This window comes from Malaclemys terrapin, chromosome 22 (genome assembly GCF_027887155.1).
Source record: "Malaclemys terrapin pileata isolate rMalTer1 chromosome 22, rMalTer1.hap1, whole genome shotgun sequence".
Taxonomy (NCBI): domain Eukaryota; kingdom Metazoa; phylum Chordata; order Testudines; family Emydidae; genus Malaclemys; species Malaclemys terrapin.
Window position 1 is genome coordinate 4,853,703 of NC_071526.1, and position 66,669 is coordinate 4,920,371.

Below are 66,669 nucleotides of genomic sequence, written 5' to 3' on the forward strand. Positions count from 1 at the left end.
CACACATAATAATCGAGGTCTAAGCGGGGGTTTCATGGATTCAGACTGGCCAGGAAAGACCGTTACATTATCTAGCCAGCCCTCCTGTATAACCCAGGCCAGAGAATTTCACCCGCTTACTCCTGGAATGAGCCCAATAATTGTGTTTGGCTAAAGCGTATCTCCCAGAAAGGCGTCTGGTCTCGATGGGAAGATTTCAAGAGCTGGAGAATCCACCACTCCCCATGGCAGTTTGTTCCAAGGCTCAGGCCTTGGCTACACTTGCGAGTTACAGCACAAGAAAGCCACGTACAGCGCTGTAACTCACTCCCCGTCCACACTGGCAAGGCACGTACAGGGCTGTATCTCCGCGGCTACAGCTGCTGGTACTCCACCTCCCTGAGAGGAATAAAGAGTATTGTGCTGCCACTGCTGCACTGCGGCACCAGTGTGGCCGCCCAATGCACTCTGATTGGCCTCCAGAAGTATTCGGCAGTATCCCACAATGCCTGTTCTAGCCACTCTGGTCATCAGTTCGAACTCTACTGCCCTGGCCTCAGGTGACCAACCGTCAGACCTGCCCTTTATATTCCCGAGAATTTTAAAAATCCCCTTCCTGTTTGCTCAGCCCGGCGTGGCGTGGAGTGCTATCAGCGAATCTTTCCAGGTGACCATGTCTCCACATGCCAAGCGAGCCCCAGTATGGAGCAATGGCGAGTTGCTGGACCTCATCAGTGTTTGGGGGGAGGAAGCTGTCCAGTCCCAGTTGTACTCCAGCCATAGGAATTACGACACCTTCGGGCAGATATCAAGGGCCATGATGGAAAGGGGCCATGACCGGGACACACTGCAGTGCAGGATTAAAGTGAAGGAGCTGCGGAATGCCTACCACAAAGCCCGCGAGGCAAACAGCCGCTCGGGTGCTCCCCCCTGCGACCTGCCGATTCTACAAAGAGCTGGACTTGGGGGTGACCCCATCTCCACTCCGAGCACCACCATGGACACTTCAGAGCGGGGGGAGGAGGAGGAGGAGGAAAGCGGGAGTGAGGGTGCTGGGGCCGGGGGAGACATCCCAGAATCCCTGGAGCCATGCAACCAGGAGCTCTTCTCGAGCCAGGAGGAAGGTAGCGAGTCGCAGCGGCCGGTACTTGGTGGAGAACAAACAGAAGAGCAGGTTCCCGGTAAGCGGCTTTTATTTTCGGGAAGTTTTTTTTTCGGGAAGGAATTTTTTCGGTGCAGGCTCTTTGGGAGAGGAGGGTTAGGGCTGCATGCATGCCTAGATGCGGAATAGTGCATTGATGTGGTCTATCATATCGCGGTAATCGGCCTCGGTAATCTCTTCGAAAGTCTCATCCAGAACGTGGGCAATGCGCTTGCGCAGGTTTCTTGGGAGAGCCACTGTGGTCCTTGTCCCAGTCAGGCTAACGTGTCCGTGCCACTGTGCTGCGAGGGGTGGGGGGACCATTGCTGCACACAGGCAAGCTGCATATGGGCCAGGGCGGAAGCCGCGTTGCAGTAGAAGACCCTCCCTTGCTTCCCAGGTCACCCTCAGCAGCAAGATATCGTCCAGGATAAACTCCTGTGGCAAATGTTGGGACAGTGTTCAGTGTAGGTGCCCCCTGCAGCTGTTGACTCTCCCCAAGGCACAGAAACCCAGAGGACAGTACAGCCCTGAAACAATCAGTCCCCCTTACTCACCATTTTGGGGCTCCTGTGGGTTATGTGCGCTCTCTTTGGTACAGGAAAATTATGCTATTGTGTAGACTGTGTGTGCCCTCCTTAAGTGCGGGGGAATCATTACTCTGTTTGGTATAAACAATGCTGCCTCTGTTAAGTGTTGCATTTTGCCTTTACAGACGCAACCTTGAGATCTCAGACGTCCGTGTTATCACCGGCTGAGAGATTGCAAAAACTCCGGAAGAGACCACGAAAAAGCAAAGAAGACACGCTGCACAAAGTGATGCATCAATCTCTTACAGAGAATCAAAAAGCACAGGAGTGGAGGGAGAGCGAAAGCAGGATCCGCCAAGAAAACGCAGCGCACCAGCGGCGAAGCACGGAGCACCGGCAGCAAAGCACGGATCGGCTGTTAAGCATCGTGGAGCACCAAGTGGACTCTATCCAGGCGCTCGTAGCCATGCAGGCGGAGCACTACCGCGCCCGTCCCCCCCTGCAACCCTTGTCCCAAAACTCTTTCCCTTGTGCTGCCATGTCACCTCCAACCCATTTTCCCCAACATCCGGGTTCTTACCACCACCAGCTGCCTCCAACACCTGTAGCTTCACCACCCAGCCTTGAAAACTACGACCCTTACCCACTGCACTCAACCCCCATCACCATGCAGTATAGCCATCCTGAAGTGCAGCCCTCATTGCACAGCACTCTAGACAGGCCATACGCAAATCTCTGATTGTACCATTCCCCACCCCACCCCCTTGCTCTTTCTGATTCCCAAGCAGTTGTGTTTCTTTCAATAAAGGGATTTTTTGGCTTTGAAAACAGTCTTTATTATTGCATAAAGTAAAAGATACCTTAGCCCAGGAAAGAAACAGGCACTGCAAGTCAGCTTAGCAAACACAGATTCCTACTAACATTGGAACCACTGCACTTCACTCCTGTGCAGGGCACCAGACATTACTGCTGGTTTTCAGCCTCAAATTGCTCCCTCAAGGCATCCCTAATCCTTGCAACCCAGTGCTGGGCCCCTCTAATAGCCCTGCTCTCTGGCTGTGCAAATTCAGCCTCCAGGTGTTGAACCTCGGAGGTCCATGCCTGAGTGAATCTTTCACCCTTCCCTTCACAAATATTATGGAGGGTCCAGCACGCAGATATAACCACGGGGATGCTGTTTTCGGCCAAGTCCAGCTTCCCATACAGAGATCGCCAGCAGCCCTTTAAACAGCCAAAGGCACACTCCACAGTCATTCGGCACCGGCTCAGCCTGTAGTTGAACTAGGGTTACCATACGTCCGGATTTTCCCGGACATGTCCGGCTTTTTGGGCTCCAAATCCCCGTCTGGGGGGAAAGCCCAAAAAGCTGGACATGTCCGGGAAAATCGGGGGGGCCAGGGGCCGGGCCGGGCCGGGGGCTTGGGGGCCGGGCCGGGCCGGCGGAGCGGGGCCGGGCCGGGGGCTCCGGGGCCGGCCGGCGGTGCGGTGCCTGGCTCGGGGGCTCCGGCGGGGACTCGGGGGCTCCGGCGGGGCCGGGCCCGGGGCTCGGGGACTCTGGCGGGGGCTCGGGGGCTCCGGTGGGGCCGGGCCCGGGGCTCGGGGACTCCGGCGGGGGCTCGGGGGCTCCGGCGGGGTCGGGCCAGGCCAGGCCGGGGGCTCGGGGGACGGGCCGGCCGGGCTGGGGACCGGCAGTGCGGTGCCGAGGGCCTGGGGGCCGGGCCGGGGACCGCAGTGCTGGGCGGGCCGGGGGTGGTGGGCCGGGGGCCGGGCCCGGGGCCAGCCTGGGCCACGCCTCCTCCCCCCACACTCCCCCTTACCTGCTTCAGGCTTCCCGCGACTCAAATGTTCGCGGGAAGCAGGGGAGGGGGCGGAGACTTTGGGGAGGGGGCGGAGTTGGGGCGGGGGCGGGCCTGTGGAGTGTCCTCCTTTGGGAGGCACAAAATATGGTAACCCTAAGTTGAACCATTCCTTGCTGCTGTCAAGGCTCCCTGTGTAGGGTTTCATGAGCCACAGCATTAACAGGTAAGCGGGGTCTCCAAGGATCACAATGGGCATTTCGACTTCTCCTACTGTGATCCTCCACTCTGGGAAAAAAGTCCTGGCCTGCAGGTTCCTGAACAGGCCAGTGTTTCGAAAGATGCGTGCATCATGCACCTTTCCAGGCCAGCCTGTGTTAATGTCAATGAAATGCCCACGGTGATCCACAAGCGCCTGGAGAACCATAGAGAAATACCCCTTCCGATTAACGTACTCGGATGCTAGGTGGGGTGGTGCCAGAATAGGAATGTGCGTCCCATCTATCGCCCCTCCACAGTTAGGGAACCCCATTTGTGCAAAGCCATCCACTATCTCCTGCACGTTACCCAGAGCCACGGTTCTTCTGAGTAGGATGCGATTAATGGCCCTGCAAACTTACATCAACACCATTCCAACAGTCAACTTTCCCACTCCAAACTGGTTAGCAACCAATCGGTAGCTGTCTGGAGTTGCCAGCTTCCATATTGCAATAGCCACCTGCTTCTCCACCGGCAGGGCAGCTCTCAATCTCGTGTCCTTGCGCCGCAGGGTGGGGGCGAGCTCCTCACACAGTCCCATGAAAGTGGCTTTTCTCATCCGAAAGTTCTGCAGCCACTGCTCATCACCCCAGACTTCCATGACAACCCACGGCGCCAGAATGGGAAGAGGTGCTCTGTGGGATAGATGTGGGATAGCTGCCCATAATGCACCCCTCCCAATGCCGCTGCAAGTGCTGCAAATGTGGCCACAACAGCGCGCTGGTGGCTGTCAGTGTGGACAGACTGCAGCGCTTTCCCTACTCAGCTGTACGAAGACAGGTTTAACTCCCAGCGCTGTACAGCTGCAAGTGTAGCCATACCCTCAGTGGCCCTCCCTGTTAAACAAGTAGGAAGCCACTTCTGAACATTTTGGCTTAGTTTTTAAATCTTTTTTATTTATTGACAACATCTAAAGTGGGGGCCCAAACGCACTGCTTTTCAGTCCCCGGAAATGCGAATGTCCTGGCTTCCATGGGCTTCAGCCAACCATTTTACTTTCATGCCATCCCTGCATGCGGGTCGCTATCCCTGGAGCCCGGTGCCCGGCGCCCGGCCTCACAATGTCATGGATGCTCGGTGGAATTTCCTTTCCTTTGAGAACCGTTTGGATGGCGGGGCGGGGGTGGGTGGGGGGGTTATCCCCTGGCCGTAGCAGTGGCAGAAACAAGCGTCTCAATAGAAATGTCAAACAAACAAAAAATTATTTGTTGATGGGGAGAAAACAAACCCAACAACCCACACCCCAGAGAAAGGCGGCGGCTCCCATTGCAGGCACAGCCCTGCCAGAAATGCTAATCCACATCTTTGGCACCGCTCAGCAGCACTGACTCAGGAGGCAGCCAGGGGGGGAATTGGAGGGATCCCTAAGAGGGGCTCGGGGGCTTCTTTACAGGGGACTTGTCTGGAAATGGCAGCCCTGATCTCTGACCCTCAGACCGGCTGGGGTAGAGCAGAGGTGCCTCTGTGTTTGGCACAGGGATGGAGAGCAAGGTTATTCGTAGGGACTCTCCCCCTGCAGAATGAATGGTATGTCTCTCAGGCAGGCAGCTAGCAGGCTGCTGGTACCCCAATGCATTGTGAGTGCAGTTCAGCCAGACAAGGAGATGTCTTAGTGCCTGTGCTGGGCCAGGGACTTTACTTGGGTTTCCTGCAGCTCCCAGCTCCCTGGGCAGCAGCTGGCTTCTGCATTTCACCCCCTTATGGTTCAGCAGCAGGATTGGCCCCTTCATTTCCCCCCACTGCATTTGGTAAGTGTTGGGGCTCTGGTTTGCCCTGGCTGGGGAGCTGCTGGGAGAATGAGGAAGGGGAGGAGTATTGAGGGATGGGATAGGCATTGTTCCAGGCTGTCAGAGGGGGCCCTGGTCAGTTTCACACCCAGGGAAAGGAGGTCTTTGCATGCTGCCGGCTTGGGGAATAAAGGCAAAGGAGGATGAAGAAACAGAGGGAGATAGATGTCAGGACATGGCTGACTCCAGATGGAGGGTGGCGGGGTTGGGGGTAGGACATGTGTTTGAAATGCAGGGAAATCAAACTTTCCAGTGGGTTAAAATCACAGAGGGCTGATGTTGCTTCCATCTTTGTGAGTATGTAGGACTGTAGCCCAGACACTATGTTCACCCAGGGGTTACAAATACCCCGGACCTAGGGAGAGGTAATTAATAGTTTTCAGGGAGTAAGGGGTCACAAATGGAAAACTGCTCCAGGGAAACGGCTGGTATTTCTTGTAATCTCTAATCAGCAGCGGCGAGTGTTGGACAGACCCAGGGCATGCCAGCGTAATGGCCGGGAGTTTTTTGTTTGGTAGCTGAATAATCCCTGGTTTCTGGTGTCTGTGCTGCTGTTTTTGTGATTATTACACCTGGCTTGAAAGGCGGCTCCAGAAGTGTGGTCACAGCTTGCAGTTGTAATGAGTCCTAGCAAGTCTCACCCTTAACAGCAGGTCAGGACGTGAGGATGAGTTAAACTGGGGGATCTGGTGTCAGGGAGCTGAGAACAGGCTGAGTGATTCCTTTCGACACACAAATATACTGTGTATGATTAAAAAGAATTACAAATAAGCAACTAACCCCCCAAACTCTAAACATTCACTCCAGATCCCTATCACCCCAACCCTCCATCTCTATCACCCAAGGTACCTACAACTCCCACCTATGGTCCCTATACCCCCCCAGTCCTAGTTCCTCATTACCCCAGAAATCACACCCAAGGCCTGATATTTCCCACCCATGAACCTCATATCCATCCTATCCTAATTCCCCATCACCCCCAAACCCACACCCCTATCACCCAAGGCCCCATGACCCCCATCCCAAATTCCCATACTCACCCCATCCTTGTTCCCCATCACCCTCATCACCCAAGGGTCCATGACTTCCACACTAGGTCCCCCTCACCTTACCCCAATTGCAGGTCACCATGCCTACCCTCTACTAGCTCCCCATCACCCCCATACCTCTATTGCCCCCATGACTCCCACCCCCAGTGTCCTCACCCCAGGTCCACCCTAGCCTTTCTGTCCCAGGCTTCCAGAAGGAAAACAGATTTCAACAGCTGTGGGAACAGAAATGGCTCCAGCAGTGCTGAGCTGTGTGTTGTGATGAGAGCTTGAATTCAGGGGGCTTTCTGGGCACCCCCAGATCTCCTAGCTAAAAAGCAGCACCGGGGTTTGTGGTTCCTGTAGCTACACCCTGCCCAGTGGTAAATGGTACGAGCATTCCTGGCTTCTTGCCTTTCCTCACAGGCGCTCTGGGAGCTGCGTGTGGAGGATGAGGCAGGCTACACAGAAATGATAGTTCCCTTTCCAAACGCTCACGGTTTCACCAGGGCAACGGCCTCTCTGCTGCCCTTGCCACTTGATTTTATCGGGTTTGCTCTGGAATACCCTGGCTCCAAGCCCCTGGCACCCAGGCCTAGCCTGTGTCTTCTGGCCACATGGGAATCTTCCAGACAGGAAGGCAAAGCTAAGAGGTCCAGTGTGTGTGGTTCCCCTTGAGGAGGTGGGTGCCTTGTCCCCTCTCATCCCCCAAGGAGTGGGCAGGGGGTGTGACCATGTGAACCTAGTGTGGCTCTAGGGGCACGGAGCTGGGATATTCACGCAGCTGCCCAGAGCCCCTGCATTGCTTCCCAGGACCTGCCTTCCCCTGCTAGCGCTGCTCTCTGGGCTGCCCCGAACCCTCCAACGCAGAGGGGGAAGTGCTTCGTGTACCGCTGGGGCCAGCCTGACCTGACATGTGGACATGCCCGGAGGTTTCCGGGGGTTCGTGTGATACTAAATGGAGAATGCCCATGCCCCACACCTCTGCCCCACAGCTCTGCCCCGCGCCACCTCCCCCAGCCACCAAGCTCCAAATATAAGGAAGGGCCTTTCAGAGAGCTGGGGGTGGGGTGGGGATTGCTCTTAGGTTCAGCCCCTCCCTTGCCTGCCAATTGAAAAGTTCCATGATCTCCCCATCCCCTGCTAGATTTTCCAAAGGCCACGTTCTGGCCCACGGTTTGGAGCTGAAGGACATGCTGATATGCAGGAATCTCTTCCACCAGCCGCTGAAATGCAGCTATCGCTGGGGTGGAGTGCGGCAGCCGTTGAACAGCGGTTTAGGTCAGGAAGGGGCGATGAAACCTAGCCGGGCTTGGTATAAATGATGGGAGTGATGCAGAGGAAGAGATGGGGTCATCACCCCACCCAGCAGGGAGATTCACGTATGGCCGGTGCTATTTCTGCAGCCATAAAAGCCCCGTCTGCCCCCAGCAAGTCCGGCTGATAAACTGGGAGCCAGAGCGGCCCTTAAATGCAAGTGGCCCACGCAACCCTACGGTCTTGCTCTGGGGCTAACCGCGCTCTGAGTCTCGCACTTGCTGATGTTCCTGGAGGCAGATGGCGAAAGGTGCGTGCGGCAGAGGGATAAGGAGGGTGCGGAGAAGCCTGGGGGGCCTCTGGGGGCAGGAGCAGGAGATGGGAGGCTGCGGAGGACGTGAGGTGGCAGCAGCAGTCGGAGCTGTTTTCCTCACGCCCCTGCCTTTAACTTCACAGCCTCCTGCTATGTGCCAGGGCAGCCAGTGAGTGAGAGAAGCGGGGGGTCTTGTCGCGGTGCTCAGGACTGTTCCGAACTAAGACCCGTCCACTGGGGATGGAATTCAAAGCTCAGCTGTTCGGACGCATTTCCTCCGTGGTTGGTAGCTCTCCCAAGCCCCGATGGGCCAGCTGCTGCTGTCAGTTACGTGCCACAGGGCAGTTCGGCCCTTAATTTCAGCTCTCCCGCGCGCATGCAAAACGCTGCTAACGTGGCCCCACTTACACTCCCTTGGAATTGGGCCCTGTGACTCTGTCTGGAGAGGGACAGACGGGGTGCCCCTGAAAAGGGCAGCAGGGTACTGTTTGTGGGAGGGCGAGGTCTCTGATCGCCCCAGGAGAGGAGCCCAGAATCTGGACCCACTGTGTGACCACAGCCGGGGATGCCCAGCAAGAGCCATTCGGACCTGATGAGTCACCGAGTGCTCGGGTCCCACCAGCAAACGGCCCGGGCGGGAGCAGGGGAGTGTGGACATAATCGAGAAGAGGATGGGAGGCCGTGACGGGACACACCCAGTTCGCTGCTGTACGCTGGATATTCAATTGCTGCTGAAATTCTCCTGCCAGGACTAAACTCGTAAAAAATACTAGCTGCTTCCAAGGAGCTCCAAGCTAGGGTCCACGCCTCCTGATTCCCCTGCTCTGTCCTCTAAAGCCCAGCGCCTCCTGGAGCACCTTGATCTAGTCTGCCTTGGTCCCCTGACAGGTGCCTTCTTTGGGTCCTGGCTTTGTTTAATCAATGGCTTGGGTCCCAAAATGCGCAATCATAGTCCTGATCCCATACGCACGCCAGGCTTTATTCTCTTCTCTGGGGGTTCGGTTGGGTCGGCGGAGCCTTGCTGAACAGCAGGGAAGGCTCTGTAATATCTGCCTGGAGGGGATGGTTCATGTGTCAGGGAATCCCGGAGCTGCTCACAGCCTTTGAGGGGGAGGAAACAGCTGGAGGCTCAGACAGGCCTGGGCAAGCAGGTCATTCCCTCCCGTGGGGAGTGAGACACATGTAAGACCTTGGAAAGGGAAGCGGTCACATCGCACAGGAGAGAATCTGCTGAGTGCAAAGGGTCCAGGAGGGGGAGTGATGACAAACAGCTGCATGCTCCGCTTGTGATGAGAGACTCCCAGGGGAGTCCCTGAGACACCAGCTGTGGGCACGTGCCCCAGGAAGCCATCCACTGGCTCCGTTCCCCAAAGGAATTAGCTGGGTGTTTGCATCTGCTCAGCCACAGAGGCAAATTGAGTCGCTTCCCCTCTGACGTCTGGGGTTTTTATTTCCTGGCGGGTGTTTGTGACTCTGAACGGAGGTTCTGAGGAGGCCAGCACCAGGCGAGAGAGGGGATTGGTTACTGGGTGGGGAGTAGAGGAGGTGGAAGAAGAGGGGATTGGCTGTGAGGGGAGGCCTGGGAAGGAAGTGGTTGCTTATTGGAGGGGAAGGGGTTGGTTGTATGTGGGAGGAACAGGGAGGCTGGTTCTTTGGGGGGTGGGGCTGGAGAGGAGTGGGTATTGGGAGGAGGCGTGTCTCCGGGAGGTGGAGCCAGAGGTGTGAGGTTAAGTGACTTGCCCAAGGTCCCACAGGGAGTCTGTGGCTGAGTCGGGAGCAGACCCTGATGCCCAGGCCTGTGTGCTAACTGGAGACACCTCTCCTGGTGCACCCTGGTCCTGCCTCCCTTGTCTCGGATCACCAGACTCAAGCGCAGGAGACACGCGGCTGAGAGGAATTCATCAGTGGCACCTCTCTGTGGCACCCTCACGGCTTCATGCTGTGGCGCAGTAACTGTCCTAGCCAAGGACAGCCAGCCAGAGCCCTCCCCTGAGCTCATGGTGCTGCTCCTGAACCAGCCACAAGAGGCTCCCGTGAGCTTCACTGGGCGGCTGTCTCTTGCAGATGGGTGGGGGGCCTGCTACCTTTGTAGGCAGTGCTCTGCATTTACTGCAAAATCCGTGCACTCCAAACAGGTCAGCTTGCCTGAGTTGCAGCCCAAAGCCAGCTCCCTGCCCTATAGATTAGTGGTTCTCAACCAAGGGTCCGGGGCCCCACGGGGGGCCCTGAGCAGGTTTCAGGGGGGCCGCCAAGCAGGGCCAGCATTAGACTTGCTGGGGCCCAGGGCAGAAAGCTGAAGCCTGTGCACATGGGGCTGAAGCCCGGGGCCCTGAGCTCCACCACCCGGGGCTGAAGTCAAAGCCTGAGCAATGTAGTTTCTCAGGAGCCCCTGCGGTGGGGACGCCAGGCATCATCCCTCGTTCCCCAGGGCATCGTGAGCAGACCACAGCCCTCTCGCAGGACAGGAGGGCTTGGCTGGAGATGTAATCCACTGGCCGCGCTCTGTATCCGCTGCACAGTGCTGTCCCCGATGGGGACGGTGCAGCAGTCTAGCCAGCGGAGTCTCAGGGAGCGGAATCAGTTGAGAATAAAATCAGGCCACAAAACCAGCTCCAAGCATCTGAGCGAAAAGGACTGTGGCAACCAGATCAAAGAGGCGTCAAGATCAAAGCCGGGCAGTGTGGCCTAGTGGGAGGAACTGGAGGTGGGGAGTGCGGGCACCAGAGCCCTGTGTGACTGGAAGGGAAGGGGGTCTCATGACTGAAGCCCTGGCTTGGAGTCTTCTCATGACTCTGCCATAGACTTCCTCTGCGACCGTGGCCGAGAGGCCCTGAGGGCTGTAGTGCGTTAGGAGGAGTTTGACACCCAGACGCCGTGTTCAGGATTTCTGGAGCCCTCGTGCCAGCGTGGCATTCCCCGCTCAGCCCTGCGGGATGCGTGCTCCTCAGCCCTGCATACGGCGGCCAGCGGGGTCCGAACTGTGCCGAGTCTGTGACTGTGGCACCAGCTTCTGGGTTTTCCCCCAAGCATTTCCTGGCTCTCCCGTGCTCAGGCAAGGGCTGCTCCGCACAGGCTCCAGGACTGAGCCCTGCAGGCTAGAGGAAAGCGACAGTCTCCAGCCGTGAGCCACATCCGAGGGCTGAAGAGCCGCTTTGGCCGGAAGGGAGCCTGCAGCCAGTCAAGACCGAAGCAGATTTAGAACATGAAAATGTGGGTGACCCGTGTATTACATAAAAGAAGAGTTTGTGCGGTCATCAAAGCAGCTAAGAAAGGTTACAGTAGGAGCTGTGTTATTTAGGGCTAAACCACCGTAATTACCTGCTATTAGATCAGCTGCCGTGAGACACTTCATAGGAGAAGTTTCTATTTACCTTCAGGGGCCATCAGAGCAAATCTTGATTTCACCTGTGTGTGTGTCACATTGTCTGAGTGTGTGGAGGGGTCTCACATCTCGGTGTCTGTGTGGGTCTCTCTCTGTCGCCCTCCCCACCCCCCATTATCTAGGGAAAGAATCCAAGGGCAGTCATGAAAGTTGACAGCAAACAAAAATTACCCAAGAAGCATGTAATAGTGATTCTCAATCCAGACAAGGGTTTCTCAATCCATCCCTGCTGCCAGCTCTCGAGGTGAGTGGGAGCTGTAGCTGGTTACCCTCAGCTGACTTTGGGCCTCGGGGCTCATTACTGTGATTGTAAAATGAATGAGGAGTCCTTGTGGCGCCTTAGAGAGTAACAGATTTATTTGAGCACAAGCTTTCGTGGGCTACAGCCCACTTCATCGGATGCACGCAGTGGAAAATACAATAGGAAGATATATATATATACACGGAGAACATGAACAAACAGGTGTTGCCATACCAACTCTAATGAGTCTAATTGATTAAAGTACTCCTCATTCTTTTTGCCGATACAGACTAACCCGGCTACCACTCTGATACTGTGATTGTGTAGATCTCTTAGGCAATCAGCAAGCAGGAGAGAGAGAGGAGAAGTGAAGGGGAAGAGAGAAGGAGGGAGTGGGAGAGTCCAGCTGTGAAGGGAGAAAGCAAAGGGGCTGAGTCTGACATCTCCTCTACTCTATGCTAATGGGAGAACTTGGGACAGGTTGGGAGAACTTGGGACCCTAAACAGGTGTGTTCAGGGTCACACCCTTACGTGGGGCACTGCAGATGGGCAGCCATGGCTCCCTGGATATATTCATTCCCTACGTGTAATGTTATTCTGCACTGTTAAACAATCGCTGTGTTCCACCCCAGAAGCGTCTGCATTTCAGAGACAGGAGAAGCGATTTTCTGTATCTACAACATACTATTTAGAAAGTGCTTTGGGCCCCTTCAGGACTGGACGGTGCTATAGAAATGTGGGTTTCTATTCTATAGAGGGGAGAACTTTTATAAAGCTCCCATCTCCTCTCTAACATCCATCCATCCCCATCAGCGTCAGTGGGCCAGTGGGCGGTCCAGATACTGCAGAGGCTTTTGGAGTGCGTCTAAGGGACGGTGGCACAGGAACAGGACACTTGGTGTCAGCTTGCGGAGCTCTTAAAGGCTGGCCTGTGAGTGCACATCCTCTGGGGGAGGGAGCCAGATGCTGACGCCTGTTTGGGGACTGTGGCTTATGGATAAATGCCACCTCTGAGGTACAACCCCCCCGCCCCCAGCTACTTCAAAAAAGGGACCATTCTGGAAAGCCAGGACAGGTAGCAAACCTAATGAACACGACAGCTGGAGAGAACGCAGGCCCCGTGCAGCTAGGGGATTTCCTGGGGCTCCATGGTCTTCCTCGGGGCAGTAGAAGGGAAGTGACCCGTGAAAGCACACGCCCACTGTTTGACTCAGGAAGGGGATCGACGTGTCCCATGCCCCGAGGCAGTGGGGGGCTGGAAGTCACCCCAGAGATCACAAGTCTTGCTAGGCTGCGCCAGCTCTCCGTACCTCATTATAGCAAGAGGCAGGCTGTGGAGAAGAGATGCCAAGAGGGATTTGGCCCTGGGGGAGCAGGGCGGGTTGGCTAGAAGTAGGGGGCCCTCTAGGGCTGCATGCAAATACAGTTGCTCTAGGTGTATCTGCCCCCAGCCAAAAATCTGCCAGGGGCCTATTTTTTCTAGGAACGATGCCTCAGGCAAGGCCTAGGTAGCTCAGCAAGGATGAGATTTAACCTTTGCTCCCAGTCCCTAGGCCTGTTTCTCCACTGCTTCCTGCCCCAAGAGAGGCAAACCCAGATCCTCAGCTGGCGTGAATCAGCGAAGCTCCTTTGAAGTCAGTCCCTACAACAATTTATACCAGCTGAGGACCTGGCCCGAAAGCTGGGGAGTGAAATGATTGGCTGAGGCCCAGGGCCAGTCAGATTGCAGCGGGGACTGGGGCAGGAATTCCATTGCCCGCTCTTCAGCCTTTGTTGCTGAATGATTGGGGTACTTGCACTGGGCTGGGATTTTTGAAAAGGGCTAAAGGAGGAACCCAACTCTGAAAAATCCCAACCTTAGTCTTTGCTCATCAGCTGAGATCTGGGGGCCCCTCCCCACCAGAGGTTAACAACCCAGCAAGAACCAAGGGAGCCATTTTCAAGCCGTGGCTGGCAAGGAAGGATGAGAAGGAAACACCAGTTGCCCCAGAGGAATTATTAAACATAAATCCCCACCTGCAGGCAGCCCACTCACTCTTGTCATTGGCGCACCGGGAACTACGTAATCTTTTCCGCTGTGGAAGGAGAGGAGGTTGGAAAGATGGCCTGTGTCCTCGAATGGGGAAGGTTATTAGAGATTGCAAAATTTGCTGTAAATTGACACCCCCGTCTTCTGGGTCCCCCCGCCCCGACCATCTCCTCAGTGGGTGCAAATCAGCACCTACTTGCATTGCTGAAGCCTGCTACACTGCTCTTCTTAGCCCTGCTAGCCTGGGTAAAGCTAGCGCAGGTCTGGCTACCTGAGCTCCCATCACAGCTTGGATGTTATGTAGGTCTGCACAGAGTTTACAGTCTAACATTTGTGCATGCACATATGCAGTGTGGTGTCCATAGGTGTTGGCATGTCCTTGTGGGAGTGCCAGCATCCATGTGTGTTTGCCTGTGTGCACAAGCACATGTGTGTGTGCATACCTGTATTTGTGTGTGTGTGCTCGTTTTTGTGTGTGTGGAGTGTTATGTTGCATTGCACAAGCAAGTGTTTGTAGGCATGTGTTTTCATGTGTGCTAGTGTAAATGTTGCTTGTGTTTGTACACCTCTTTGTTTTGCATGGGTGTGCATGTGTTACTATGCAGACACACTTTGCACGTGGACGTGTTGAGGTTTAGGGTGTGTATATTTGTGTGTGTAAATATACACTGGACCCTCGCTAGAACACGGGATTTGGGATCCATGCGCGGTACCGCATGGTCGGTTCTAGCGAGGGTCGGATATATCTAAGTTTTTGTGCAGTAGGGGTGTATACATATTAATAAATGTGAACATCTGAGTTTGTTAGCTGTGTGTGTATAGACCCAAGTGTTTGGCTGTGAATGCCCGTGTGTGTGTTTGTGGGTGTATGGGTGTGTGTGTGAGGGGTTATCATCTTGTTCTTTGCTCTACATATCCATATGATGTGTTCATCATGGAGTGCCCTGTGCGTAGCGTCCAGGGACAGCTGCCCAGGCTGCCTTCGCTCAGGAAACGCTCAGGTGTGGCCGTTACCTCTCCCTCCTCACCACCTTACAACACCCGCACAGAGCTTCTTGTGTGTGCAATCCGGCAGAGTCCTTTTGCCTTGCAGGGCTTAATAATCTCTCATTTCCCCAAAATAAACTGTAATACCGCTGGTGACTTCTCTGAGTGCTCCCAGACGGTGATGGCAGTGGTGGATCCAATCAGCATGCAGGCTGGCAGGCAGGAGTGTTGCTGGAAGGGCTAACGTGGAGCAATACGAGCAGCTGGCAATTGCAGAGTTGTCGCTATGGAGCGTTTGCTGGGACTGGGTCCAGTCCATGTTTAAATGTCCCAAGCGATGCGGTTGTGGCTCCTTTTCTTGAGATGACGTCACACCCACCAAGATCTCACTGCCAGGTGATTTTCCTGATATTCAGCCTAGACTGTATCATTCCGAAGGGACTCTTGTCTTCGTGGCAATCCCATCATCTCCGGTGTGGTTACCTGTAGCACCTACTGTAACGAGAACTGAGAGATGTTAGCGGTAAATCTATTCCCTCTCTAGATTCCCAGTTTATTTCCTTTGGACATTTAGCAGCGCTTTGTGGGCACTGTTTCTCTAGCATAGTTAAGGCAAGACCAAGGGTCGTGGTGGATTCTCCATCAGTGACAATTGTTAAATCAAGACGGGATGTTTTTCTAAAAGATCCACTCTGGGAATTATTCTGGGGCAGTTCTCTGGCCTGTGTGGTACAGGAGTCAGGTTAGAGGATCACAATGGTTCTTCCTGGGCCTTGGAATCCATGAACCTTCCCATAATAAGTAAAATTTCTAGTTTACTGATTTCCCAAAGCACTGAGCCCTCAGCAGCTCCCATGGCAATTACCAATGTCCTGCAGCAGGTCCGTCGGGGCACTGGTGGGGATGGGCCAGGGCAGCACACCCAGGTTGGTGACACCCATTGACTTCAGTGGGAGTTACTCATCTCTGGAAGGAGAGTCAGGAACAGGCCCAGGACTTTGGTTGTTCCAAAGAGGCGCCTCTGCTCGGGTTTTACTCTGAGCCCAGTGCATGCTGGGAGTTTTGTCAGTGCTGCGAGGTTACCCAGGCTGTGCAGACACGACCGATAACGCTCACGCTTGACCCTCCCTGTGAAGTCAGTGCTTTCGTTTGAAGCGCTCCCGATGTCAGGAGACGCTGCCCTTGGGCAGCTCACATAAAGCATAGTCTTCAATTTCCCCGGCTGTAAAATGAGAGTCGCATGTCTCTGTGTGCCCGTTAGGAGGCCCTGTTTTCAGTTGCTTATAACTTGGCCAAACTTTCCCGATTCCGGCTGAAATTCCCCCTGCTAGTTATCTGCCTCTGGATGAGTTTGGTTGGAAATTTTCAGCAAAAATAGCTTAGCAACTTCCAAGAATGAGCTCAGGGAATAATACGTTGTTTGGCCCATGCTAAAATTCTTCCAACCGCTTTGTTGAGAAGCTCGAGTAGGGGCTTGGCGTGGGGACAGGGGTGGGGGTGGGGGCAGGCGGGAAAGGTCACCTGATGTCAAGTGTTCCTGGGAAAAACCACCCACATTTGGCCACGTTGTAAACCTTTGAAAAAATCAGTTTGCACATGCTCAGTAGAGACTTGTTAGCAAGGCCGTCCTTACTCAAACGCAAAGTGTGCAGCTGTGTAGGGGATGCGGGGTGCTCATGGGAAGGGGTGGAGTTGGGGAAGGGGTTGGAATGGGGGTGGGGAAGGTGCAGAGTTGGGGCGGGGAAGGGGAAGGGGCGGAGTTGGGGTGGGGCCGGGGCCCCCGTGGAGTGTCCTCTTTTTTCAGTGTTGAAATATGGTAACCCTATGGGCCTGCACTCACCGGCAGTGGGAAGTGCAGCGGCCTGGCCCCAGCTGCGCTTCCAGTGGGTGCTGGTGGGTGGTTCCCCCCACCTCCCAAGCCAGCCCCGCCCCCCCATGCAGAGGCCTGTCCCCCCCTCCACGGGGGGCTGTGTAGGGCCCCAGAATAGCTAGGGATGGCCCTGCTTGTTAGAGTCTGGCTGCTAAATTCTCTGAAGATCCCAGCTGCACCAGGCCAGGGTTTTGCTTGCAGTTGCTGCTTCTGGCTTCTCCAGGCCAGTGTGGGGAGAGGCACAGAAACTGAGAGCAGGGCGACTGTCTCTCCTGGGCTCGTGATGCCCTCGGTGTTGGCACCCAGGAAGCCTGGAGGAGGAGACAGCCTGACACAAATGCAGATGGGACAAGAGCTAGACCTAGAGATTGGGGGAGGGAATAGATCGGGACAAGAATGGAGAGACTGGGATTGGCTGGGCAAGGAGATTGGGGAGGGATGAGTCGGGTTCAGAGGAGGCTTGGACAAGGAGCCAGAGAAGGGGGAGGGAGAGACAGGATGGGTATAGGGACAGCTTGGAGGGAGTGGGGCAGAAGGTTTTTGGGGTGTCAGATTGGGAGGAACAGAGGCAAAAGGGTCTGTGACCACTAGACACATTCCTCTCTTGAGCCTGAAATGGAACCCAAGACTCCCGAGTCTCACCATTCCTCTGCTGTTAGCACATAACTGTGAAGCCCACTGGCAAAGAATGTGTATCGTCGCCCTCTAGTGGCTGGTCTGCTGAGAGGATGACAAACTACTACTGGGGTCAGTGACTCTGTTAGCATGGGTGGCCTAGGAATGGTTGGCGGCATTGGGCGAAAGGATGCTGTCATGGTTAAGGCAGTTGAATGCTGCCCCGGATTCTATCTCTGCCTCGGCCACAGAGTTCCCATGGGATGCTGGGGAAGTTACCGCTCCCCATTTTCTGGGGGCCTGACTTGCGAGTTTGGGGTCTGGTTTGCAGCAGTGCTGAGCACCCACAGCTGCAGCTAAGGTCAGTCAGAGCTGTGCTTTATAAACAGCTATAGAAGGCGAAGGACTGCGAAAAAAATCAGGTTTAGCTATCTCAATCTGGGCACCCAAAAGCAGGGGTCATTAATCTCTGGGCCTCAGCTCTCCATCTGTAAAATGGGGATAATACCCTTGCTCAGCCCCACAGAAAAGCCCAGGAGGAGCTTAATGCGTCTGTATTCAGAGCAGGGTTTGAATACTGTGCAGTAAATGAGGCCTGGGCCACACACTGACCAGTTAGGATAAAACAAAATATTAACAAGCCGTCGTCCTCCCTGTGCACTGAGAAAATGAGAAAAGCTCTGTGGAAAAACTAGTATGTGCCCATGTAACTAAGGTGTGTATTGTAACGCCGACAGATTGAACCGGGGACCTCTGGAGCGTAATGCGTGAGCGTCTACCGCATGAACTAAAAGCCAACTGGCTCTTAGCTAAGGCCCTCGAGCCGACGCATTTTATCTCTAGCTTTAAGTGGTCCTGGTGCCAGAACATCACACCCAGGAGGTGTGTGTTACACATAGGCACAAGGAGGCTTAATTGACTTTGCAGCCATCATGTTCTTTTAAAGTCGTTTTTTTTGTTTGTAACTATTATGAAAATGGAGGGCAGAGCCTTTTCCTCTCAAGGTCACCAGTTTGATCCTACACAGCAACTCCGGGAAAGGTTGTCTGTTGCTAGGGCGATGAGCCTGGTATCTCTACTTTGGTAGATAGAGAGATTGCCTCATTAAAGAGCAAGTCCAAACTCATTTGAGCACTTTTTCCGTTTGTCCTTGAAATTCTCGGGGAAGCTGAAAGAGTTAGAGGTCCGAGAATGCATAAGCCAGTGTCGTTACCCTAAAGCAGTGCATTTCAATCTGTGGTGCATGGGCCCCCGGGAGTCTGCAGACTGTCTAGGGGTCTGCGAAAGGTTGTTGTTCCCGTACAACACTTTCTCCCTGTGGTCCATGGATCCCTGGGGGTCCACAGACTATATCTAAGGTTTCCAAAGGGGTCCACACCTCTAGTCGAAATGTTTTAGGGATCCGCAAAGGAGAAAAGATTGAAAACAACCACCCTGGAGCAGAACTTGGTCTGATTGTGTTTTGACCACTTCAACCAAAAGCGACAGTTTATAAAAACCAAACCCAAATCCTGTCTGGAGAGGCAGAAGTTTTCACGTGGGTACTGAAAATGCTGGGGCTGAACTTTGCTATCCTCACACAGCCGGTGACTCACAGGACAATATCACATTGTTCATTTATCTGACTAGCCTCAATGTGCAGCCCACAGATCTCAGAAGAAATCTCTCTCTCTCGTTGGGCTTCAGGGAACGCGGGCTGCAAATTGAGCTCATTAGAGTCTCCCATTTTAAGCGGCTTCATTCTGACTGTTTGTGTTGGACTGAAGTTTGAATACAAGCCTTTAACTGCCCCCCTCCCAATTGTATCTCTTGTGCGAGTGAGATAGACTGCACGGTGCTTCTCCGACAAAGGGGAGCTGTTACATTCAGTCTAGATAAATGGCTTTCACCTTTCCAGACTGCTGTACCCCTTTCCGGAGGCTGATTTGTCTTGCGTAACCCCAAGTTTCACCTCATTTAAAAACTACTTGCTTACAAAATCAGACATAAAAACACAAAAGTGTCCCAGCCACACTATTGCTGACTTTTGTATTTTTACCATATAATTATAAAATAAATCAATTGGAATATAAATGTTGTACTTACCTTGCAGTGTATAGTACATAGAGCAGTATAAACAAGTCATTGTCTGCATGAAGTTTTAGTTTGTACTGACTTCGCTCGTGCTTTTTATGTAGCCTGTTGTAAAACTAGGCCAATCTCTAGATGAGTTGATGGACCCCCTAGAAGACCTCTGCGTACCCCTAGGGGTCCACGTACCCCTGGTTGAGAACCACTGGTCTAGATTACATGAGACTCTCCGCTTTCATTTAAAAAACGAGGACATTTCTAGCCCTCATGGTTGCAGAGAAAACCCTGATAATGTAAACCCAGCTTTCTTCCCCTCCAGTGAGAGCCCTAACCCCGAGGCCAGAGTCATTCTCATGCTCGCCTTCTGGCCCAAGAACTAGTCAAGTATTTTATACACAGTGGAACAGCTTCAACAGGAAAGCCTGAGAGAGCCCCCCCCACCCCAGCATAGCCAGTAGCCTGGCGTCTAGGGCAGTCATGGAGGATGTAGGAGCCTTGGGTTTAAGTCCCTGCTCCAGAGCTGCAATTGAAACTTGCCCCTCCCACACCCAGGTGAGTGCCCTAACAGCTGGGCTCCTGGGTGTGAAGGCAGCAGCAGCCCGGCCTCCTGGGGCTGTGAGAATCTCGCCTCTCCTGTCCTTTTAGTAAAAAAAAAATGCCCCAAAACGAAACATTTCGGGCCGAACGAACACAGTTTTTCTGGCTTTTTCGATTTGTCAAAAATCCTGAAAACTGCTGGTTTTGGTTCGACCCGAAACCGGAAAAAACTTTCCTGATTTTTTCCGGAACTTCCAGCAACCTGAAAACTCAGTTTCTCGCTCAGCTCTGCGCAGGTCCGTATTGGGAAAAATCACATGATCTGTCCGCGACTCAGTTTCCTCCTCTATATCACGGCAATGATACTTACCTGGCCGGGGTGTGGCAAAGGTTAATTAAGTGCATAGGATGGTCGCTAAGGTGCTTGGAAGAGAAGCAATACTGGCGAAAGGCACATCCCTACGGAGCGTTAATAGTGGGGGGATTTTAGGGATTATTCTTCACCTGGGGCAGACCCTGATGCACGGTTCTTATTCCCTTGTAGTCAGGGCCGGCTTTAGGACCTGCGGGGCCCGATTCGAATACCCGGCGGCGGTCCGGGTCTTCGGCAGCACTTCGGCCGCTGGGGGTCCGCTCCGTGTCTTCCGCGGCACAGAAGGACCCCCCGCCGCCGAAATGCTGCCAAAGACCCAGAGCGGACCTGCCGCCGCTGCAGTGCGGCCGAAGACCCGGAGTGGACTGCCGCTGGGTGAGTAAAAAAACCTAAAAATTTAAAAAGGCGCCTAAGGTGTGGGGCCCTCTTAGCACGGGGCCCGATTTCGGGGTATCGGTGGAATCGGCCTAAAGCCAGCCCTGCCTGTCGTACCAGGCTGCCGTGGAAGTGCTCATACCTTAGACTGTGTCTACACTTGGAGCTGGGGCTGTGATTCGCAACTCATGTAGACATACTGGTACAGTGTAGCCAGGGGAGCCCGGGGGGTGGCTTGGGCTAGCCGCTCTTGTACATATTCAGGGGTTGGGGCAGGTTACAGGTATGTAGTTGGGCTGTGCTCCTGCAGCTAGCCAGTTGTTTTTAGCGGTACATCTACACGAGCAGGGAATCATACCCCCAGCGCCCAGCACAGACGTGGCCCGAGAGAGCCAGCGAGGAAACAGAGTCTCGCCAGCCAAGCCAGGAAGAGCCACTTAGCTCCCGGCTGCGACCTTGTTACCGGAACAGTAACACGATCAGTGAGACGCCTGGGCTGCCGGCCCAGCACCTTTCACCAGGGCTGGATTCACGGTAAGGAGGAAACACAATTACTCTGTGCTGAGACGTTAAATCAAGGCCTGGGGAATGTCAGTCGCTCTGATTGAATGAGAGTCAGTTCCCATCAAGCGTCCAGGCCAGTTCTAATGTAAACGAAGCCGACAACGAGAGCAGCAGGCTCTGCGGCTGCCCGTCCAGTGCCAGGCTTGAGCCACCCAGGGTATTTTTTAACGCAGCTTTTGTCACGACTGTGATTACTCACCAATGGTGTCTCTTTTAGTCGCTCTCTCCCACACGCCTGCATGCGCTGCCCACAGAGTGCAGACTTACAGAGACGGGTACACACACAGGGGCACGCATGCTGCTCAGACACACGCATTTAGTCCAGTGACTGTACACACCGCCACACAGGGTATGGGCACACACCTCTGCCCACCTGCATGCAGCTCTACTGTCCTGACACACGCTCACAGATCAGACACATGCGAAGTCTGGCACACAGCTATGTACACCGAGCTCACGACTGCATGCACACACCACTTCTCACATGCAGAACCAGCCTCACAAGCATACACTGGCGTGCACAAACACATTCACCTACATTGAGCCAGATCCGCAGTGGAGTTGTGCTGATTTATGCCAGCTGAGAGTCTTCCTGTACAGCCACACATGGACATGCTCCCAGCTGTGTTCCCCTGCATGCATGTGTTCTCATGCAGGAATTGCTGTAGGGAGACGAGGGGAGAAGAAACCACTTGTCCTTGCAGTCCCTGCAGAGCATGGAGAGGCTTGGAGAAAGGGGTGTTTCTCCCCCACCCCAGGCACTGAGCCACCCATGCTGGCCACAGCTTCACTGCCGTAGTTACTCTAGCTAGGTTAAAACTGGCTCCGGATGTCTACGCGTGCTACCGTCTCACCTCCGAGTCAGTGACTCCCCTTAGCTATCTGCAGAACAGGGATGCTCTGGGTAGCACTAGGACGCACTCCCACATCCGCACCCCTTGACCTTGGTCAGGAGACTGCGCTCAAGTCACCGTGGCCCTTCCAGCCCATGTCCTCTCTGCTCAGATTGACACCCGAGGTGCTGCTAACACTGGTGACCTCCACCAGCTCCTCTCTCACAAGCCACCAGGCCTCAGAGAGCAACAGCTTGCAGCTTCTATGATTGGGGCTGGCTTTGAGCCAGTGACCTATTGGCAACAGCTTCCACAGCTAAAGGCTAGTTCCCTAAATTGTGCCTTCCTGTCCCTGGGCTAACGTTGGATAGGTCTGGTAGGCAGGAACAGGACAGGCCTCCAGGAAACAGTGGGTTTCCCACCATTTCCTCCCTGGTTCCCCCAAAGCTCTCAAGGCTCTAGCATCTCATTGCAGGATACAGTTGAGTCCTATTGAGGTCAGTAAGTGTTGCTTGTACCCTTTGGTGGGAGGATTGGGCCCCAGTGGGTATCTAGGATCTGGATCAGGCCCTTCGCTCCTTCTTCACTTAGGGTGAGATTCAGAGAGGCAACACAAGCCCTATGCACCAAACCCCGATAGGCTGAAGTGGGTCTTATGTGGTGCCCAGGCCTGGTAAATTTCACCACTAGGGAGTGACTCCTTGGTATTATGCGTTCACGTAGTGATAGTGCTTTCCAGTCACGCTGTTCCCTGAGCCACCGTGCGGCTTCTTTGCATGCGCTGTGTTGGTCACTTGTGCACGCATGTCGTGAATGAGATGTATTTGTGTGGACAACATGCACAAGCATGGTAGCTGTGTGTGCAAATTAAGTATGCACTGGCATCCCCTAACCTGTCTGGAAAATAAGGATCCAGTTTATTGAAGTGTTAAAGGCGAGTCAAGTTTGGTGATGAGCTCAGGTGATGGACACCCGTGTGAACATTTTAACACTTTATACCCAGTGGCCCTGCCCTCAGAGGTGGGTTCTGAATCAGATGCTTCTTTCTTTGTTTCCCATTATAAAGAATAATAAAAAAGGGCACCAATCTGAAACCCTAGGCACCCTGGATGTAAATGACACCCCTCCACACACACACAGATAACTAGCAGCTTAATCCCTCCCACAGCTGACAATACCCCACCCCCAGTAAAACTCTCTCCCTCACACTGCCCTGGGTTCCCAGCACCCCCCGCCCCTGCTGCAAAAGCCCAAGGAACCAGCTGAATCTTGCAGTATGTCATGAAGGTCCACAGAGCAGGGTGGGCAAGGATGGGGCTGTCCCTCACGAGAGAAGCATTTGACGCCTGGTCTTTCCCTGTATTGCATGTGCTGGTTTCAGACCAAGCGTGGTTTGCAGGAGGGACTTTCCGACAGCCTGAGCCTGAAGCACAAACCTGTTTAGTTTGCATGTTGTCACTGATCATTTTTCTTACAGCGTTTGCTTGTTCTCCAATAGATTTGTATATAAACAAGAAGCTTGGCTTTTTCCCCAGCGCCACGTCCCTTCCCACTCGCTCCCGCTGGGAAATCAAAGAACGCCTGAGTTGAGATAGCATATTTGCTTCCATTTTTTTCTGCCCTGTTCCTAGCCAGCCCCCAGGAAGCTGGTTATTTTCTCTCTCCATCTTCCTGAAAGCACGCGCTGGGTTTGTTTCTAGGGGGCTCTTCATGGACACACATTTGCTCAAAACAGTTAGTAGGTTGCTTATGCTACAGGACTGGGTGTACTGGTTTGTTGTTGTAGTATTGCACAGAAGGACTGGACTGCTCACATGCTTGGGATTGTACGGCTGTTAAGAAGCACTGGACTGCTCATGCTGGCTTGTTATTGTAAGGTAGCTCAGAAGCACTGGGCTGTTTGTTACTCACGAGTGCAGGGCTGCTGGCATTGACTATTTTAGAAAACTAGACCTTCATATCCTTTGTTTTCATGGCACCTAGAAAGAACCAAACAGACTCTGCAAATAGATGCAAGAGACCAGAAAGGCTGGTCCAGCTCTGGCCTTGCATAGGGTTACCATACATCCGTTTTTTCCCGGACATGTCCGGCTTTTTGGTAATCAAACCCCCGTCCGGGGGGAATCGCCAAAAAGCCGAACATATCCGGGAAAAATACCGCCGGCTGGGCACTTCCCCTCCCGCGGCTGCTGTGTTCCCTATCTTGACTCTTCTGCTCTGTTTAAAGCCGAGCTGCCCGAGCGCTACCGGCTTCGGGCAGCCCCCATGCCTCCGGACCCTGAGCCGCCGGCCGGGCACTTCCCCTCCCGGGCTCCGGCGGCGCAGGGTCCGGAGGCATGGGGGCTGCCCGAAGCTGGTAGCGCTCGGGCAGCTCGGCTCTTAAACAGAGCCGAAGCGTCAGGGGAGGAGCACAGCAGCCGGAGCCTGGGAGGGGAAGCCCCGGCCGGGGGCGCAGGGTCTGGGGGCTGCCCGGCAAACCATGAAGCCGGTAGCACTGGGGCAGCCCTTTTCGCGTGGCTGGGAGGGAGGAGGGGGAATGTGGGGCGCTCAGGGGAGGGGGCGGAGTTAGGGCGGGGACTTTGGGGAAGTGGTGGGGAGTGGGCGGAGTTGGGGCGGGGCCAGAGGTGGGAAAGGGGCAGGGCCAGGGCCCGGTGGAGTGTCCTCTTTTTTTATTTTTTAAATATGGTCACCCTAGCCTTGCAGACCTTCTCCAAACCACAGTAAGACATTCAAGAGCATTAGGCCCAGCAGTAAACACACCAGAGTCTCTCCCCAAACCTCAGGTGCCTTCTTCTCGGGTGATCACTCAGCTCCTCAGACTCCTGGCTTGTGATTAATTATCACCATCAGCTCTGTGAGTCTCCAGGGGCTGGATGGCTTGTTGGGTGGTTGTTTGTCTGGGATTAAATGAACTCCACTGGGTGTTCTTGTTTGTGTGACCTCCCTGCTTATTTTTCTGGCGTTGACTGCGCTGTGTCTCCATTCTAATATGGGGGCAGCTGTGCCGTCCTATTCGGCGACCCTCGTCCTTCTTCGCCTTTGTAGTGACAGCTCTTTAGATAAACTCCTTGAGCCCTTTTATTTTTAATTCTGCTTGTTGCCTCTCAGCGATAGCCAGAGCTTCACATCTAGTTTTCCTTGGTTATGTTGGGGAATTCACTGGGCTCATCTCCTGCAGAGGGTCCTGGGTGTTGAATTTTTAACAGAAAGAGCCTTTCTCCAAAGTGTTTCTCAGGCATTTGATGGGTGCTGACAAAAAAACAAACAAGAATCTCAAACAGTCTGAATGAAATTTCCCCTCTTAATTAATCTAGTTTTACTCACTTAAAACTGCAAAATCCTGGGTAAGTCCCAAAGAGACTTAAGTGTGTGCTTAACAGGGGGAGGGATAGCTCAGTTGTTTGAGCATTGGCCTGCTAAACCCAGAGTTGTAGGTTTAATCCTTGAGGGGGCCGTTTAGGGATCTGGGGCAAAAATCTGTCAGGGAAGATACTTGGTCCTGCTGTGAAGGAAGGGGACTGGACTCAGTGACCTTTTAAGGTCCCTTCCAGCTCTACGAGATAGATATATCTCCATATTTAAAAAAAAAAAAAGTTAAGCATATGCAATCTGCTGCCATAAATCCCCTAGTCCTGGAACATGAACATGTCCTGTCGGGAGAATTCTATTGAATGGCATCGAGTTCCTGGTCAAGAGAGCAGGTGGAACACTAAAGCTCCAGTCAGTGTGGCCTACACCCACAATTTTATTGTGACTCTCAAAATATTCGGTGATTTTCCTAATGCCCTGCCTCCTGGAGTGGTGCGATGATGGGAGAATCTCAGCTTTCATTTACAAAAAAGTAAATTTCCCAGACTTGTGGTTGCAGAGTAAACCTGAAAACGTGCCCCTCTCCCCCAAGGCTCTGACACTAGAAGATCAATAAAAAGAACCTCGACGTTGCGGGTTTTAAAAGCTGCGCCATCTTTAAGCCAATCGTGCGATTTTGTGGGGACTGATTTATTGGTTTTTAATCATGTGGGGTTGGCGGTTCAGGCAGTTCTCCTATCTGCCGTAGTGTCTTCTGGGGAAACCAGGCTAGCGAGACCTGCATTTGTAATGTAAAAAAACAAACCGGACACGGGGACACCCAGCCACCCGCACGTTCTCGGTCACAGCTCTGGGAGCCTGATCCTTTGCCCCTTGGAGTTAGTGGGGGAGCAGCACTGGTGCAAACGCCAGATTAGACTGAAGTCTCTGTCTCAGTTCCCCCATCGCTCATGCCATGCAAGGAATGGGACGGTGTTTCGGGGAAGCCGTTTCCTGGTTTCAGAGCACAACGGGTGCAGTTCTGCACTGTGTTCCCCATCACGGACGCTTGCAAAGCCCGATGAGAGATCAGCTCATGCCCCCCAGTGTAGAATTGTTCCCAGCGGGGACTTTCCACTGCCTTGTTCAGAGTCCTAAGTGGCTCCAGCAATAGGGCTGTCATGGTTGCGGGGCTGGCTGCCCCTCTGGCCTCTCCCAGTGCACGCCTCAGGTGTCAGGCCTTTCCTGGGGGTGGGATCACACAGTTCCCCCACTCTGAGACCAGGTCCTGGGCTACAGCACCTTGCAGATCTCCTGGGCTTAGCCAGCAGGTCCGACTGGGTTTGGCACCGGTGGTTCTTCCCTTCGGGAGTGGTGACCAGTGGTGGGCAGTGACCAATCGGCCTCCTTACACCACCATGCTGTTTACTCCAGGCTGGGGCCGAGGAGTTTGGCGTGTGGGAGGGGGCTCCGAGCAGGGGGTTGGAGTGTGGGACGGGGTATGGGATGTGGGCTCCAGGAGGGAGTTTGTGTGTGGAAGGGGGCTCAGGGCTCGGGTAGGGGGTGCGGGGTGCTGGCTCTGGGAGGGGGCTCAAGGCTGGGATGGGGGTGCAGGGTGTGGGAGGGGGTGAGGGCTCTGGGAGGGAGTTGGGTGCAGCATGGGGCTGAGGTGGGGGTGTGGGGTGTGGGCTCTGGGAGGGGGCTCAAGGCTGGGGTAGGGGGTGTGGGGTGCGGGCTCTGGGAGGGGGCTCAAGGCTGGGATGGGGGTGCGAGGTGTGGGAGGGGGCTGAGGTGGGGGTGTGGGGATTGGTCCTGCTTTGAGCAGGGGGATGGACTAGATGACCTCCTGAGGTCCCTTCCAGCCCTGATATTCTATGAGTATCAAGGCTGCGGTAAGGGGTGTGGGGTGTGGGAGGGGGTGAGGGCTCTGGGAGGGAGATGGGTGCGGGAGGGGACTGAGGTAGGGGGTGTGGGGTGCAGGTGGGGGTGCGGGCTCTGGGAGGGAGTTCGGGTGCGGGAGGGGGTTCTGACCTGAGGCAGGAGGTTGGGGTGCAGGTGGGGGTGCGGGCTCTGGGAGGGAGTTCGGGTGCGGGAGGAGGTTCCAACCTGGGGCAGGGGGGTCGGGGTGTGGGCTCCAGCTAAGCGGCGCTTACCTCAGGCAGTTCCCGGTCAGTGGCGTAGCGGAGCTAAAGCAGGGCTTACTTAGGATCGAGGACTGTGTTCAGATCATGCCTGGTAAACAAGAACCGCGTGGGACCAGAAAGCAGTGAACCAAAATTGGTGTGTCAGAAACTAGGCTTAATTGGTGGCAAAGATACCAAGGGGATGGGCTGTTCAATCCACCAGTCCCTGGGTGCGCCCTTAAAGAAAGACTTTGGGGAGAAAAATTAGCTACTGGAGTGAGCTTCACCAGTATGGCTGCCGCCCCCACCATGTCCAGGCCAAAGACTAGACCAAAGAGAAGGACCTCGGTGACATCACCAGAGTCCAGGCACCACCTGGCGTGAAACGGGATTGGACTGTAACAGCAGCAGCTCCAGCCCATCTCTTCCCCCCAAAACGCCAGTTGTTACCATGTGAGACTGTCAAACCAGGGGGATTTTCTTCCTAAAAACTCTCCAGCTACAGGGAAAGGGAACAAGGGCTGCTGTTAAAATGGCACCTTTTCTAATACTTGCCATTTCAAAGGCTTTCACTGGTTTTTCCTTTTTTAAAAAAAACTTTAATTAAAGGTTAAAAAATGTGAATGGCGTGTTTGCCATGGTGCTACGCAGGCTGAGGTCTCCACGTACCAAAATGCGACCCTTGTTTAACACTGTGGTGTTGGATAGTGACTGGGTTATGGTAACATCTTTAGCCAAGATACACCCTCTAAATTAGTACAAGTCCCACATCTGTCTCAGAAGCATCCCTGCTTTTATCATCCACAGCCTCCCAGATTCTCCCAGTTAGGAAATGCTCCTAATTTTCCTTTACTCTAATCCCTTGGCTCCTCGTTCTGTCCCCTGGGTCCAGCCAAAATTATTCCTCTCCCTCCGGGAGCTCACACAGTGGGTTGGTGTTTATGGGGCGTCACTGCAGAGTTTCTTTCTTGCATTCCAATAGCCCTGGCTTGTGGGCTCTCTGTTCACAGGGCAGGGAAATCCAGCCATCACAAACCGAGTCTAATGCCTCTTCGCTCCAATTTAAAATCTGTTAGCGAGATTCTGGCACGGCCCCATGCTCTGATTAGAACAGAGGCACCTTGGAGTGAAGTGAGCAGCTTGCTAAGAAAGCCAGATGGGCTCTGACTGGAATAACCGAAGGAAATGAAATATGAGAGAGTGAGAGAGAGAGTTAAAATAACATTAGGAATACCGGGAGTGAGTCTGACACAGTCACCTCTAGTCTTGGCCCATTGAGTCTTGATAACTCTCAGAATGGGCTGCGGGGTCCCACCATGTCATTACCAATACAGGCCTGATCCTGCCAGCTGCTGAGCCCCTCCTGGGAGTCTTCAGCTTCCTCGGAAGCTGACAGGAGTCAGAGCTGCTTAGGAAGGCTGTTTGCACGTTTAAGGGAATGTCGTTGGTCTTTAGTGGCCATCCCATGGAAAGGCTAGGAGGTCTGTGGTCATAGCTAGCTAAGGGAGCTCTCCCTGGGCTAGCAGGTTAGTATGTTTGAAGCGGAAGGATCAAGTTTCTAGTCCTAGTTCCCCAATAACAGATATCACCTCACCCATCTTGTCCGTCTAATACCTTGGGACTGACACGCCTACAACACCACCGCACACAGATAGTCATTGTGTCTGTTACCTGCAGGAATGGATCTAATACATCCACCTTCTGTACCACAACCCTCACTCGCTGAGGCGCTCAGCCGTGACTGTGATTTCTGGCTTTGGGAGACAGGGAACATACAGGAGGGTTTGGTGGATGGGAAGGGATATAAAAGGCTGGAGTTGAAATGGAGTCTCTGCTGGGGCCTTTTCTCACAGGCGCTGTGTTTAAACCTTTGCCCAGTTTCCTGGGCTGCGACCATGTCTGTTTGGAGCCAGGAAACAAAGGCGTTTCTACGTGAGGAACCCCAGGCCAATCCCTGGGGTAAATCCAGTGATGTCAGTGAAGTTACAGCTGGGTTGAATTTGGCCCATTGAGACTAGAGAGCCAGAAATGAGGCTGCCAACCTAAGGGGAGAGGGAGCAGCAAAGATTGGTTACCTATTGTCATCATACCAGCACTTCCTGCATGTATTTGTTTGGAGTGGAACTACTCTGCACTAAGAGGAGCCCAGCCAGTGCCCTGGGTGTTCTGACCAGTCTTTTACAAGCCCTCGTATAATGGTGAGCTGGAAGAACAGACTGCCTCGGGGGATAGCAGCTTGGCTGAGGGGGCAGCTAAAGAGCAGGTAATGGTTCAGAGAAGAGGGACCTCGGACAGATTTGAAACAATTTGGTCTAGCTTTTTAGAAAACTTTGCTTAATCCCTTGTGGCTGGAAACTGAGATGTCGCTGTCGCTCTCCCTTCCCTTCCCTAGGTGACACAGCAGGCGGTGAGTTAGAATTCAGGTGCCACTTACATCAGGCTGATAACCTGCCCACTTTGCGGTGAGGACACAGCCTAAACAACTTGAGTGCGGATAGTCCTCCAGTGCCTTCCCACAATGCCCCCCTGTGCCCACAAGGACAGACAAGGTTTCTCACCGTTCACTGGGAAAGATTCAGAGCGGCTCAGCTCAACGCAGTGCAGTCTTGTAAAAGCGGTGAACAGAATAGCCGAGACGGTCACATACGCACTCCCATGCAGATCCAGTCACAGCCCAGAAGTGCGGCCAATCGGTCTAGTTGTGTTATATGAGCTGAGTGACGGACAGGGCTGCCACTCAAATACTTTTCACTCGTCTAAAGTCTCAAAGAAAAGCAGGCACAGCTGCGTGAACGGGCTCCCCCTGCAGGGGACACTGTGGAGTACATGGCAAACCACACATGGGGTCCTGCTCCCTGGTCACTGTGAGCTAACATTGACTTCAGGGAGCTTACTCTGCACTGACCCCAGAATCAGGCCCCCTGCCAGCAAACAGGGTTCTCACTAGACTTGCATTTCTGCCCTGCCCAGCATAGATGGGCCGGGGGAGTGGCAAGCACCATCCTGCCCCCAACCTCAGCTGGTCCTGTGCTAGCTATTTAATGATTTGCAATTGTGTATTAATGAAACCAAACTCCGGCAGCCAGACTCCATGGTGCAAAGGTCACAGTGCCAGGTGTTTCTGTGACATCACTAGATTTATTGCCTTGTGTTTATGCTGCACAGGGATCTGCAGGGAATTATTTATGGCTCCTTGGATGACGGAAGTGTCACTATTGTTCCCCATTTCATGGTGTTTGAGACACACCCCTGTCTGGGGTGGGTTAGGTTTCGGGAGCCGGGTCTCAGACAGCGTGGGCCTGATTCCCGAGGCGCTGAACTGCTGCAGCTCCCATTGGCTTCAGCACTTCTGAAAATCCAACCCAGGGGATCGGCGCTTAGATCCCCAGAACTAGCGACCACTTTGGGAATGTTTTAGTCTAAGCAACTTGACCAGGACAGCACATCAGTGGCAGAGCCAGGGAAAGGACCACAGAGTCATCAGTTCTGGTTTATACAGAGAGCTTCTGATTTCATGTTTTAACTAATCAAATATCCCTGGTACACCACCTGTCACGGAGTCACCAGGCGATGCTCTGGAACTACTCCATATGAAGCAAGTCAGGACTCTGGGGGGAGCCTCCTCTCTCTGAGCAGACTGTCTCCAAAAGAAACTTACACAGCTTTGACCTTCCTGGGTCTGATCTCGGAGCATTCAGCATCCCCTGCCCCACCATGCGCTTCCCACAGCGAGTCCGCCCCGGCAGGGCTCTTGGGGCAGCCAGAGGGCCCCGCGCCCCAACTCCGCAGTCAGATGTGACTCTCAGCCAGTCGGTAAAACAGAAGGTTTATTATTTGACAGGAACACAGTGTAGAACAGAACTTGTTAGCAAAGAAATCAGTGACTTTCAGCCAAGTCCATCTTGAGGAGTGCTGGGCTAGACACCATGGACTCCCCCCTTTCCAGTCCCACACTGCAGACTGCCAGCTTCCAGTAGGGTGACCAGACAGCAAGTGTGAAAAATCGGGACAGGGGGTGGGGGGTAATAAGAGCCTATATAAGAAAAAGACCCAAAAATTGGGACTGTCCCTATCAAATCGGGACATCTGGTCACCCTAGCTTCTAGCAACCCAACCTCAGACACCCCTGTTGCTCTTCTTCCTTGTCTCGCTTCCCAGGCAAAGAGTCACTTGGTCATCATCTGGTTGCATCCCCCTCCTGGGTCTCAGTTACGAAGGGCACACCTGCCCCAGAGATCTCAGCCAAAGTCACACACCCCTATTCCCACCACCAAGGTATTGGTGCAGCACACAGGGAAACTGAGGCACACCATATTCATGCAAAATGGTAAAACTCTCATAGGGTCAACAGTAAGACTCACATACAACATAACAAGGGGAAATTCCCACTTCTTCACCCCCCCCCCCAAATAAACAGCTAGTGTTTCTCTGGTAAACATCAGAAGAAACACTGGAGGGGGTGACTCAGTTTGTGTTGACTTCACCCCTTTCCCAGAGCAGTTTGTTTATGCAGGCAATGCCTCTGCTCCTACCAAGGGCTTAGCTACACAGAGCAGTAATGCAGACTACGGGGGTGTGGTTTCTAAAGCGCGCTAAAGTGTCGCACATTAATTGGTCCATGTAGACCCTGCTGGGGTGCTTAAACAGTAGGGCTGTTTGAAACAACATTGTGTTAAAGCCCACGAAGGAACAAACACAGTGAACACAAAACCAGTGGTTCAGTAACAAGGATACAAAGTTTCAAATAACGTGTACACTATTTTTATACAGCAATAATTAAAGTAGTTCTTATTTAGACAAGAATTTTGGGAAGTACTTGATAAAAATCTTCTCATACTGGATCAAAGAGAAAGCCCCGGAAAACCCCAATATTTGGATATCTACACAGAACTTCAAAATTGCTAAAAATAATCCCTCCCCCCCTCAAATGAAATTAATAAACCCTGAAAACCAGAAGCCCTATGTGTGTATTACACTGTGGCGGAAGTCAGGGCAGGTGCGAGCTATGGGGTTCCTGGCCCCCACAGCCCTGTCTACTAGACAGCTCTGACCCTCTCATATGGACTCCATAGACGCCAGTGCATTTCACTAGCTCTATTTTTACCACACCCTCAAATATCCTCATTAGAAGGATTTTCTCAGGAAACCCTTCCTTGTGACCCTGGAAGCCTGGTAAAGCAGAGGCCGCTCTAGGCCTACAGGAAATCAACCCTGCTTAGAAAGCCCAGAAATGAACCAGCTGCCTTGTAGGAGTGGAAGCCCAGTTGGCTGGCCCCAATCCCAGGGTGGCCAACAGCCACCCAGTGCATCGGCTTTGCTGCAGGCTGTATTTATTCAGATTTATGCAACAAAATTAGCTCTCATTAAGCAGCCCCCTGTCTCCTTGACCTGTTCTGGATTAGACTGCAAACTGTTGGGCTCCACCAGGCGCTTTTTTAGTGGCTGATCAGCTATCAAGGCCGGGGATTAACCGCCTGGAACCTCCGCAAGGGAAGTGCAGCACCAGGCAGCGTTTGTGTGAACGTTCGTGGGCCCCAGGGACAGGGCAGGCAGAGGGGATGGTGACGCTGAAGTCACAGGTGTCACGGCAGCATGTGTCGACCTACCCAAGCTAGCTTTGATCTAACTCAACTAACAAGAGCGGTGAACCTGCGGCAACATGGGCCGCATCGTAGACTGCCGGCGCCGCTGTGGCTTCCCTGCTGTTGTTACTTGAGCCAGCTAAATCCAAGATAGCTTGGGCGCGGCAGCGCATGCTGCAGTCACACCTTTGATGGTAGGGGAGACATACCCGGCCTTGGCTATCCAGCCCCAGGTCGGATGCCTTAAGGAGATGCTGACAGCTAGGCCTCAGAGCAGCCCTTGCCTCTGCGGGGATGGGGAAATTCTACAGCAGGTGTGCATGCGTCCTGCAACACCCGCAGGCTCGGTCTGTCCGCCGCTGTATTCGTTCACTTTCCTATGGCCCCCATTGCACCTCACAGCCATGAGCAGCCTGACCCTCACAGCAGCTCCGTCAGCAAGGGGAATCTTTTCATCCCCGTCTTGCGGGTGGGGAACTGAGGGTAAATTCACTCCAGCCACAAGGATCTGCTTTCTAGCCCAGGCCAGCAGTGAAACCCCCCCACCCCCAAGCCACCTCTAGCCTGATTTCCAAATGTGCTGGGCACCAACAGCTCCCATGAAGCTTTCCGTCGAGCTGTGGGGGCTCAACACCTTGAAACTCCAGCCATAGACCCCTTGAGTGTGGTGTTATTCTGGCTGTCTCCTGACTATCACCCGAAGCTTGACACCTGCGGACACGCCCCAGGTTCTCATTCCTACCTGCCCGGCTGGACACAGAGAGCCATCGCCGACCTGTGACTCAAGAACATGTGTCTCTCACCCAGCGAGCCGGATGGGTTGTTTCCGCATTGCACGCATCTTGGTTGTGGAGACAGATTTGGAGCAGCAGGGAGAGCCAAGAGGATGGGGCTGGAGTCGTTCTCCTCCCTAACCAGCCCAGCTCCCTCATTGGCTGGGCTGTTCTGTCTTTATCCCTGCCATAGAGACGATGGGAATAAAGGAAGCCCCATTATTAGGGAAGGGAGAAAAATGTCCTCATCTCTGAATCTCACCCGCCTGATCCCAGTGGTCAAAGGGGTAATCGAGCTCCCGGGAGCACTTTCATAGGAGGCAGCAGCGGAAGCAGCTTGGGATTTGATCCAGTGTGTTCACAAGGACTCGGAAGGACACGTGTTCGCTCCAGGACATTTTGAGGAGCATGAGAACATCAATTACATCCTGCGAATGAAAAGAGTCGATTGTATAAGTCTTGTGCTTGCCCCACAGCCTGAAGGAGGCAATGTCCTGCTCTATTGACGTGGTGATTAAAGAAGAATCTTCTGCCCCCAGGGACTGAGCCTTATTAGCTCTACTTATAGAGTGAGTAGGCTTTGCGTCATCCGAATAATATACCCCACCGGGCACCAAGACAATAAGGGGAATTTACTTGGAAGCAACTGATGAACAGACATTCTGGGGATACACCAGTTGGGAAAGCAGGGCTTTGCGAGCACACAGCACAGGCCCTATGGGTGAGGTTTGGATCTCTAATTCCGGAATGACTCCACATCACCCAGTGACACAGCTGGGCAGGGAATGGACTTTCCATTCTACAGGAAATTCTGATCGTTCGGAATTTGTTTTCATTACCAATTGGAGCAAAAAGCCAAAACTGGAAAGTTCCTGTGGAACAAAAATTCTGCAAATTTTTTATTTGTAACCATCCAAACATTTAGGTTCAACAGAGTAAAAAACATATGTTTCAACCCTACAAAGACAAATAATATATTTAAATTAATATTTACTATAATATTAGTCAAAATGACTTGAAATGAGTCAAAAGATGAAATGAAACATTTTGACATTATCAGTTCAGTTTTTTCTATTGAAAATATTGTTGAAATTAGACACATTCCTACAAAATGTTTCCATTCTGATGAAACGGCATTTTCTAATGCAAAACTATTCTGTCAAGAACATTTTGACCAGCTCTACCCAGTGCAGTTTCCACACCAGACAGTACGAGAACAACAGAAGCACTCACAGTTTTAAAAGGCAGCACATTTTAAACAGACAAACAAGAAATCAAGGCAGCACACAAACTGGTGGAACCTCCTGCTGCAGAGGGAGGAAGACAACAGCAGGGGCCCGATGACTTTCTGACCCTCAGTGCTGAGATTGTGAGAGCTGAGGGGGACATCCTGCTTCAAGGTACCAGCTGATGCCTTCCAGGGGTCAGGAAAGGAACTAACCTTTCATTTGCGACTGTCACACGACTGGGATGTGGGCAGTCATACCTCATAGCTGGAGCAGGAGTCAGAGGCCAGAGCCAAAATCAGAACTGGGTTACATGGAGCAAGGCAAGGCAAGGCAGTGCTGGAGCAAGCAGGCACAGAAGCTATCTCAGGGTAGCTGGGGGCAAATGCTTTGAGTAACCACTGAACTGCTGCTGGTGCTGAGTCTAAGAGCTGGTTTGCTGACTTTTCCAACTAGTCAGGGAGTGTAACCAATTAGGCAGCCTACTGCAGACCAGCTATGCTCGTTAGGTTGCCTGGAGACTGACTCTTCTGCAAGCCCTGCTTCCTGACCGCTGCCCTATATAATTGGTCAAGTCCACTACTAAGAATTTTCAGCTTCCACCATACTCCCAGGCATTGGTCACTGCTGGAGACAAGGTCCAGACTGGATGGCCCCGGGCCGGGGACCAATGTACTGTCTGTTGGGAAAGATCTCTCACATACAGGTTAGGCTCCAAATCTGACCATCCTTGAAATTATTCTCATCTGGTGGGAAATGCCTTCTTTATTCAAGTTGGTAAACAGAAATAAAACTTTTTCGACCCATCAGTGTAGAAATTTAAAAGAAACAAAACAAGCAATTAGCACTGTTTATGTAGGACCTATGCAAACACATTGTTTTGGCTCCCCCTGCTGGTATGTTTAGCAACACCAGTCAGCTAGCCAACATTAAGCTGGGTCTCCCTTGCTCTGCACCTTGTGTCACGGCTGACCGCTGTGCAGGGGGGTGAGCCCGTAGCCAGCGCTGAGCGGAGGCAATTGGTGATGCAGGTGCCTTGAGCAAGGCAGTAAACAGAAAATCCAGGAATGAGTGATCACATTTCCGCTGCTTCACTTCCCCTTTAACATGCTTCCGCATCTTTGGAAAGGAAAAATAGTCCCCCCCTCTCCGGCCCCGCTGCCCTGAGAAACGCACGGGTCCTTGCTGTGATTCATCAAAGGGTTTTGCTGCTAGAAGGTACCAAATAGCCCCCAGCAGCGGAGCCAGAGGCACTTGTCAAAGCGCCGGTGAATCCAGACGATCTTTTAGCTCATTTATCAAAGCTCCTGCTGTCATCCCTCACAGTCAGCGAGACAGCAATCGATCGCCGGGAGAGGCCGGGCGGCAGGAGCTAGGGCAGGGTCTGGGCCAGTCCTGCTTCTCCCGAATGGTGTGGAGCCAATGTTGCGTTGGATGGAGGAGAAGCACTAACTAAAGCCAAGAGCAGCGCGGCAGGTTCCCCAGCCACTGCTCTGCAGCACGTCTGCACTCCTGGGCCCTCCCCAGCTCCCCCTCCATCCTGACCCACAGCCCCCCGGGCCCTCCCCAGCTCCCCCTCCGTCCTGACCCACAGCCCCCCGGGCCCTCAACTGACACAAGGGTTGCCAACTTTCTAATTCCAGAAAACCAAACACCCTTGCCCCGCCCATTTCCCTGCACCTTCTCTGAGGCCCTGCCCCCGCCCCGCCCCTTCCAGAGGCCCCACCCCCTGCTTACTCCATCCCCCCTCCCTCCGTCACTTGCTATCCCCCACCCTCACTTACATACTCATTTTCACTGCAAGGCCCAAACAGGCATGTTTATTGTTGTGACAGATGTATTATGCTAAGATCAAGTGTTATTTGTTACAGGATGCTAGAGCTGGCAGCAAAATAGTCAAAAAGGGTAATTTTAAAAAAAATTAAATTTCACAAAGGTTTTCATGATTCTTTCTCTCCCCTCTTCCCATTTTTCATAACCAGCTCCATGTTTTATGTTCACTAAAGTTATTGTAATTTGATGTGTGGAATTAGGACCTAGGATGACCAGATAGCAAGTGTGAAAAATCAGGACAGGAGGTGGGGGGTAATAGGTACCTATATAAGAAATCGGGACTGTCCCTATAGAATGGGGACATCTGGTCACCCCATTAGGACCACACATTATCACAGCTGCAATGGGCCCATTGAAGGCCCACTCCTAAAGCCCAAATACAAATTCATCGAGCACAACCACAGAAATGCACACCTGTCCAGGTACCTATATAATTAAATCTGTAGAAACTGACTCCCACATCTACATGCAGATACACACGTGTATTCATGTGTACACATCTAGCATGCACTAACACATAGACTTCCACATTCTTTAATATTACAATTGTTGTTTAGTGCCGAGAGACCCCCAGCTAAGATCAGGGCTGCAGGGTGGAAGGTGCTGGACATACACATAAAAAGAGAGAGTCTGCGACAAAGAGTTTATAATGTAGCTAGACAAAGGTGGGGAGAAATGTCTGATCCGTCGGCTCTTCTGCAATTACTAGTCAACAAGATTCACGTTTTAAGAAATAACACATTGCTTTTAGCGTTCCCTTCCCTTTTAAAAACTTGCTATGAAATGAATACACACATATTTTATGTCATCAGTTTTTTTGCGCGCGAGCCAGGAAGTCAAAGAGTTAGGGTGTAGATTTTCTTCACACAGGTATACACATGCAGCAATACGCACACCTCCTACACAAAGACACACAGTCTCTTACACACATACAATGCATGCACACACTTGCCTACACAGAGACACTTTTTCATACGCTTTTCCAGGGGCTGCCTAAATCACCTAGCCAGGAAGGGAGGAGGGTGGGCTGCAGGGGAAAAGATGGGGGTGGAGGAGAGAGGATGGGGAGGGAAAGAGGCCAAGGACGAGAGCAGGGTGGGGTGAGAGGGGGCAGTGAAGGAGAGAGGTGGGGGTTTGGGGGGTATGTGAGGTGGATGGGGATGCTGGGGGAGGCAGAAAGCTACAGGTGCATGAGGATGTGGGGGGCACAGGGTGTATAGGGACATAATGGGAGTGCAGCGGTGAATGGGGTGCAGGGGTGAGGGACATGGGGTGGCGGCTCTGGGAGGTGGAGAGGATGGGTGGGAGAGCGCTGTAAGGGGTACAGGACTGGGATGGGTAGGTGTGGGGGGCAGGACGGGATGGGATGGGGGAGGGATGCAGTGAAGGGGATGGGGGTGCAGCCCCATTCCCAGCACTCGGAGATGGGGATACACACACTTCCAGCTCCTGGGTGCCAGTGGTGGGGCGACCGACCGCGGTTCGCCGCAGAGCATGTGCCGCAGCTCGAGCCAGCGGGAGAGGCCTGTGCCACATGACCCCTCAACAGCCACTTGCTGAGCACTCGAGTGGCGCTAGTTCCTCCCCTGCCCTGACCCAGCCAATGGGAGCTGGGCCTGAGGGCGGGGGGCGGGGCAGCACGCTGTCTCCCCTTTCCCCCCGGCAGTCCCTAGGGCTAGGAGCATGCTGGCTGCTTCCCGACCCGGGAGCCGTAGTCCGTGGCACAGCGGCTAGCGGGGAGCCTGCCAGCCCCACTGCGGTGCCACGCGAACCGGACATTCAGCGGCCTGGTCAGTGGTGCTGACTGGAGCCACCAGAATCCCTTTTGGACTGGGTGTTCTGTTCCAAAACTGGACACCTGGTCACCCTGCCTGACGCCCAGCACCCTGGGCCCTCACCCAGCTCTGCCAGTGCCCCTCGCTCCTGACCCAGAGCCCTGCCTACCGCTCCCCTTCAGCTCTGCCAGATCCCAGTAGTCTGTCCTACAGCCAAGTGCCCCTTAATCCAGACCCTCAGCCCTCCATGGGCCCCCCACAGCTGTGCAGTGCCCCTCAGTCCTGACCCACAGCCCTCCTTCCCCCCCCATGGCTCTCTTCCAGAGTCCCTCAATCCTGACCCACAGCTCTTCTGGGGCCCCTCTCCCCACAGCTCTGCCAGAGCCCTTCAACCCTGACCCGCAGCACCCCAGGAATTCCAGCTCTGAGCCCCCACTCCAACTCTGCCAATACCTCTCAATCCCGACCTGCAGCCTTCCTGCTATTCCAGTCCTGGGCTCCCCACATACAGCTCTGACCATGCCCCTCAATCCTGACCCACATCCCGCCCTCCCCTGCTATTCCAGTGCTGAGTTTAACATGAGCAGGTCTGTCTGTCCTACAAGTTGTAAGGTGGTTTTGCAATGGAGACAAATTCCCATCAGGGGCTATTTAAAAACTAACAGATACATATTATCCATTAGTCTTTAAGGTGCCACCGGACTCCTTGTTGTTTTTGTGGATACAGACTAACCCGGCTACCCCCTCATACTTGACATCAGGGGCTAGAAGAAGCCTCCTGGATCCTTTCCCACTGTGGGTTAGTCAGCATACCAAGTCCAGATCTGGGGAGGGGTACGGCTGGTGAGTCCACCCACTAGGCTGTCTTGTCCCAGGATGCAGGTTTTCAGACTATTAACGTGTCACGGACAGACTCTGCGGAGCCAGAAGCCTACTGGTGCGATAAACAGAGCTGGCTGGGCTTATCCACCACTGGTACACCCCGGTCTCTGTTGATGTGCAGGAGGAACAACCTCAATCACAAGGGGGACAGTACAGGGGATAGCGCCTCAGTGTCCCCAATATGGTCTCTGCTCGGTTAGGATTTGCAAATACAAAGAGCTGACTAGAGTATATGTCTCTCCCTTGCAGAGATGGTAGATGGTGTCTGGTGAGCTGGTCTATGCCAAGGAGGGGGTTGGGTTTGTAAACCAACCAGAAGTATGTTTCAGCCAGGGGATGGGTAGGAGTGTTTGGGTTTAACACTGTCTTGGGAGTCAGACTAGAAAAAACAAAAGGGGTGGTACTCTCTCAAGCTCCACCCACAATCCAGGCTCTACCAACATCTCAAGCTCTGCCGACTTGTCACCCCAAAATGGGATGCAACTCAGTAGATTGTGTGGATTGCCGTAATGCTAGGTTCCGCTCTCCCCTTCCTTGTGTACTTTAATCAGCAGTGAAACATCTACATTTGCATAATTAGGCTTCACAGTCACTGCCCCATTGAGATGAATGGGGGAAGTTCACACTTTTGTTGGAGCTATTGGTTCAGGCTGTCTGCAAACTCAAGCAAGCATCACTGAATTGCATTATGCCAACTTCCAATTCTGCAGAATTTCTGTGCAACTGGAAGCAAACAGAGACTTAATATTTTTAATGAAGGTTTAAACTGCAGTGCACAAGCCGTCTTCCCCCAGAGGAAAGCACTGCCTCACTGCACTGCAAACCAGTCCGGTCCATCTCTGGCCTGCCACGGCCAGCAGAACAAGCATGGTGAAAGCCAACTTTGAACCTTCTATTAACAGGTTCTCATACACCCTCCCTTTAAACAGGGAACTGGGCCTTTCCTAGCTCTGTCTGCGCACCAGCAGGTGGGGACAGAGAATGAAGGTGGAGCGTGCACCCATGCATGCATTATACACGGGATTAGCCGTCCATTGCTTTAACCACTCAACCACCTTGCCACACAAAAGGGGCCATTTGGCTACTAAGCAGGGACTCTGCATGGCCGTGCAGTGTGGGGGGGCACATCTGTGTGCAAAGCCAAGTGTGTGAGGACCAGATTCAGCGCTAGCAGCCACCAGGCCCTGCTCCTGAACGGTTGCTATGGCAACACACTGGGGGTTGCCTAGGGCCCCGAGGTCTGTGCTGCACTCTCCATTGTGCTGTCACGCCGGGAGGTTTGAGCATCCCGGAGATTGGACCTGGCTGAGCGACTCCTAGGACAGGATTATACAGGCCAATGGCACGCGAGGAACCTCTTTCCTGGGCTGGCATTTGTTGATTGTGGCTGGATTTATTGTCTAGGCCATAAAACAGATACTTCCCCAAGGTCGTGTCGTGGTTTAGTGCAAGGTCAAACCTAAGGCTTTGTCTACACTGGCACTTTCGTCACTAAAGCTTTTGTTGCTCAGGGGTGTGAAAAAACACCCCCCTGAACGACAAATGTTTTAGTGATGAAAAGCGCAGTGTGGACAGCGCTTCGTCAGCGGGAGCCTTTGGAGGTGGTTTAATTTTGCCACCAGGAGAGAGCGGCCACACAGCGCACCTTACAACGGCACGGCTGCAGTGGCACAGCGACACCGCTGTAAGGTGCGCAGTGTAGACGTAGCCTAAGGAACTTAAACGGCCACTGTGGAGCAAAGCCGGTGACCAGAGCAATTAACTAGCTGCTAGTGTAAAGGGAGCTGGCACCTGGCAGGCAAGCACCAGTGTGAACAGCTGGGCACACATATGCACTTATGTGCACATCAGCGCACCTCCATATGCTCACACACGTGCACTACGGACACACGCGTACTGCACATACATGAACACACATATGTAAGCAATATGCCCTCTCCGGTTTGGCTGTGTGCACCGGCACAGTTCTGCTTTCATAGACTCATAGGGCCAGAAGGGACCACAAGGATCATGTAGTCTAACCGCCTACTGCTTTAGCTTATCCCAGGCTCCTGGATCTATTCCTGTCCACATTGGGTGAGCCACTGAGGACCTGATCCTGTACTCCTTGCACACACAAAATTCCCACCGAGGGGCCTTTGCCTTGCCGTGCCTCAGTTTCCCCATCAATAAAGGGCACACTGACACCATCTGGAAAGCAGAAAGACATTCAGATCCATGTCTGGCACATCTGCTTTCCGCCCTGCTAGAGGCTGCTTGTCAGACAACTTCTTGGTGGGTGGTGGCTGGATACTGCACCTGCTGAAAGGCCAAGGCAGAGTGGTTTTAGTTCCTCCAAAGAGGTGTGACAGACACGTTGCTCCAGGCAGTGATTCAACCCCTGGGTTAATCATTGACTCCTCCCTTCTCTCTTCTCCCTCCCACGCCTGAGCTCACTTTTATTCCTGCCAGGACAGAACCTCTGCTCACTTCCCACGGGTATATTTCTGTCTGACTGGACGGCCGATGCAGCATTCAAGGACTTCAGAACCTTTGATGTAATTGCTTAAAAAGTAAGATCAAAGCACCTGGGCAGCTCTGCCTGAAAGCAGGAAAGTTTGGGTGAGTTGGTTATTTCCGTCTGCTCGGCCCGGGGCTGTGTTTTGGGAGTGTTACACTAGCACCGGGCAGGGAAGGGGGCCAGCACTGTATTCAGTCACCTTGATAATGGGGACATGATTGCTGCTCTGTCTTGTGCCCGGCCTAAATTTCTCTCGGCACCTCCCACCCTAACCCTAATCCCCCCAGACTGGCTGGATCTCATTCTTTCCAGCCCAAGTACCAGTGACTGTTCGTTTTCTTGCTGTTTCTTAATTGCAGGGCGTCAGGCATGTGCCAGGCTGAATAGGCAGGGAGAGGCCTTTTGTTTGGATTCCTTCTGGTGCCAGCCAAGGGGCTCTGTATTCGACACCTTCACTCAGTGCTAACAAATTCTGGGAAATTTCATTTCCCCCTGCCAGAATTCCCCCGAGAGAGAATACTTCCCCCCTCCCCCTCCTGGAGCCTGGGGTGCCGAGCTCTGTGGGAGTTGAGAGGACTCAGCACCTCACAGGATTGGGCCCCGATCTTATGTGTGGCGTGGCTGCAGGATGTTAAACAGCTGCCACGTTCACCAGCCGGAAGGAGGTGTAGGTACTATGCCCTGTAGGGCTGCCGAGGGGGGCGGGGGGGTCATTGTCCAGAGGCCACACCAAAAGCCAAGCAACTGGGGTTAAACATTCTCTGTCACATCAGTGACACCTCCTTCCATCCCAGTCCTCCTGCACCCCTGCCCAGACAGCTGGCTCTGTGTGGCTGAGACCCTATCTGGGAAGTGCCACCTGGCGCTTATATCTGCAAAGCAGGAAGAGGCGAGAGATTTCTCCTGGAAACCCTTGGCACCTCCCCAAGGCAGCTGGGTGTGCCTGGCATAAAGAGCAGGAAGAGTTACTGCCCGCTTCCAGGCACTGTCTGTCTTGCTGTGTAACACCTCTGAGCAGAGAAGAGATAGGACAAAAGGGTCTCCTAGCAATAGCTTTAAAGGCCCCGCACTCACCAAGGAATAGCATTGGGCAGTTCCTCCTCCTGCTCGCTCGTTTGTTTTGTGACTAGAAAATCGCCGCTCTCTTTGCCATGTTTGATTATTTATGGATTCATTAGATGATTGTTGGACCTAGTTGAGCAGCAGCAGCCCAGACCGATAGCTCTCTGACCAAGTAAAGTAAGTTTCTAGCCAAACTAGGCTAGTGATTAAACAAGGGCCTGTGAGCCAGGACTCCTAGTTCTATCACAGGGGTAGGCAACCTATGGCACGTGTGCCGAAGGTGGCACCCGAGCTGATTTTCAGTGGCACACTGCCCATGTCCTGACCACCGCTCCGGGGGCTCTGCATTTGCATTTAATTTTAAATGAAGCTTCTTAAGCATTTTAAAAACCTTATTTACTTTACATACAACAATTGTTTAGTTCTATATTATAGACTTATAGAAAGAAACCTTCTAAAAACATTAACATGTATTACTGGCACGCGGAACCTTAAATTAGAGTGAATAAATGAAGACGCGGCACAGCACTTCTGAAAGGTTGCCGACCACTGTTCTATCACTAGCTGCCTTTATACCCTTGGGCAAGTCAAATCCCCCTTTCTGGGTCTCAATCCCCTTCTTTTGGGGTCATTCACTTACCAGCCTCAAAGGGAGTCTCAAGGCTTAATCCACTGCTGTTTTGTAAGTTACTTCCAGATCTCTGCAGCCAAGTATTGTTATTTAAATGGGATCACCGGTTACTGACCTTCTCTTTTCTCCTCTATGAGTAACTCGGGCTCAGTCAGCCAGGCTCCCTCCCTCCCTGGCAACCTGCTCTGTGTACACTGTTCAAAGTGACAGCAGTTCCCACTTTGCTTCTGATTTGATCGCAAGCGACTGTTTCCCCAGCCCAGGCTCCAGCAGCTGTCGCAGAGGGATTTGCTGGGTAAGGGATGGAAAATCACCTTCAAATAATATTTGCTGAAGTCTAAGTAGACAGGGAAGGAAAGGACTGGCTTGGGTCACCTCACTGCAAAACTGACCTCGCAAACCCTATAGGGTTCCCTCTGCCAAATTTAGAATCTGCCAACCAAAGAGGGCCAGATTTTGCTCTCATGTAGGCCCATTTAGATCAGGACTATCTGCACTAAGACACTTAGCAACACTGCAGTAAAACTGGTATGAGATCAGCAGTATTGCCAACCTCAAGAGATCAAAAATCAGGAGGCAGACCCTCCTCAAATTATGAGATTGGCCCAAAAAACCATGAGGGTTTTTTTTTTTAATCAAATCTTTTTTTTTTTCCAGTCTCTCATTTTACTTTATCAATCCCCTCTCTATTTCTGTGCCAATGTTCAGGAGAGACGTTCAGGTTGAAAGGGCAACCTTTAAAGCGCACAGAAATGCATGTCTCTCCCTGGCTGGTCTGGTGGAGACTCCACGGACCTTGTCTTCATCCCTGAGATAGGGGAACTGCCAGCTATTCCTTCACTTCTTGGCTTTTCCCTGGCCTGGGACATAATGACACCACTTCCCTGACTCCCCATTTCTCTGCTCTGGTCCCACAGCACCACTTCCTCAACTCCCCTCCCTCACCTTCTTCTGCCCCAGGCCCTCTCTCTCCTCTGGGGCCACATGTGAAGGCATGGTTCAGTGGCAACAGAGCTCTGCCCAGCCCTAAAAAGCGCAAGATCAGAGGAGATCACGACAGCTCCTCTTGCAGGCATCAAAATCCCGTGACTCAAGATCAGCTCAAAAGAGTTGGTGTGATGCTGGTACACTGCCTTCTCCCATTCCTTCCCCACCAGCACCCTAAGCTGGGGGAGCTGCCATCTGAGCCCCACCCATCACTGTCATTTGCACCCCCTCAACCTTCCCTGTCCCCGTATCCTCCCACATTCTCAGCCTCCTGCTATACCCCCCCACATTGCTCTGCACCCCCTTGGCCTTCCCTCTGTCCCTCCACAAACTCCTGGCCTCATTGGCACCACCTTCCACCCCCCTCAGCTTTCCCCCTGCCACTCCAGATCCCCCTGTACCCCCCAACCTTTTCCCCCACTCTTGGCCTCTTCCAACCCCCAGAGCCTCCCCATGCCCCTTACACCCCCATCTGCCTCCCTCCTGCTCCCATGCACCCCCTCATATCCCAAGCCTCCCCTTGTCCCCCCACATTCCCTAAGCTTCCCCCTTGTCCCCATCCCCCTGCCCCCCACATCCCTCTGCACCCTCCAGCCTCCCCCATCCCTCTGAACCCCCCTCAGCCTCCTCCTTGCCCCCCCATCCCTTGCACCCCTCTTGGCCTCTCCCCGTTCCCCTCCCCCATTGCCTGCACCCCCTAAATCTGCCTCTTAATACCCCTCACTCTCCCCATCCCCTTTTCACAGGGTCTCTCCTGCTCCCCACAGTCCCTGGATCCCACCAGCCCCCAACCCATTGAGTGGCAGCCATTTGGTCTGTGGGCATGGTGTCAATCTCATTGAAACCAGCAGGAGGCAGCAGCCATCTTTGCTAAGGGCAGGCGCACTTCCGATGGGACTAGACTGTGGGGAAATGGTGGCCGTCATGCTGGTCATGGGAGATGGAGGCCATTTTGAATAAGGGAAGAATTGTGAGTTGAGGGCCTTTCATTATGTTTTCATGAGACAGGTTAACTCCCCCCGCTCCAAATCACTAGAATTGCGATCAAATTGCGGGAGTTGGCCCTACTGGATCAGAATCTGGTCCCGGGGCAGAGCTTGGATCATTTGGGCCCGATTCTCCATTGCCCTGCGCCTTGCAGGGTGAAGCGTGTGAAACGCTGCCTCAGCAGAAGGGCGGCAGCCCTTTGTAATGGCAACAGGAGGCGTGGAAGGACAGAGGGTTGGGCCATTGAGCTCTGGCAGCACCAGGCCTCAGCGTGATGTTTATTTTATTCAGTGCGTCCTAGAAGCAGAGCGTGAAGGCCTCCCAAGCAAGGACTGTTATTCTTCCTATAGTGCAGCCCTGCCGGGCGGTTGGAGGTACATGCTGCGGGGGTTGTTGTTGTCTTTAATGTAATTTCCTTTGGAAAACAAGGGTGTAAAGTAAAGGGAAAATCTGAGGCTGTGTCATCTCCCCAGTGATAAGGAAAAGGGAACACAGGTTGCCAGCAGAGATTAAGTGACTTGGCCAAGGTCACACAAGGGTGAGGAAGGAGTCAGTGGCAGCATTGCTGAGTCCCAGTTCAGTACCTTAACCACAGGATCGTCCCTGTCTGCACACTGAGTTACCTGACTCTGCAAGGACAGCTAGTAGTAATGGAGAAGAATGGCATCCAAGTGTCTCCTGGCTATTGTGTCTGTCTCTGAGTGTCCTGTGGTGCCAGCCTTCAGTTAGGATCAAGTCATTTTATACCAGAAACGGAGCAATAACTGGTCCTGAGCAGGTTCTATGTAGAGAAAAAGGGATATTTGGGTGTATATTGTCATCAGTATATTTCAATCCCTGACTGCCCAGGCCAGGAAGACCCTGGACAGAGACACTAGGCAGCACAGACCGCATCAGTCAATGTGGAGTCGAGAGCACCATGGGGTCTCTCTGTGCCTGCTTCTCCGCTCCACTCCTCATCTGACGGCACAGCGACAACAGGCTGTCAGGGCACTGCGGGCAGCCTGTCTGGAGTGAGCGATGGGTCTGGGGGGGCCCAACCTGCCTTTAGACCGTTTTTCCTAACCTCCAATCGAAATCTCCCTTGGTGCAAACCCAGCCGAGTCCTTCTTGTCCTAGAAGAATGGAAGGCGCCCAGTGACAGACAGCAAACAGGCCATTGTCGGAGCTGCTAATTCACACACCCTGCGAGCATCCCCTCAGGTAACAGCCCTGTCCCCTCCTATGCCCCGAGTCCAACTACCAATGCCCCTGGTCAGCTGCTGCCCATCCACTTCCTCGTCCCACGTCCCCAGGCCCCACAGTAGAGGAGTGAGCCTGGCTTTGGGACGGGACAGTCGACTGCTTCATTGCACAATTTCAGCTCAGCGTTAGGGGCACAAAGCTGCTGAGCAACCCAGCCAGCCCAGGGCCCGCGGACAGCCCTGCCGTCACCAAGCAGCAGGCCAGCCCATTGCCCGTGCCCAGCCCAGCTCTCCCAAGGAACCCTACAATAACAAAGCAGGGGCTGCATCAGTCTGACTGCCGGTGGAAGTGTGGAGCTAGGCTCACCCTGACTGCAAACCTTCAGCGTGCCGAGCTTCCGTGTCGCTGGGCCTCCCGGTGCCAGCAGCAGCTGGGGCAGCAGGGCTGGGGATGGGAAATTAACGAGTCTGCCACCTTTGTCTGTTTCACCATCTGTTCTGCTCTAAGAGGGCTCGTTTTCTTTCATGCTACCGCTGGGTAATTACCAGCATGATGCTGATGGTGCCCCTTATCCTAATGAAGTGAGCATCCTCTCCAGACAGTCTGCAAAGGAGCCCAGGGGCTGGTTCCAGCTCCCTGCCCGCACGGGCTCATTGCATGGGCACTGGAGAAGGAGGCACCTTGGGGGCTGGATGCGGGGCCAGCAGGGTATTGCATGAATCTTTGTTCCTGAGACACTCATGCATGCAGAGATGTCCCTGCACTCTTCAGGACAGAGCAGTTATCACTTAATGCCACCGACGACGAGGATGGAGGGATGGAGTTGGCCATGTTCCCCTGGAGACACCTAGGTACATTGAGGGAAATGCCACAAGGGCCTTGCAGAGACTGGGGAATTAAAGACAGTCCGTTTATATTAGGCTGTTGTGCAGTGTCCCATAAGTTCCTCTGGGGCACGGGAAGGCAGTGTTGCCAATTCACCTGATGCACCTGAAGTCTTGTGATATCTGGTTTATTTCTTAAAGCCCCTGCTCCTGGAGTCATGATATTACACGAGAAGCTCAGCTTTCGTTTTTAAAAAAAGGAAGTTTCTAGCCCCCGTGTTGATGGAAAAAAGCTTGAAAACATGACACGAGTGTGTCCTCAAAGCTCCAAAACCAGACAGCAAAAAAAGAAACCCCACAATTACTATGTAATCCAATCTCATGTTTGTGGGGCCTGGCATATGATTTGGGAACTTGGGGGGGCTAATGGTACCAGGAAGGCCACTTTCCAACAGTCTCTTGGACGCCCCAAACAAACCACCTCCCTGCAATGTTTTTTAAAGACAATGGAGAAGGAACAGTGAACTGCACCGGCCCCTTCTCACTCAGCAGAGCTGCCCCTCGTGCGTGTCCAGAGGCAGCACTTCAGGGACCAACGTTGGTGTTCACAGCTTTCGTCCCCGCGGATGGGGGCTGGGACTCGCCCGCTGGCAGCCAGTAGCAGGACCTGAGGCTGTGGGGAAGGTTCTGCAGTAGCACAGACAGTGGCACAGCTGTGAGCTGCTGGGAACACGAAGCTGCTTGCACCCCAGGGGTCTGTATTTGGGGCGGCTAGTCCGTGCTGCCGCTGCTGTCGCCGGTCCACTATTTTTAGCATGCCTGCTCACGAGCGTGTCTGCGTGAGCTGGGAGTCGCACGCCTAGCTCATAGTGTCTACCTCGCCTTAGAGAAACATTTGGCCCCATGTGAGTCTAGTGGTAGTTCTAAATATAGCACTTCATAGCACAGGAGATGGAAAGTTTGGAGCATTGTTTGCAGTCAGCCTCATCCTCTGCCCTATCGCAATCTCCTGATGCTACAGGGGCTGCTAAGAGGAGGGATTTGGAGGCGAGCAAAGGTACTTGGCATGAGGTGGTTGCAGATTCCCCTCCATTATCAGGGTCCGGCACCCAATACCCGACCAGAGCCAGCTTCCGAGCAGAGGATCCGATGCTGTGAAACTGACAGTGGGTTTGGCCCATATGGGCTGCTGCTATCCCATACAGGCCCTGTGCTGTGTTATTTCCTACAGACGCCCTTTAGTAGCTGGAAAGGTCGGTGACCCCGCAGCTGTAACATGGGGACAGCAGCACTGCCTCACCTGATGGCGGTGCTGGGAGACTCTAACTCGGGAATGTTTAGGTGGTGCTTTGAGATCTTCAGCTGGGAGGTGCTGGAGGGGACTGGATACCTTTCTTATGCACCAGCAGCTCTGAATGGTCCAGGTCACATTGAGAAATCTCCCCCAACCCCCCAGGTAGTCGTCTGTGCTCAATTGTCACTCAGACAATTTGGGGTCTGGGTGAAGGCTGGCTCCCTGCACTCTCTAGTAGCCACCACGCGACATGGCCCTGCATTGCTGCCCACTGGCTGGGTCATGACCTGCGTTCCAGCGGCATCACCTGCAATCAGAACAGGAGAGGAAAGGAACACGCCCTCCTGTGGGCTGTGGCGCTTTGGTCTGGTTTCTGTTGTTGGGTGCAGTGTGGTGGTGGCCGGTGATATACAGGAGGAACGACTAGACGATCTGGTGCCCTTCGGGGATTAAACTGTACGACTCTCTGGGTACATCTGCACTGAGATTAGACCTCGCGGCTGGCCCGGGCCAGCTGACGCCGGCCAAGGGGCTGGTTAATTGTGGGGTAGATATGCTCGGGCTGGAGCCTTGGCTCTCGGACCCTGACGGGGGAGGGCCCCAGAGCTCGGACTGCAACCTGAGCTACCCCACAGTTAAACAGACCCTTAGCCCCGTGAGCCTGAATCAGCCCGGGCCAGCCGCAGTGTAGACGTACCCTCAGGCTCCTTGCCAACAGCTGGCAGAGCAGGGAGTCTGGCTGGCTCTGATTGGCACTGTTACTGTTATTGGTGCGGGGAGCCAGACCCCTGTCTCTCCTTTCACTAGACATAAAGGCCTGTCCTGCTGCGCCGTATTGCTCGGGACGCTTGCGTTTGGGAAGATTAACGCTGTCGTGCAGCAAAGCCGATGGTGATATTTCCATCCCCGGCCCGGGGAGCAGCGGCCAGCGCCCGCTGCCCAGAAAGCACTCAGTGAATTAGCAGCCTGATGCTCTTCGACTTTCTCCCTGGAGCTGAAAGGGAAAGTTTGGCACGTTAGAGTGACGGGCAATTGATCGAAAAGCTCTGCTTCCAGCCAGGCAGGGCGTGTGTCTGTCTGTCTGTCCCACCCCTGCCCCCCTTCCTTCCTAGGGGCCCCAGATCCACTGCATTTATGCCCATGATTGCAGTAGGAGCTGCACACTCCTATCTGCACTACCCTTCCTCCCATCGTTTTCTCTGTCCTTCCAGCTGCCTCTAGTTCTCCGTCTCTGTCCCATCCCTCGCTGTCACTCTCTGGCTCTCCCAGGGTTTTGAAGTTACTAGTTCAGTAAGGGCCTGATCCTGCGATCAGTGTCTCAGGTGCTCAGCATATTGCAGGAATAGGGTCTAGCTGCTGCACTGTGGACCCTACCCCTGTTAGGTTAGCTGAGCTACTGCTGAGGACATGGCAGGGGGCTGTGAAGGCAGTTAGCCGGTAGTGCATCTCCTTGTGATTAGCTTTGTCTTGAGTTTTGAGCCCCACGTTGTTCTTTGTCTGGTGGGTGTCGAGATGCCCCCGTCTGGGATCAGGGCCCGTTGTGCTAGACGCCACACACACATAAGGAAACAATGCTCCGGGCCTCAATGAGCTCCCAGGAGGAGCCTCCCTCTGGATTTCATTTAACACCCAGGCTGCTGGGGCACTGTGAGTTCGGGGCTTCCTGACCCAGCCTGTGCCCAGGCATGAGGCTGTCGCGGTAAAACTGTGCCGGGATCATTTTCTGGGGTGCTGCGGTTATCTGAATGGATTTAGGGGATGGGGAACCAGGGGCAGCGCCAGACTCTTCCCGGTGGGGGGCTGAGGTGGGCTAGAGAGAAAATTGGGGGGGGGGGGGGGGGGCTGCACTATACAGGAGCACTGAGGCTCACCTGCCCCACACAGGGCCTGGGAGGAGCAGGAGGGCTCTGACCCCTCACTGCCTCTTTGTGGGAAGGGCCCTGGAGCCACCTGGGCTCCAGCCCTGCGGCTTGAGGTCAGCCCCGCACCCCTCACATTGCCCGCCGCCCTGCGGCATAGCTCTGCTCAGTGCCTGGCGAGCCCACCGCTAGCAGCCCTCAGCCAGCCACAGCGGCAGGACCAGACCCTGCTGCCTGCCTGCCCCGTTCACTGAAGCGGCATCCCCTGTGCTCCCAACGTGGCTGCGGATCCCGGTCCCTGTGCCACCCCCACGGCGTGCAGTGCCCCACACCAGGCTGCACATTACAGCTCCACAGGGTGTCAGTCCCCTCCTCGCTTGGTCTGGGACTCCTCCCGCACCTACAGTTCCTCTGTTCAGGGCTCTGTGCCCCTCATCCATGCCCCCTTCTTCTAACCATGCCCCCCTTGGCAATCCCTCCTCCCCAATGCATCCGCCCCCTGCTGTGATCCCTTCCCCATGCAGGTTCCTCTTCCCTTGTTCTGTGACCCCCGCCCCAACCAAGCCCCACCTTCCCATCTGTGATCCTCCTCCCCCATGCATGCTTCCCCCTCCCCATCAGTGATTCCCCCTCCCCTATTGATGCTCCCCTGCCCCATCTGTGATCCCCTTCCTTATGCACACTCCCCCACACATCACTCCCTACATGCTTCCTCCCTTGTTTGTTGTTATTCCCACCCCTTCCTGTGCTCGACATGCCTCCCTTACTCCTGTGCTGCTGCTGACGGCAACGCTGCCTTCAGAGCTGGGAACCCAGCCAGCAGCCGCCGCTCTCCAGCCACCCAGCTCTGAAGGCAGCACCACCGCCCGCAGCCGCACAGAAGTAAGGGTGATGATGCCGTACCATGCCACCCTTACTAATGCGTAACGTTTGACCTGTGCACTGGGAGGGGTGGCTACAGGGTCCCCCCTCAGCACCGCTCCTGCCGCGAACAGAAATCAACCCATTGTGGCTAGCCCCCAAGGCCCATGTGGGTGGAGCCCACTTCATGCTTGCCAAAGAGCTGAGGGGTGTAAGAGTTTATACTGCAGGGAGCAGTACTAGGATCTTATATGGCATGTGAAGTGGGGTGCTTGGAATCCCGCACACCCCACTCAGGACTGGAGTCTCCATCACCCCGCACCTTGTGTGTCATTTACACGGTGCAAAAACACCACCGTTCCCAGCTGGCAGCCTTTTACATGCACTTTGCGCTGGCATCGGTGACCACTCAAGGAGCAGAGCAACGAAGATGCAGCCCCTTTCCCCAGCAGGGGGCGATAGGAGGGCCACGTCGTCCCAGCGCCCGTCTCTCCCCAACACAGAGCGTTCTCAGCCTCCCATGCCTCTCCCAGAGAGCCCTGCTCCTGAATGGGAGAGGAGAGGGGGCAGTGGGGCAAGACAGAAAGGGATTCTCTGCTCGCCTCTAGGAAATAGTCCTCTCTTGCCCCCTGAAAGTGGAGCTTGGTGGAGAGAGGCCAGGCTGCGGGAGCCGGGGGAGTTAATCGTGGAGGACATTGGGGCAGCTCTGTCTGGGAGCGGCCGCTGGGTTGCATGTGGGCATCCCCAGGACAGCTCTGAGGGTTTCGCTCTCTCTTTGCACAGGCTGTGCTGCGTCGCTCTGTGGGCAAAGGCCGGTCACGCTGGGATCGAGCCCCAGTCTGAGCCCCACATTCTCTTGGTGAAATCACTCCCCAGGCTGGAGGACATCTGGAGGGGGAGACCCCACCCCAGGGAGCTTACCCCAGGCAAGCGGGGCCCCTGGGAACTCGGCGAGCCAGAGCCAGCCCCTTTTGGAAGGCTGCAGGTAAGGCTGCACCTCTGCTCCTGTTCCCTCTGGGCTTGGCTGAGTGTCACCCACGTACCGTGCGCTAGGACAGAGACAGGGCTGCTGGCAATGGCAGGGCCCTGGAGACGGTCAGCTGGAGGCCGTGATTCCCCCCAGGGTGCAGAACCAGAGGGGAGACGAAGCCTGGTTCGATGGGTGTCCTGTTCCCAATGCCCTTTTCAACAGCGCAGACCAGGTTGCCCAGGAGCCCTGGTACACCCTGACCCGGCCACTCCCCTCCTGCGTGCCCCACGAGACCCTTCAGCCCAGCCAAACCCAAACAGCAAAGTCCCAGGCCAAGCTGGGCCGGCCCGGTTCCTTGTGGGCAGGAGGCCGCGTCAGAGAAACCAGCCCCCACTGGCATCACTGGGCCCCTTGTTGGGCGTCTGAGCAGAGAGGCCGAGGAGTGGCTGGGCCAAGGAGACTGAACTGCCTTCTTCCCCTACCAGGGATGAGGCACTTGGGCAGGGCACGTGGGGGAAGCTTGGACTGCTCCCCTGCCATCCCTGCCCCCAGAGCTCCCGCACACACCCCCTGAGTCCTGGGGCTGTCACCTCCGAGGCACAGAAAAACCAGCCGATCTGTGGGTGGGGCCAGGTCCAGGAGGGAGGGGCTGATCCGTGGCGGGGGGGCACATCCCAAGGGAGGCAGGTGCGGGACTCAGGGGAGCAGGGGTTGGTCTGTGGGTGGGGCCAGGTCCCGGCACTGGGGGGAACCAGGGGGAGGGGCTACCTGAGACTTGGGGGGATTCGGGGCAGGACTAGGGCTCGGCTTCCCCAACAGCTGATGGCTGCTGCAGGCAGGCAGAGCAGGACCCGGGTGCCAGGGGGGCGGCTGCAGTGCACTCCCAGCCATGCCATGCGTAGCGGGGCTGGCACGTGCAGAGAGCCAGTGAACCAAACTGTAAACCCCGGGTCTGATGGAAACCACTTCAAGCCAGGGAGTGCGGCAGCATCCCCAGCGCCCCTGGTTCCAGCACCTCTGGCCGTGTGTGGCTGGTAGCTAAGATCACCCAGCAAAAACACTGGCATGTTACTTCTTACCGGAAACTAGCAAGGCACGAGAAAAACCAGTCCCATGGAGTTCCTGTGGACAGGAGAAACCCAAGTCTGTACCCCACCAGGAGAGCTCCGAAGCCCAGGTTACCCACCGTCCAGTCCGGCCCCCTCCTGCACCGAGTCACGGAGGAGGGAAATTTGTTGTCGCCCTAGGTACAGAGCCAGGCTCTTTAGTTCAAGGTATAGATACCCTGGCTCCTGCCTCTGGAGCTCCCCTGATGCCAGCCCCCATGGCTGCTGTCACTGCCCCCGCCAGGCAGGGCTCTGCACTCCAGCTCCCGCTTCCCGGAGTCATTCCCAGGCCAGCGAGTGAGTGTCACAGACAAATGGCCTGAGTGGGCCAAGGCCTGGTGCTGGGGGTATTGCCAGCTCAAGGAAGCCCCGTACCGTCCCCTCCCAGGAGCCCCGGCCTCCCCCACCCTGCTCCTCCCCCCTCGCAGCAGCCCCGAGAGGGCCTGTGTGTTTAAAAACCCCACCCCAATGCATAGTATTTCTACAGAATCTAGGCACTGGTGGTGCAGATGAAAGTAACAGTATGTTCCCTGCCCCCAAGAGGCTCACAATTCAGGTTAAATGTAGCACACAATGGGGCCCATAGGCAAGGGTCTAGTCCGGCCGCCCTTGCAGACGTGATGTGCGTGGTAGTTACAAAATGGCATGTGCACATCTGACTGGGAGGGCTGGTCCCAGCCAAGGGGCAAAAGCTGGCACGTTACATCTTTTCCCTGGCAACCAGCAAGGCAATACCAAACCCAGCCAGGTGGCCGCCCTAGGCATGGGGGTGTGGGGAAGACAGAGGATTTCTCTGCCTCCATCTTGGTTTGAGTCCCTCTCCCCCCGTGTGCTCTGCCGCTGGGCAGAGGCTGATGCACTGTGTGGGCCCGAGGGTTGTGGGGTTTGCTGTGGGGCGTGCGACTGCCCTGCAGCCCCTGCAGGGGCAGAATACCAGGCCTGGAGAGAGAGGCAAAGGTTTGCTGGCTGCCGTTGGTGCTTAGCGGTTAGCGAGCCTGCCCCAAAGGGTCTGAGCTCCTCAGTCAGGCCCCTGGGTTGGGATGGGGAAGCAGGAGGTTCTAGCCTGACCTGGGTGTGCCTTCTAGGGGAAGCATGACTGAGGTGGAGCCTGTGCTGGACTTTGCATCCTCTGGGAGGACTGGCCGCAGGAACGCCCTCCCTGACATCCTGGGCTCGCCGGCCGGTGTCAGCCCCTCCGACCTGCCTCTGAAATTAGCTGAAATGTCTCTAAGCTCAGGTATGTACCAGACAGCAGGTCTGGCCCTGCCTGATGGGCCCTGCCCTGCCCTGTGTCCCCCAGGGAATCTGGTCCTGTGGCCACTGGAGGCAGAGGGCAGATGTGCCCTGCAGAAGGGTCACACAGCCTAGGAGCATGGGCTAGTGGTTACAGCAGGGAACGGAGTGACTCTCGTCACTTCCTCTCAGCGCCTCTAATTCCCCATCTGGAACAATGGGGATTGTTATGTGTTATTATTCTGATAGGCATCTCTCTAGTGTGAGTATCGTTATTTATCGTTTGTGTTACCATAGCACTTGGGAGCCCGTGTCACAGACCAGGCCACATGGCGCTAGGCGCTGTACAGCCGCAGCACGGACAGATGGTCCCTGTCCCAAAGAGTTGACACGCTGAGCAGCGCCATGGCATGTGGGTGCCCTGCCAGAGCACACAGACAGCCTTTGCCCAGCGCTCTTCACCCCGCTCCAGCGTGAGGGGATCCTTGCCTGATGGCTAGTTCCTTCGGTGCTGTGGTCACTATGACGTGGCTGCCTTGAACAACACATTTGGCATCCTTGTCAGTCTCTGAATAAGCCAAGGAGATAGTCCCTTCTGGGCAAGATCTGAGGGTTGGGCCACCCAGGGGGGCTGGGAGAAGTGGGGCTGGCCCAGGGCAAGGATACTGGGGGAGTGGGCTGGACTGCTGGGGCTGCCTATGGGCTGGGGGGCCACCCAGGGACAGGGGATCTGGAGGGAATGGGGCTGGCTGTAGGCAAAAGTGCTGGGGGCATGGTGCTGGCTGTGAGTAGTGGGGCTGGCAAGCTGGAGGGAATGGGTCTCGCTGGGGCTGGGAGTGGGGCTGCCTGGGGGCTGCAGAGAATTGGGCTTTCCAGGGCTTTTTACTGCACTTGCCTCCCTTGCTCTCTCCACAGACAGATCCCAGGAAATGCAGTCCCCCTCCACAGAGGTGCCCCCGCAGCAGCCCCAAAGCCCAGAGCTGAAGGACACGTCTTAACACCTCCCCGGGGATGCATTTCTGACCAGCAGGGAAAGGAGAGATTGTCGAGCATCAACACAGCTTGAGTGGTGGGGCCTGGAGCTTGCTGGGTTTTCCTTGGTGCTATGCAGCAAGAACATCTTGTGTTCCTTGGAGCAGGGGAGTAGAGGACCCTCCCAAGGGGAATAAGCAACCACGCGTTTGGCAAAGCTGGGGAAAAACCCTGCGGGGAAACGTTTCTTCGATGGCATTTAAGGACATGACTTAGGAACCAAGGGCATTTGTTTGGGGGTATTTTCTCATCTTCACAGCCGAACAGCTGAGCGGTGCTGCCGCCCGCGATGTCTCCGTGCTAGGATCGTGACGAGCACCCAAGGGTTGTTCTTAGCTGAGTACGTTCGTTCACTGTGATGTTCTGGGGCACAATTTCCTTGTCTTTTCTTTTATAATAGATGATCCAGTATCCTTATTCAGGCCTTCTGAGAAGCCTGGGGCAAATGGTGCAGTGGGGGTCCGTAGCACATTCTCCTCTCTGGCACCCAAAGGTGAAGCCCTTGTCTGGCAAACAGAAGCGAGTCCCTTCCCAGGCTGGGTCCTGCTTACGCTGGGACCCCTGCCACTTGCAGGATAAAGCTACCTAGAGCCCTGGCTCCCTTTAGGAGCTTGCCAACCAAAGGGGATGAAGTTTGGCAGTTTCACCAAAGTCTCAAAGCAGCCAGCAGGCCACATCGGGGCGTAAGTGACGTCAATCCATGGAGCTTAGCATCACTGGTGAACCAGGCTCAGCCCTGGCCCCTGGGCTTGCCTGGATCTCTGCCCACATGCAGCACCCCTGCCCCAGGTTGTGGTTAGGGGCCAGGGCATACTGTGCACAGCTACCTCCCCCACGACTGGCCTTCAGGAGCAGCGCTGACTCTGCCCCCGAGCCATGGCTGCCGCCTGAGCTAATCAGGAGCATCGAGCGCTCGGGATGAGAAACGGCCGGCGGGGCTCTGCGGAGAGAGAAGGGGCGTCAGTGGGTTTCACAGCAAACCCCAGAGGGGGCTGCCCCAAACAACAGCAGAGAACCTGAGGCCTAGGATTTTGCTGCCTAAACACAGGTGTTGTCTACCTGGCAGCACACTGCCCTCTGCAGGGAGATTGGTGCGTTACACAGCCCCAAGTTCCCATCCCTTACCGGCCAGGACGGCAGGGAACGATTTGCAGGTGGTACAAGGCGCTACTCAGGTTTCGGGGGGGGTTTAATGTTTGCTTTTCACTACAGGCGTAGAGGGACCCTCCACCGTGCCTGGATCCTCCCTGCCCCCGAGAGGAGGAAAATATAAAGGAAACCTAGTGGGTTTGGCTCACATATAGTGTGCCACTTCAGCGAGTGCTGCCGTGGCCACACGGGGCAGGGTTCTGGATTGATAGAGGGCTCCCTCCTGCCATGGTCTGCTCCATAGGGGAGCTCTAGGACAGAGAACCCTGCTGTCCTGCTCGCCATGGCCTCTCTCTTACTATTCCTGTTGTTTGTATTGCAGTAGTGCTAGGAGCCCCCGTCACGGGCCCAGGCCCCACTGGGCTGGGCGCTGTGCACACCCAGCGGAGACACTCCCAGCCCTGAAGATCAATGGGCCGTGCCCAGGCTGCATGAGGGCTCATGCTGGCTTTCGCCCCAGCACTCACTGTGGCCACCTGGCTCGCGGGAGGGAGACGAGCACTATGCATCCACCAGGACTCACTGCCACTGGCCTTGCCTCCAGCCTTGGGCACACAGGAGCCAGGAGAATAGCCCCTCGAGGGAATTCGTTTAGATTCAGACCTTCCCCTCCCACTTGTGTCCCTGGGCTCCCTAACTCCTCCTTCGAGTGGGCACCCTGTGCCTGTGTTGCCAGCCCCCCACCCCCGGTTGCCTCCAGCCATGGTCTCTGGTTTGGGTGCTCAGGGGACTAGGATTTTGTTGTCCTTTCCCTGGGGGCTGGGCTCATCGCCTTGGCTGGCCTTTCACCTTCTGCCAGCGCAAATGCCAAGGAGTCTGAGGCTGCCCCCACTCTCGGAGAATGCAGAACTGCTGCCCAGGTTTCTTATTGACCTCCTGGGCTCCCAGACCCAGCAAACTGAGGTGAAGAACACTCCTTCCCCCTCTGGCACTCTTGCTAAGGTCAGGTCTCCAGCATGGTAGCTCCTGCCTTGGCACGGGGAAGTTCCTCCTGGGACAGGACCAGGGCCGGCTCCAGGCACCAGCTTAACAAGCAGGTGCTTGGGGCGGCCGAGGGAGAGGGGCGGCACCTGCGGCAATTCGGGGGCAGCAGATCCCTCACTGCATCTAGGAGCGAAGGACCTGCCGCTGAACTGCCGCCGCCGATCGCAGCTTTTTTTTTTTGCTTGGGGTGGTAGAAATGCTGGAGCCGGCCCTGGACAGGACTGAGCTGTGCAGGGGCTCTGGTCTCCCAGCTGTGGAATCAGGGTAGAGCTCACTGCCCCGGCAGGCCTGAGGTCATCAGAATACAGCCGGAAACACATCGGTGTCGCAAGGAACAAGATGCTTCTAATAAACCTTTGTGCTGCACAGTAACACCGGCCCCTTGCCATTCTCCAGCACCTTCCAGCTGAGGATCTCCTAGTCCTATACAAAAAGATCCCATGGACCCAAAAATACAACCCGACCCTGGTTATAGACAGGAATGAATATATCGCTGGTCCAAGGGACTTGCTACACCCAGTGTTGGGCATTTAAAAAAAAAAACAACAGCTCCAGTGATACACAGAACAACTCCTAAAGGCTTGACATAGACTTAAGAAATTCATTTCTCCTTAACTACCTAGGGGACAAACAGACACTTCCTGCCATTAAAAAAGCTGGTATTCCCAGCTTTCCAGGGGTATAAAGCACTAATTTCTAATCATCCAAGGTCATTTTATCAGATCTTTTAAATCTCAACACTCCGATTACCATCTTGCTTCCCACCCCCCTCTCCCCACACTTGAATTCCAATGTGTTTTGGTAGCTGCCATCTCAAGAACCACTTGAGACAGAAACTGATGCTGCCTGTCCTCTTGGTGGAAGCTTGGAAATCTGAGATTCCCAAGGGGATAAAGCATCAACCTCTAACTTGAAATATCAGCTGCTAAAAATCACACTGGAACAAACGTGCTTTGTTGATGGGACCAATACAAATGGTTTCAGGACCAATCTGATTTTTCTAAGCACTGATCCTGTGCTGAATTTGCAAAACATCCGTCTGCCAAGATATTGCTGGAAGGCTCAGGCCTAGATTCTGATCTCAGTGACTACCGGGATAAATCTGGAGTAAGTCCATTGCAGTGAATGGAGTTATTCCAATTTTACACCAGTAGAAATGAGACCAGACTCTGGCCCCCCACGGCTAAATAATGCTTGTAAAAGGATACTGGATTTAGCATCATTCCTAACATGTAAACAAGAGGTTTCCTGGATTTAATGTCTGTGTAACGTGTATGTGTGGGTGGGTGTCGGCTGTGTATAGTGTGTACATGCTGCTTCCTGGAGCGTCTGAGCACAGCTGGGAACAGAGTGAATGCGGAGACTGGTTTGTGGTGGACACTTGTGACCAGGGCTGGGAGGAAGGTCTGAGGACTGGGATTTCCAAAGGGAAATTTCAGATGGGCAGATGCCCCCAGCGCCCAAACTGTCAGAGCTCATTGGTTTTGACTGGGTTGCTGTCAGGAATTGAGATGGGGCGGGGAGGGCAGTGAACACGGAGGGTCTTTTTTTAAGGGAGCAGCGTGCATCTCTGGGAGAGTCCTGAGCTGCTCCCACCTGGGGACTTGTTTGGGTAATAAATTGTGAGTATTTTCCTGTGAACCCCCCGTGCAGCGTGTGGTTTCTTTGGTCAGAGGGCGTGTAGCCGGCCAGGAGAGAGCGGGGCGTCTCAAACGAAATCCCTCTCTCTGGCTTGCAAAGGGGTCTGTGAGGGGCCTAGGGAGCTGAACTGCATGCATGGTGTGGATGTTTGTGTAGGGGGAGGTGTTGCAAGCTGGGTGGGTTGTGGGGTGAAGATCTCCAGGGCTAGCAGCCGATCAGCAGGGGAGGGGGTCAGGAAGTGATATTAGCGAGAGAAGCAGGTCGCTCGTTAGGGGAGAGCCATTCAAAAAGGGATTGGACATTTATATGGCTATCAAGAAAAGCCGGAGTTTGCACAATTGGCCATGCAGAGCGTGGGGTGAGGACGTACACTCAACTCGACGGCATTTCTCTGCATTTCAGTGACAATCTGAAACCCCCAAAAGCCTGGTTTCCACTAGAACCAGGCCCACCGAGTGCCAATTGGGTTAAGATACAGGGGTGAGACAGTGACGTCACCGAGGCCTGGGGCAGCCTTTTCTGGTTTTCCCCTGAATCAGTGGGGTTCTGACCAGAGTACGGGGCGAGGGACCTGGCCATCATCTGGGTGAGAGCCCAGCTGGGTGTACAGCGTGGCCTACATAAGCAATGACGTGTGCAACCCTCTGGGAAAGTTGCGTGTGTGATAGGAGATTTCCCTGGTCTCCTACTGGGCTCTGTTCAACTGACGGGTGCTAGAGTGTAGTGCACCCTAGCCGGGTCGCCAAAAGCAGCAACGAGATCGGCCTGTCAGCTCAGAGTGTCGCAGACAATAAGCATGCTTGGATTTAAAGGGAGTGATTACTGGGGGGGCAGGAGGGTTGGGCTGAACTGCAGTGGCTGCCAGCACAAGGAGTGGCATAGGATACACGGCGATGGAGGAGTGTTCAGCTGATGTTGACTTCAGTTCTGGGTTTGTTCTTATCGCTTCTCCCGTGGGAAGCGAGTCCGATCTGGGGTCTTGCACAGGGGAGCATAGGGCATTGACCTTGTGACGTGCTCTTCTCCTGCAGAGACTTCACAGCCACTCCTCAAATGTGGGCACAGACCCCTCCATCTGGGTCTGTCCAGGGCAACAAGTTCCCAGGTTTTAAGGTCTATCGTGCATGCTTTGAAGTCGGTCCTCGAGGTATTTTGATATCTGAGGACAGGCCGACCCTTAGAGCAGGTTCCTGTGCTCAGCTGGCTGTAGAACACTGCTATCGGCATACGGGAAACCTCCATGCGACCCCGTGTCCGACCCAGTGAAGCTCAGCCCTGATGAGGATGCTGTCAACATCAGGGATTTGGCACCTGTCAAGGATTTCAGTGTTGGTGATCCAGTCCTGTCACTTGATGCTGTGGCTGGATGTTGGGCGCTGAGGGTGGGAGCTCTCCTGCTGTTTGATGTGGTGCTGGGAAAGCATCCGTGTCTCACAGCCGTAGAGGAGTGAGGTGAGTACAACAGCCTGGTAGGTTGTTTCTCTTGGTTCTGAGGCAGACTCCACGCTCCCTCCAGAGCCCGTGGGTGAGCCTGCCAAGTGCCAAGCTGGCCTGCGCCCGGCGCTGAGCGATCTCCTCACCCAGCGCGGCGTTGCTGGGAAGTGTGCTACGCAGGCAGCCGGATTTCCCACCTGACTTGAGGGGTGTGTTGTCAGCTGTGACGATGGGATCAGGTGCTCGTGATGCTGATGGTCTGGGGCTGGCTGGGACGTGACCTGCGTCTTTGTCAGGCCGAATGTGGAACCGAGGCATTTTGAGGCTTAGGCAAAGCGCCCACGATAAGATGAATGTCCTCGAGTGTGCGCGCAATGAGGGCACAGTCATCAGCACACAGGAGCTCTTCCAATGGCTCATCGATCGCCCTGGCGCAGAATCTGAGTCGCTAGAGCCCAGCCAATCTGAACCGATGTGTGCGCCTCTGTCAAGTCCTGGGATGCAAACGAGCATGGCTGGAAAGACAATGGCAAAGAGAACTGGAGCCATTTCGCATCCTTGTTTGGTGCCCTTGGTGACGGGGGAAGGCTTCTGATGAGTCACCACCCTCCATCACCCTGGCCATCATGCCGTCATGAAATGGGCAGATGACAGCAATCATCTTCTCTGGGCAGCCAGATTTACGAAGGAGTTTCCATAGGGCCTCACAATTCACCATGTCAAAGGCCTTGGGCAGGTCAACAAACACCATGTACACATCTCTGTTGTGTTCACGAGCCTTCTCTTGTGTTTGTTGGCCTGCAAAAATCATGTCCTTGGTGCCACGGCCAGCATGAAAAACCCACGGTGACTCTGGACACACCAAATCCACTAGATGAGAGACGAACCTATTGAGAACAACCCATGCCAGGATCTTCCCCATGACAGACAGCGGTGAGAGTCCAAGGAGGCGTTTCATGAAGATCTCAGCAGGTCAGAGGGGTGCCACACCAGGACAAATTCATTGTCCTTGGCGACTTTAGTGCATGAGTGTGAGCCAACTCTGACACCCGGAACAGGGTGCTAGGCCATCACGGCATTAGAAGGTCAAACTCCAACGGTCAACTACTTCTCTCCAAGTGTGCAGAGTTCAGTCTAACTATTACCAACAAAGTTTTCCAACAGGCCAATAAATATAAGACAACATGGAGGCATACAATACGGTCTAAAGACATTAAAGATGTGTACAACACCCACTCTTTGAGAGGCACCAAATGCTGGTCAGACCATCGGGTAGCGAGATGTATCATGTCGCTACACTTCTCACCAAAGCGCCCCAGAAATCATTTCAACCCCCCAAAGATGATCAATGTGGCTGCCATGAAAGACCCCAGGAAACAAAGTTGGAACAGACACTGGAGACTGCTCTAGCTGAGGTCCCAAAGAACTCCACAGATATTGAGGCAACCCGGCAGAAGCTCAGAGATGTCACGTATAATACAGCATCCAAGGTTCTTGGCTTTCTAAGGTGGCAACACCAAGCCTAGTTCAATGAGAATGACCCTGAGATAGACTGGCTACTGAAGATCGTGCACACCACACACAAGTCCTACATCTTGGACAAGAAATCAGCAATGAAGAAGGCCAGGTACCATCAGGCCAAACATACACTACAAACCTGACTAAGGCTGATGAAGAAACACTGGTGGCAGCAGAAGGCTGCAGAACTGTAGGAAACAGCTGACAAGCATGACATGAAGGCCCAAAATCCAGTGGTACAGCCCCTGTCCTCACAGTGGACAGTAGCTGGCTGCTCACAGATGACAGTGATATTCTCTCTCACTGGGCAGAGCACTTTGATAGTCTCCTGAACTGTCAATGCCTATGTCCAATGAACTATCGACTCACTTCCTACAGCATCCTGTCCTGGAGGAGCTGCCCATCACTCCTTCTTCAGACAAGATTACTAAGGCCATGAAGCAGCTGTCCACGGGCAAGTCTCCAGGCCCTGACAGCATTCCACCTGAAGTGTACAAGTGTGGAGGTGCCCACCTGGTCAGGAAACTCACCAGCCTTTTCAGGACTATCTGGGAACAGGGCACTGTGCCCCAGGACTATAAGGATGCTTTCATAGCTCATCTCTACAAAAGGCATAGGATATGACAGGTAGCATATGCTATGCATTGTGAACTCCAGGTGGTGTGCAGAATTTGGTTAGGTTATGAATGGCTATAGATGGCTGTCGTGTGGGCTCCCTTGGCCACGTGTCGTTAGCAGTGGGGCTGTGCAGGGCTCTGGTAGGGGTTGTGCTTTGGATTGTTTTATGTCCAGAGGATTTGGACATTGCTTCTTATGGTATTCTACCGAGGGCGGAGTGAAGTGTGTCTTGATTGATGAGGTTTACAAAGGGTGGAGGATCCAGGTCTGGTTCTGGGATGAAGGCACAGCACCGGGGCTCAGGAGATTGGGGTTCAGGTCCCAGCTCAGGGTGTGACCTTGGGCCAGTCACTTCGGATCAGATTTGACACTGGCAGGGGAATTTAAAATGACAAGTAGCAGATGAGCATTTGGTTGGTTTTCTAGCTTGTCTTCCACACTCTACTGCTGCCCAAATGACATCCTGTCCCTGCTGTTCCCTGAGACTCTCCACCCAGCCGCCCCATCCCATGGATCACCCTGTTCCAGCTAAGCCCAGTGAATTGGTGAGAGCCGCCTGCTGCCAGAGCAGGTTCCCTGTGCTTGGGGGGAGACAGACTGTGGGCAGGGAGGTGGGGGCCTCCCTGCATTTGGGGGAAGAGAAGCAAGTTTCTGCCATGAGGAGGCATGACCAGGTGAGGAGAGTCATGCATGGGTCGGGTGCAGAGGAGGTGGATGGCTCATTCCCGTCTCCCCCTCCCATTGTGGCTGATTTGGTGGAAGCAGGCGAGCTAATAAAAAGACTTAAAGTGGGGGGAGCCACACGGTGAGAAGCCAGGATGGTTATTGCAGGGGCAGCATTCCACATGTACCAGAGGGGGGGTGGCTGGAGAGCTGGGGCTCACCAAGGTTACCCCCCATACCTGGCACAATGGCACAGGAGGGAAACCAGCACTGTTGGTGCAATTCTTACCAGGCCTCAGCCCCACAGCATGTGCCAACGCCTGTGAGTGGGCTTCCCAGCCCCATTCCTGCCTCCTCTGGCCAGGCACACGACCCTGTAGGCAGCCGTGGCCCTTCTGCTCCCTTGAGTCTCATTTCGGTGCCTAAAGGGAGCAGAGCACGTCTGAAAATCTGATCTTCAGTGTGTCTGTAACCCACTGGGGAGCATGTCAAGCCCACCCCCCAGTGGGTGCGTGCACTCAGAGTGACTGTGTACAGCAGCACAGCGCTGGGGGGACAGGCCCCCGCCCGACTGCTCTGTGTCACAGAGCGACGGTGAAAAGGGAGTGAGCCCGCGGCCGCTGAGCCAGCTCGTTTAGCTTCGAAAAAATAAGAGGAAATGCTACGAAATAAATCATCCGGGGTGAATTGGCATCAGCTCCTGGAAGCTATTGCTGGGAAATGCCTCTCAGAGCCTCCGGCACGTCTCCCAATGCCCTTGCAGGCCTGATCCATCCCCGAGGGGGCATTTCCAAGGGCTCTTTCCAGGCCAATTTTAAATGTCCTAAGTCAGCAGTGGGCAAACTTTTTGGCCTAAGGGCCACATCTGGGTATGGAAATTGTATGATGGGCCATGAATGCTCACAAAATTGGGGTGCGGGAGGGCTGGGGGTGCTGACTCCAGGGTGGGGCCAGAAATGAGGAGTTCAGGGTGCGGGAGGGGGCTGTGGGGCGGGGGGGTGAGGGATTTGAAATGTAGGAGGGGCTGGGAGCAAGGGGTTCAGAGGGCGGGAGGGGAATAGGGGCTGGGGCATGGAGAGGCTCAGGGGTGCAAGCTCTGGGCGGCACTTACCTCACCCGGCTCCCGGAAGCAGCGGCATGTCCCTTCTCCAGCTCCTACACGGAGGCATGGCCAGGCAGCTCTGCATGCTGCCCTGTCCGCAGGCACCGCCAGAGGGGGCCATTGGAATGCGTAGGAGCCAGAGGGGGGCCATGCCACGGCTTCCGGGAGCCGTTTGGAACGGCCCCCAACCCTGTGCCCTGGCTGGGCAAGCCCCAGGCCCCGCTCCCCAGCAGGAGATTCGAGGGCCAGTTGACCTAGATCCACAAAGGGACTCTGTATAATCATGTGGTTTGGGCACCCACCTGGGAGGTCAGAGTCCCTGGGTCCATCCCCCCTGCACCAGTGGAACAGCTTCAACAGGAGAGACTATCAGCCCACCCCCCCATCAGACTATCCCATAGCGCTGCTCAAAACCCTCATTTCCCCTCAGGTGTGGGGATGGAACCTGGGTCTCCCACAGCTCAGGGGAGTGCCCTCACCACTGGGCTAACAGTGACCACATAGGCACCGCCTCCCGCAGTAGGGCTCAAATTCCCAATGGGACCCTGTGGTGGGACACACCTCTTGTGAGCACCCCCTGTTGGCTGTGAACCGCATCAGGTGGGTCTTTGGTGGCTCAGCCCCCCATCTAAGTCACACAGTCAAATGCATGAACGAACCCCTTCTGAGGTAAAAGGTTCAAGTGGGCCAGTCCCTGTGCCCTCAGTCATGTCTTCAGCCCTGGCTCTGGACTCAGTCCTCAGCCCTTCTGGGCTAGCTTTAAGCCCATGCCAAGAGCAGTGCTCCCAGGGTTTTCTCCCTAGAGACTCAATAAGCAGGAGCGGCAGTTTGTAGACATTTTTGTGGTGTCCAGAATGCCCAGAGTCTGCCACCCCCAAACTCCACCCCCACCTGCCTAAGGCTCTGTGAGGGAGTTTGGGTGGGGGGAGAAGGTCTGGGGTGCAGGCCCTGGGCTGGGGCAGAGGATTGGGGTGCAGGCTCTGGGAGGGAGGGAGTTTGGGTGCAGAAGGGGTGAGAGGTTGGGGTCTGGGAGGGAGTTTGGGTGGGGGAGGGGGTCTGGGGTGCAGGCTCTAGGATGGAGTGTGGGTGCTGGGTGCAGGGCAGGGGCAGAAGGAGGGATTGAGGTGCCAGCTCTGGGAGGGATTTGGGTGCAGGCTCTGGGCTAGGGTCAGGATGCAGGCTCAGGGAGGAAGTTAGGGGCAGGAAGGGGTGTGTGGGAAAGGGGTGGGAGTGCAGGCTCTAGGAGGGAGTGGGGGACATGTGGCACTTACCTGGGGCTCCTAGGCAGGGCGGGCTGGGGGGTCTCCATGTGCAGCTACCCCCAGGCACCTCCCCCACAGCTTCCTATTGGCCACAGGGGCGCTTGGGGCAGGAGCAACGCGCGTGGACACAGACCCAACCTACCCGCCCAGGGGCCGCAGGGAGGGGCCGGCAGTCATGTGGAGCAAACAGGCAGAAGCCGCTCAGCTCCACTGCGCTGCCAGTGGTGGTCCCGGGGCAATTTTAAATTGCCTAGGGGACACCCAGGGGCAGAAGACGGGGCCGAGGAAGAGACCCGGCCTCAAACAATGCTGGAGCCAGG

General features: G+C 54.5%; 1 long non-coding RNA gene across 2 annotated transcripts; it reads left to right on the top strand.

The window, feature by feature from the left end:
- Positions 1–5,307: 5,307 nt before the first annotated feature.
- On the top strand, positions 5,308–59,752 carry LOC128827857 (uncharacterized). Of its 2 annotated transcripts, none has more exons than XR_008443111.1 (4): positions 5,308–5,452; positions 52,421–52,622; positions 54,799–54,950; positions 55,862–59,752. It is a non-coding gene; the product is annotated as an uncharacterized LOC128827857 (long non-coding RNA). The 2 variants fall into 2 exon arrangements; XR_008443110.1 differs by lacking the exon at positions 5,308–5,452 and adding an exon at positions 41,905–42,048.
- Positions 59,753–66,669: the final 6,917 nt, after the last annotated feature.